Source organism: Apostichopus japonicus, chromosome 1, assembly GCF_037975245.1.
Source record: "Apostichopus japonicus isolate 1M-3 chromosome 1, ASM3797524v1, whole genome shotgun sequence".
In the NCBI taxonomy this organism is placed as follows: domain Eukaryota; kingdom Metazoa; phylum Echinodermata; class Holothuroidea; order Aspidochirotida; family Stichopodidae; genus Apostichopus; species Apostichopus japonicus.
In genome coordinates, this window is record NC_092561.1 from 13,078,729 (window position 1) to 13,130,255 (window position 51,527).

The following is a 51,527-nucleotide window of genomic DNA, read 5'->3' on the forward strand; positions in this document are numbered from 1 at the left end:
TGCCACGCCATCATGACCAATTTCATGAGTTTGCCTTGTAATTAGCATTGATATTGGATGTTGTCGTGGTAGAAGTATGGGATGACGGCAATCGTAAGAAACCAGTCTCTTCTCAACTCGCCCACCAACATGGATGATTCCTTTCTCTTCAAATGGACTGAGTGTTTTGTATTCTCCCTTTTTAATCTGGTCATGTAAGGGTTTCTGAGCTTCTTGAACCCAATACATTTCTGCCCTTTCTAACTCTGAAGGGGTGAGTGTTCCAGTCTCAGGTCGGCTAGCATTATCATCCTTGTGGCATCTAAGTTTTAGGTGGCTGAGAAATCTTTGTACATAAGCGGTTACCCTGATCAACTTTCTCCAGCTTGAAAATCTTTTGCAATCAATGACATCTGACTTTGATGTCACCGTGGCAATCTGAAAAATTTTGCGTTTTTCATCAACTCCTGTTTGAGTTTGAACTTCTTGGTGTGGCCATTCTGTCTGTGGTTGGCATAAGAATGGAGGTCCTGTTATCCATCTATCAGATAACTTCTCTACAGGAACACCTCGAGAGATATCATCTGCCGGATTTATGTCTCCCGGCACATGCTTCCATTGTGTAGGATCTGATCTACTTTGTATCTCTCCGATTCGAGCAGAAACAAAAGGTTTGAATGTCCTTGCCTCGCTGTGAATCCATCCTAGGACAATCATACTGTCGGTCATGTAGACAGTTTCACTGATCTCTAAGGTGGTTTCTTCCTTGAAAGTTGAACTCAGTCGAGCTGCCATAACTGCTGCTTGCAGCTCAAGTCTTGGAACAGTGAGTTTCTTTAACGGAGCCACTCTTGATTTGGCTGTTATGAAACGTGTCTCATACTTGTCGTTGTCCACTTCCCATCGAATGTAAACGCATACACCGAAGGCCATTTCAGATGCATCACAAAATATACATATCATAGGCTGTCCCATTACATTTGGTGGTGTAAGACATCTTGGAAAAGATGTGTGATTCAAAGCTTCCATTTCCTTGAACAACTTAACCCATTCCTTTTGTTCAGCAGGTGGGACTTCTTCATCCCAATCTAGGCCCAACCGCCACAAAGTTTGCATACCTATTTTTGCTCGCACCAGAAATGCAGCGGCAAAGCCAATGGGATCAAAAATTCTTGCAATCTGACTCAGAATTTGTCTCTTGGTAAGTTTGATCTCTCCTTCTTCAGAACCATTTAAAGCATGAATTGGTTTTACTTTGTAGGAAAACTCATCTTTCTCTTGATTCCAGGCAATACCTAGAATCTTTTCCTCTGTTAAGGTTTCCAAATGGCTCAAATCTTTAGGACTCTGGGAAACTTCTGATGCCTCCAGAGGCATATTAGATGACCAGCCTTTAACTTTAAATCCACCTTCTGATAATACTGTATCTATATCTTTGGTTAATTTCTGTGCCTCTTCCACGTCCTGAACAAATGTGCACATGTCATCCATGTAGGTATCTCGATCTATCACTTCAGCTGCTCGTGGAAAATTCTCCCTACATTCTTCGGCTGTTCTTTTCAAAGCAATCTGTGCCATCGCAGGTGCTGGTTTGTCTCCAAATGTGAGGACAGTTTTGACATGCACCTCAGGATCTTGATCTCCCTTCATGTCCCTCCACAAATATCTGTGGACATGTTGATCGACTTCTGGTATCAAGACACGATGGTACATCTTGGAGATGTCCCCACATACCGCAACTGGATGTTCCCTGAAGCGAAGCAGAACTCCGAATAAGTCGTTCAGTAGGTCTGGTCCCTTTGCCCAATAGCTGTTTAAACAGTGCCCTTGAAATGACGCCGAGGCATTGAAAACAATTCGCACTGGAGTACTTTTCTTTTCTGGTCTGACAATGGCATGATGATATATGTAGTGGATTGGGCCATCATAATTTTGGGTCTCATCCTTTGCCAACTTCTTTGCAAAGCCCATTTCTAACATTTCTTCCATCTGTTGTTGATAGGCTGCAGCATACACTGGACTTTTGGCAAGCTTCTTTTCGGTAGCGTATAACAACTTTTCGGCATGACATCGGTTATCGGGAAGCAAACTTGGATTTTTTATCCATGGGTAGGGCACCAACCACTGTTTGCCTACCTTTTCACATGAGTTCCATATGGCTTGGTACTCCTCTCTTTCTACTTTGGACATCTTTCCTGGCTTACACTGGCAGTCTGCTTGAATGCCCATGGACTCTGTGCTCCAAAACTCAGACAGATCGATTGGAGCAGCCATTTTTACATGCAAAACTCGATTTACTCCTTGCTGACGAGAGCTCCCTCTTCCGAAAACTAACCAACCCAAGGGCGACTTTCTGGCTACATAGTTGTAGCCACTTCCCACTTGTCTGGTGTCTCCTGTATGCATTTTTGGGTGGTCTATTTCGATTAGCAGATCAACAGAACCTGCGTTCGGTCTATGAAGCTTAGAAACTTCTAGTCTAAGGGCCTTGGCTATTTCAGTCAACGATACCTCTTTAATATCACTGATGTACGGTAACCCAACAGCTTGAACTATATGAGTGCGGTTACTATCCAGTGATGCTATTGGAAACTTGTAAATCTTGGTTTGCAGTTCCTCTATCTCTCCACCCACCTTAGTTATCTCAATGGTGGTGTTCTTTCCCTGCAGTTTGAGTTCAACTGCAAAGGCTTCTCTTATCAGAGTGACTTCTGCCCCTGTGTCCAACAGCACATTTCCTACCCGTTTTTCATTCTGGCGTCCAAAAAACTCTGCTTTGATGACTGGTAGTAATGCATCTTTGCTGCTGACCAGTGCCACACCTACACTGTTTGTTTCTGGTTCACTGTGCAGTAATGGGTGGTGGTAGTACTGACACGGTTGCCCTTTATACTTTTCTGTGCACAGTCGTCGCCTTCTACAGTTTGACATCCTATGGTTACGTCCTGCCTGTTTCAAGCAGCTGTAGCACGCATGGTTTTCCTTTACCAACTTGAACCTTTCTGAAGGCTGTTTTGAAAGCAGGTCTTTGCACTGGTCCGTCCAATGGTCCTGACACTTACATACCCAACACTTATATGTACCCTGGATTTCTGATTGGGACAACTGGTTTACTGATATTTTATACTTGGTGTCACTTCTCACTGGTGCAGATGATCTCATTCGTGCCTTTAATTCTGTCTCCATCCATGTCAGAAGAGACTCGAGTGAAGCTGGTGTCTCACCCTCTGTCCGGAACCACATTCTTCGGTCCTCGGGGCTCATCTTCCGTTCTATCATAGCCAGCATATGGCTGTTATTCATATCGCTGGTCCTTCCAACCTCATTTAAGGTGTTGAAACTTCGTTGTACGAGGTTGACAAATTCACAAAACCTCTCATCTTCTCCAAGTTTCAAGGGCCGAAACTTAGAAAGATCATCAATAATGGCATCTGCCACCATACGAGGGTCACCATACAGGAGATCTAATTGGTCCCATGCTGCTTTGTAGTTATGTCCAATGCCTTTAATATACTGTAGAGGCTTACCTGTGAGACATGACCGTAGAATCATCAAAGCATCTCTATCACCATATCGATCATGCACGATGTGTTTAAAGTCGGCCTTGAATATGTTGTATTCTCTTATGTCACCATGGAACTTGGGCATTTTGGGCTTTTCCATCTGAAATGTGGTGGATACCGAGGGCGCTATTGGTGGATATGACTCTCCTGGTGTTACGCCTGGGTTGTCTGGTCTATCAATCTGTGTTTCCACAATTCTTTCTGGGCTTGGAGGAGGTCTGTCAACTTGTGAATCTTTCTGTAGGATCTGTAATTTGAGGAAAGTATTCTGACATTCTTCCATCCATTTCTCTTCATTCTGGAATTCTTCCTCATTTTCGACTTTTTCTGCATACTCTTCATGTTTCGTCTGGAGCACCTTATATGCACTTCGCACTTCGCAAAATGCTTCATCTATTTCGGATCTGGATCGGTTTCCTTCTATTAGATAGGTCAAGGCATTACCCAGTCTTGTGAACTTGGCTTTTGCCCCCCTTCGTTGGTTCTTCAAATGTTTAGTATCTTCTGACATGACTGTTCTTGAATCTCCGAGTCCCTGGACAGCTTAAGAAATTGAATTTTATGGAGCACGGAGCAAAGAAACAGTCTAACTGGTAAATTCCGCTTTTTGTATAATTATGTTTATTCAATCTGTATTCAAAGAAAATAAAGAAAAATAATCAAGAAAATCATTTAAGAAGAGCGCCATCACTTTGAAAACTTGCCCAGCCGTAAATGTACCATCGCGCTTATACCACTACTTATACACTAAGCCTAGCTTCACACAATCCAGTTAACTCTAAATCCATAAAAAATGACTTATCTAACCTTCACAGGGCTCGCCAAACCATAGAATAATGATTAAAAACAATACACAAACATACACGCACGACCCCCGGTCGGAACAGTAAAAGTAAACACCTGCCCACCCCCATAAATACGGCAAAGTTGTCGAGTATGCTCAAAATAAATCAGTAAGTAGTCTATACACCGCTTACGGTTAGGCCCGCAAAACATAAACCTTCAACTAAAGACATTGTAGAACTTAAGAAATTATACATGAACATTAGATAAGAATACCTACTTCTTTGGCGGAATCACCGGTATCTCTCACAAAACTTGAACACTTCTATTCAACGTAAAAACATGTAAAATGATCATAAACTGGTTAGCAGAATATGATATCGAACAGGTTAGCTTTACGGTATGACTATACTTTTCATTTCCGGGAAAACACAACAGAGCGCTCCCTTGGAACGCCGATTGATACAACGAAACAAAGATCAATAAAATAACTTCAACAATACGGGGTAATTGCTGAATTAGCTAGAGGTTCCACAAAATGCCTTACCGCGATGGTAAAGTAACGTCCATTAATATACGACTAATATGCCGAAAAACCTAACTTAGGATCATGAAGTGAACCGTGGATGAAACGCTAATATCGACAAACGAAGTAATACTTTACAAAAACCGTTTTTTGGATAGACAAAGTACCCTCTTCTGTGTTGAGGAAACACGGAACAGTGGAACAGTATCTAAGCATATTAAATGTAACAGCCACGCCCCCAATTTGCATATTGGGTTATATATTGACCTTCCAGCTGAAGTCGCAACCGAGAAATGCCTTTGGTAACTAGAAAATAGGGAAACAAAATAAAACTGCAAAATGCATCTGTTCACGATTGCCATGTGATATATAAACTTCATAGCGGAAATGACCTCATGCATGTCAGTGAGTAAGCATAGCATAGGAAGAAAATCAGCTGACCATATTATAGCTATTAATACGCTTTTTATCAGAACTATGCAATTTAACTCCACCATATAGCATATGAAGCACACTTATGTAGTTGAGTAAAACTTATTCTGATTCCGAGCCGAGTCCGAGACTGCTTGGTCCGAGTATGGAACTCTCAAATCCGAACAGAGTTCTTTAGAGTATATGAGCAACTCATACCAAGTCTGAGTCCAGTCAGTATATAGAGACAAAGCAATGCAGAGCTTACATGGTTTCTGTGTACTGGTCTGAGAAATTTACAGAGCGTATTGGTTACTACAACAAACTGCTAAAACAAACCGTCACCCCTTCAGGACCTAAATTTCCCCTACCTGAAAATGTCATCACTATGACGTCACTCAGTGTTTAAGGACGTGTTTAAGACGTATTTTGTCTTCCCTGTAAAGCTGATGTATGTAGACATATTACCAAGTCCGTGCATCTTACAGTGACGAGTCAATGCAGATGTGCCAGGAATTGTTTTCTGCGATATTTGTCAAGATAGATCATTCTAACTAATATATATATTTTGGTTTGCCTTATCATAATTTACTGACATATAATTTCAAAATCTCATGAAAAAAATATTTCTCTTCGTTTCAGGCCTGTGATGATAAAGGTAATATTACGGGAGAAGAGGTAAGAGAGACATAGCCTCATGTTCCTGTTAATTAGTAACGGTAATTTAGTAACAGGCAAGGATTTGCTCAATTTGGTGGAACAAACAAATACGACAAAAGAGTATTATAGACTTTGTTTCTCATCAGGGAAGAAAGATGAATAATTGACGTAAATTCCATATGTACACAAAACCGCCTATCAGTGAAATCCCGAAACTTAATCTTCCAGATGGTCTAATTGTATTCGATCTGTGTCAACCAATGTGATGTTTCTAGTTACATCTAGTTACACAATAATTAAGTATTTGTACCAACCTTTCAAGCTGTATTACACCCTATGTTAATACCTTTCTATAAATGACCTACATTTAACATGTCTAGTTAATAACGTTTGTCCTGTATTGATTGATTAAACAAATATTCTGGTGGCTAAACTTGCTTAACAAGCTTGCTGGAGAATTCCTTCATCTTCAAGACAAAGCCACATCTTCATAGCAATTTTTGATGACGAGGATATGATTTGTACAAATGTGATGATATTTTGTGGTTTCATCTGGAAACATCAGAGAGAATGATGCTATGATGATAATTGAGCTGTAAATGAGTTTGTTTTGCCTTATATTTATATTTATTTAAATAATTAATGCACAGAGCTGCCCTCTGGAAAAAATTATAATTACAGAGAGCACTGTCTGTCTTTGTAAGCTAGACTTCGGTTGCAGATCGTTACACTCTTGCAGGTTAAAGAGAAATAAGTACCAACATTATCAAAGTTTTCTGGTTCTTAATTCCAGTTCCATTTCTTTCTCACAGAATCCTTCTTTGCCATCCCATCAAACAATTAGAGGAGAAGCCAAAGGGAAGCCAACAGGAGCTGAGGCAATGCCAAAAGATAGCGAACTAGTATCATATGACACTTTGCTGGTAAGTATTAGTGAATTAGAACTTCCACGTATGACCCATAACTTTGAACCAATCTCTCTCTAAATCTGTTGACTGACTGACACAGACTGGTTGCCAAGTTGAAACAATTGTGACTGATAACTTGCTTTTTGTGATTCGAGATTCTTCGAAAGGAAAAGGAAAACCTAAAATACTGCGCTTAACCTGGCTCAAGTGAGCATCAGTAGTTTTAAGATTCTACAGCATTGCTGCTCTACTTGATAGAACGCTTGCATAACCATGATATCTCAGGAACCATAGGTTAGATTACATTGCACAACTTAGATTTCGAAGTCTCAAACCTTGTTCTGGGTTTCCACACGTTTCTCAGTAAAGAGATGTGGTAATATGCGACAAAGGGTGTAAGCTGGCAAATGTGTCTCAAGTCGTGTCAAAAACACACTTCTCACTAAACCGCTACTGTTACCAGCAAAGATCAAAGGTTTTCATACTTGAAGTTTGAACCTGTGACAGAGAACCTTATAATGGTATTCTTTTTCAAAGAGCCGTCATGCATAATTTAATGAATGGGTGGGGCAGAATGAAAAACAAAATACACTGGCCTTTTTCCAGTCAACGATTACTTTTCATTCACTAAACTAGCGTTCTATTTATCGACCACTTTTTGGTCCACTCACGATCATATATGGATTATCTCAATTTCAATTCAACCATGAAACGTTTTGATGTTGTGGTTATTTGAAGCGATTGAAAAGACGATTGGGCAACGATTGGAAGATTGTGGGAAGAATTCTGTTTCGCGATGATGGGAGAGCACATCTTGAAAACATAGAGGCGGATAACAAAGGCAGTGGACAAGAGGAAATGGCTTACAAGATGCTGCAAAAGTGGAAACGTGAACTTGGGAATGATGCAATAAACAAAACACTGAGAGATGCTTTAACAGACGCTGGGCGAAAGGATCTGTCCGATAACCTTCTTAGGAGGTAACAATGTGGAACAACTTAATGTAAGTAAAAGACAACAAAACATGAGATCATTAAGGGAGATTGTGTATTTCTTGCATTATATTTACACTTTACAGATGTACATTCCAAAGCCAAATACAACATGAAAGGGATATTATTTTGTAAGAATAACAATTAACATTTATTGAACTCCGACAGTTCCCGCTTGTTTCTTTTCTTGTTAAAAAAAAAAAATAGTATAAATAAAAAGTGGGCAATGATATTCGGGAAAGCATATGTGAATTTAAAACCTTATTTTGTCTGTTTGTACACTCATAAAGAGGATTTAAAAGAGGTTAATAATGGGTATGTCACTCATTAACTGTTTCAAAACGGGCACCTATTTCTTTTGTTTCACATAGTTGTCATGGCAACCAAGCAGAAATTGATTTAACTTATCAGTATAAATCACCGTAAATTTAAGAGTGAACACCTAGTGAGACTAATATGATACTGAAAGATATATTTGCTTACACTATCGCTGTATTTGGAACCAGAAAACAGAATATTCCCTATCATAAATTGAGAAAGCATCATAGGCATCCAAACGGGGAGGTCGTGTGTCACACCGCGCACCAAGGGCAAATCAACATTCGGTCTCAAATTCAGCGTGGTCGTATATACTAACTAAAAGACACCTGATTCACAGATAGATTACAGTAAATATTGAAAATCTAAAAGTTTAGTACCACAGTCAAAATAGGATTGTACTGATAAATATGATAAATCGGCAGCATTTGCTATTAGGATTACAGTAATAATTGATGGAATGTGTAATCCGAAAGAATGCATCAAACTGGATTTGTTGGGGTTACACTGTAATCCTAATAGCACATGCTACTGATTTATAGCACGATCCAGTTTTTATTTTCGTACAAACTTTAAGATTTACAGTAGTAACTGTGTTCTATGTGTGTATCGGGTGATATGTTTAAGATTATAACACAGAAACGAAGAAAGAAAACGTAATCGGTCTGTCTGTTACTCCCTTACGTCTAAATTTCTTCAAATGTGGATAATATTAGGCTAAATAAATGGCAGCTTTAAAGACATCTTCCCTCCTTCTCCCTCACCAGGGCCTAGCACTACAATGCTCTGGAAATTGAGTTCGTCTCGTGGATAGATTTCTGTGTTTTAAAGGGAAAATATCTTCAAATTCTGCAGGTGAAGTCCAGCGGATCCCCACCAGCTTTCTTGGAATATATTCTAGAGAACTATAATGTATTTATAACATGTGTTTTGTGTTTGGTGCTTCAAACTCACTAAGAGAACAAGGCATATTACCAAATGAATAAAAAAACTCCATGAGGCTTCTCCTCGTATGTTTAGTTTTTTGTGGTCGAACTCGCTATAAGAGAACAAAACATATCTAAAAATGCTGCTTGGGCTTTGAGAAACGTTGTTTACGATCTTCCTGACAGTTTTTTCCCCCTGAAAACTCGGCATCTTCCGGGGACTTCGCATCACACCCTTTGATAACATTAAACCTGACTTCCTTTTAATTTCTTCTTGACTTTTGAATATAGTTCTGTCATCCACAATGTCGCACGGTTGTAGGTTAGATCACTCTATGATAAATAAAGAAACGAATAGACCTTAAATACTACAAGGTTAGTCCGATGTTATGTTGTGTTAAAAGTCACACACAAAATTGGAATTTAACTTTTAATAATTTCAGCTGTCCAGGCAGGATTGACTGTAAAAGGAAAGGAAAGGTGTAACCATTTTCTCTATACACAGAATAAGCTAACTGTAGATGTCTATACTTAAATCTCCCATAAATCTCTACTCCTGTATTCTTTGATAATACAAAAGCTTTAGAATCATTCTCTGGGGTTGGGGAGCGTTTGGGAATGGTTATAACGAGGAGCTAAGCCTCGCAGAATTTGCTAAAATACAATTTACCAATAGATATTTTTTGTATAGTGTTGCTGCAGACTACACACGTTTAACATTTTTCACCTTCGTCACCTTGCCCACCCTCCAATGACAACGTTGTGGCCCCCGGGAAGAGCTCATCGGGGTGGAGGCGTCCCCTCTCATTTGAAACCTTTTCTTTTATTTGATCAACAGTTCTTAGTTACAAACTTGTGTCATACTTGCAACTTTTGAAGTTATTTATGTTCAATTTTTCTTTCACTTTCTTTCTACAAACATCGACAATCTGTTTGTTTTTATTCCAGTGTTTTTTTTTTCTCGCAACGCCGATTTTGCTTTGCGGGCAAGAAAAGACATTTACTCGAAATAGTCAACTTTTAACAAGTTGCTTGGTTAAATGTTTTGAATAAAAGTCTATGCTGGAAATTTAGAAATGAAACGTAACAGGTTGCTTGAATTACTTGCTGTTCTTTGTTTTGAATGTGTCACAATGTAATGGTACTATATCCTTCACAGCCGTTAAAGGAATAACAACGTACCTGCAAACACATAATGCCAACGTTCGCACAGGAGAAGCATGGGCGTCCACGGTGGGAGGGGGGGGGGGGGTTATCGGTAAACTTTTAATTCTCTGGACTGTTCAAAGGTTATTGAGTAGTTACCCAAAATGTGCTTGCCCGCACCCCCCCCCCCCCCCATAATCTCTCTCTGTCTGCGAAGCGTTACGTGTATAACATGCTAGTCAATCCGATTGTTAACTCTTTACATCAGCTTTCACTATCTTAAAGCAATACGCAAATCCATATCTTTTATGCATGTCTCACAGAATTTCGAGAAGAAGCAATATCTGGACGTTTTGAAGAAAGTCTCCTTTGCGTCGGTTTTGTGCTTAGCCTTCCGTAACTCTATCTCCTTGCATCTCCAACACGTGTGGGGTTCTGTCAACGGACACTGGGAGAGTGCATGCACTAGTCTCCAAGCACAATTAGGGGAGTTCAATCTGATTGTCTATGGCAAGGCCATGGGCGCAGAAACCAAAGTCGGGTCCATGGTGAATATTACGTCATCGAGCCTCCTATTGACATCTCCATTTTTGTTGTGCTTACGTTATGTATACTATGCTAGACAATCCGAAGGTTAACTCTATACACCAGATTTCACTATCTGAAAACAATACACAAATTCATACCTTTTACACATGTCTCACAAAGTTTCGAGAATAATATTACGTCATTAAGTCTCTTTTTTACATCTTCATTTTGTTTTGCTTACGTATTTTATGAAAATGAGTATACAAAATTATTTTATATGATTTACCTCCTATAGAGCCCCTTATCGTTTATTTTAGGCAGTATAATGGAGTAATAGCGGTATTTTTTTCTCGCACACATCTGCAGCTAAAAGACAAGATAAATAATTGTGAAAAGGTACGAAGTCGCTCTAATCGAGTAGCTGTTCAAAGTAGCAGTGAGGTACTGTATAGGCTTAGGACTCGCGCACACTTAGCTACTGTATAGCATATGCCTAGTGTATACTAGTAGAGCCCTGATGTAACACACTGAAAACTTAAATTGGTTCACCGACTAACAAAACGTTAGTCCATCTGGTGCCTCTCCCGACTAACATAGCCTTAGTCAGTTGCTATACCGACTAATTTATTCCTTAGTCAGTTGGATTTCTTAGTCGGTCATCTTAGTCCGTCAGCTTAGTCGATCAACAATTTTTTAGTCGGTAAATGTTTATTAGTCAGTTACATTAGTTGGTGACATTAGTCGGTCTTTACCGACTAATTTATATGAGCCACCGACTAGTTTATAGCAGGTTTTACATTAGTCAGGATGGTGCCTCTCCCGACTAACCTTTCTTAGTCGGTATCGACTGACTAGTTGCACTGACTAGATTCACTGAAAGAATTAAACCCGACTAGTTTCACTGACTAGTATCACTGAAAGAAAAGAGAGCAGAAGAAACACAAATAATGTGTACGTTGGCAGTATTTATTTCTGATAAAACTTCTGATGTCTACAAAAGGCTGACTTTCGACAGATAGAGAAGAAATCACTGTAAATAAAATCTGAAAATCTGATTTTTTTTCCAACAAAGTTAAGACAAGTTAATGGATCAAACATGAATCGCAAAAGTATAGCACTGCACAATAATGCAAAGTTGAGTCTTGGGCAAGGGTTCCTCATGACTTTCGTTTTAAAGTGGTACCCCAAATCGACACCAGTTAAGTCTTCACGAACAAAGAGTGTTTCTCTTAACTACAAATGGCCTCCCACTTGTCTTCAGGAAGCCAAAATCTGCACCATTATTGACCTGTGAACAGAAAATATGATATACGTGTAATCACAGATACAGATATAGCACATGATAACTCACATTATCATAAACATACATTTACATTAAAATTTTATAACATATTGGGAGGTATACATTTAAATCTAGGTCCCTCAAATTATAAGCCAGGAATAGCAGCTTTACCAAATTATTATTAGCTTTGCACAGCATAACACCAAGTTATTTCTCAAAGCTTAATAATTATGTTAATCATGTTAATAATGATCCCAATAGACCGGGATCCCAGAGGGTTTGGTTAGCTGGGAAGGTAACCAATTGCCTTGTACATCACAATGTTCACAGTGCATTCATGTATATGAAACCAGACGACTGGCAAACCGACTGTGGTGGGTGTGGCTGGGAGAGCAATTTTAAAGTCACCTGATAGCTAACCTAGATCAGTTTTCATGGTAACACATCAAAGTAAGTACAATATGTCAGGTATGGCCCCAAGAGCAACAAATGGCCATTGCCAGTAATTATTGGTGGTGGGGTACCCCTGCCAGTGATCTATAACTGACCCCTCACGGCTGACCTAGGTCAGCTCATGAGGTAACCACTTGAAACCTACTGGAAAATGTTGGTTAGGGCTTCAGATACAACTGATGGGCATTGCCAGTAATTTTTATTGGTGGGGTACCCCTGCCAGTAGACCCCCAAAATGCCCATCCCCCATTGACCTAGATGAGCTCATGATGTAACCAGTTGAAAACTACTGGAAAATGGTATCACTTCATATGTAAGGGATGGGAATTTCCAGTAATTTATATTGGGGGGGGATACCCCTGCCAGTAGACCCCCAAAATGCCCATTCCCTCATTGACTTAGGTCAGCTCATGAGATAACCAGTTGAAAAATTACTGGAAAATGATAGGTATCACTTCATATGTAAGGGATGGGCATTTCCAGTCATTTACATTGGTGGGGTAACCCTGTCAGTAGACCCCCAAAATGCCCATCCCCCATTGACCTAGATTAGCTCATGAGGTAACCAGTTGAAAACTACTGTAAAATGATTGGCAGGACTCTATATATATGTAAGGGATGGGCATTTCCAGTAATTTATATCAGTGGGGTACCCCTGCCAGTAGACCCCCAAAAAGCCCCCCCCCTCATTGATCTAGGTCAGCTCATGATTTAACCAGTTGAAAACTACTGGAAATTATTGACAGGATTCTATATGTAAGGGATGGGCAGACTCTGGCCCACCAATATAAAATACTGGAAATGCCCATCCTTACATATGAAGTGATACCTATCATTCTCCTGTAGGTTTCAACTGGTCAAATCATGAGCTCACCTAGGTCAATGAGGGGATGGGCATATTGGGGGTCTACTAGCAGGGGTACCCCACCAATAAAAATTACTGGCAATGCCCATCCCTTGTATCTGAAGTCCTAACCAACATTTTCCAGTAGGTTTCAAGTGGTTACCTCATGAGCTGACCTAGGTCAGCCGTGAGGGGTCAATTATAGATCACTGGCAGGGGTACCCCACCACCAATAATTACTGGCAATGGCCATTTGTTGCTCTTGGGGCCATACCTGACACATTGTTCTTACTTTGATGTGGTTACCATGAAAGCTGCTCTAGGTTAGCTATCAGGTGACTTTAAAATTGCTCTCCCAGCCACATCCACCACAGTCGGTTTGCCAGTCATCAGGTTTCATATACAGGAATGCATTGTGAACATTGTGATATACCAGGCAATTGGTTACCTTCCCAGCTAACCAAACCCTCTTGGACTCCCGCTCTACAGATCAGTGAAAATTTGACCAAACTTATGAAGCTTGCACGTAAATGATATACTAGACTGGTTTTTTTTTTAAAACAGGTTATGAAAAGTATCTTAAATATCATTAAACAGTTGGGTACAATAGTTAAACTCACTCTTCCATCTTTTTTCTCTATGGTACTTGTTCCTTTGCTTTTTGGACTCTTGGATAAACTCTTTTGTTCTGCGAAGGGTACCAATATATCATCTTAAAACATGTCTTTAAGCCATATATAACACAGTTCTCCTCTTCTGTTGTTGCCTCCACACTGGTGTCGTACATCACAGGAAAGCTCACCCTTGACTTAGATATTTGGCTTTTCAATTCCTGCTGGAAGTAAGAAACAGCAAAGTATTCATCATTTGAAAAAAAAATAAATAAAGTTGTCACCACAAAGTTATGTGAGATTTGCTTCCACTATAGTCTCAAAAAACACTCCCAAAGTTTGAAGCAGACTGTATAAAGCTGAAAATTTGAACGAGAGTGTCATCACCATTGCAACCAGAATCAAATGCCCAGAATACAGAGATAATAAAACATGGGCTAAATCTTTGTTTGTTTTTATGATCTTTAAAAATATAAAATTTTAGAAACAGAAATGCACTGAGCCAACTTATTTATAGGCCTAATCGTTTTTAGTTGTTATTTTGCTTGCTCACATAACAAGCCTGTTTAGACCTAGGCTAGAGGAGAATCAGTACTTTGTTACCCTAAGTTTGTCTTCGGTCGTTTTGATATAGTCTTACTAGTAGTACTAAAGTATATAATGGACCGGCGAAGACTAGAGAATACCCAGAGTTTTAGCAACTGCGTTAAACTGTATCATTTGATCTATTATTTACGCCAATGAGTTTCATTCAATCTAGGATCAAAAAGAGAAAACTAATTAATCTTAACCTTTAAACTTTGCTACTAAACAGATATGCTTGAATTACAAATAAATGTCAAAAAAACATCATAATCAAAGAATCGATGCATATACATATACATAAACAGAATAATTTGAATTCGCGCAAGTGAACCCTGCACTACATTGGACAGAAAAAAAAACGTGCAATTAGACCAAACTAAACATACTCAATTTTCCGTTACTTCTACATAAAATATCAATGCAAATACAACAACTTACTCTTTGGCAGTATACTAAAAGCACATGTTATAATAACTTCAGACTATCAAGCTTTCCTGAGAAAAAAACGGTTAATACTTCTTACAGTAAGCAAGTCGACCGTGAAGGAATGTCGCAATTGTTTCCTGGGCGTGACCGGAAATTAAATACTAAAAAATGATAAATGAAAAGGTTAAATAGAACTGAAGCGTGCATCCTGACTGCTCGCAACATATAATACCGTTGACTAGCCAACATAATTTGTTCAGCCTACTGTGACTGTACGTTTGAAGGTCTAGCCTTGCTTATTCAATATCACAAAGCCTACCCATTTAGATTCACATGGGAAATTACAGGAAATCTTTACCAAATGAGTGTAGACTTCAAATAAACTATTGAGCCTTATAGTTCCAGCATTTGTTTGGGAATAAATAAGAAGATTATGTGCCACTGTTCAATCTAGCCCAATACACACATAACACATTGTTAATTGGTGTTTAGAATGCACACTTTAGTGTTGAGAATGCACTGCAGTACCCAGTAGAAGCCTATAGGCTACTCACTGTCATTGCACTTGTGTATTGCGAAACGCCAACGTGACAACGGTAGCGTTACACTAACCATAATACAGTACTAGTGCCAGTGGCCTAACAATTAACTTTAATTTTACCTTCAAATTAAAGGAATAACAGGTAGGCCGATGATGCAGTTAATACCTCCATTCTTCTAAAGACCTTCTTGGGTGATTTACGGTTGAAAGTTGCTTAGAGTGATCGTATGAAACTATGCCAAGCCCAGCAAGCTGCCGTTGCCTCTCGGTTTCCAAATTGAAGTGAATCGAATTGGGTTAAAATACATTAGTCTGTCGACACCGACTAAGCTACGATTATGGCGTAAATCGGGTGTCCGTATCGTTCTTAGTCCATGGGTTAAAATACCTTAGTCCGTCGCCACCGACTAAGCTGCGATTATATTTTCCTTAGTCAGTGTAAACTAACTAAGAAGCAGCGATGAAACGAAGATTTTTGCTAGTCCGTGTGCATTGACTAACGTTACAGACTAATTTAACGTTAGTCCGTGGCAATATTGACTAGTTTATTTTTTCAGTGCAGAAGCCAAGCTATCTTCGTAGGTATTTTTGGCACCCAAGCCGAAAAGGTGTGAGCTTATATTTATTCTTAACGTGTAGCATATTATGCTAAATTTATATGCCAGGGTGTTATAACACACTAACACGTGTTATGTTTTGGGAGCATGCGAGAGCTAGATATGTTAAAGATACAATACAGTAAATAGTAGTGGTATTATATATTTTTTATTTTTTTTATATTTTATTATATAATATAAAATATTTTTATATTTTTTTATATTTTTATATTTTTTTTATAACACAAGCCGCAATAAAATGTGCCTCTAGCATAACACGTGTTATCATGTTATAGCACAGATGCATATAAATGCGCAATATATTCAAGTCGAAAACGCTATTATAAGCAACTGCACAATTCGGTTCGGGTGTTTTTGCAGATGTTTTAGTTTCAATTATTTGAGACACTATACAGTAGGCCTAGCTGCTTTTCTTTATGATTCTTCGACGTTTCACTTTGTTCAACACTTACTTTTGGTGAAACAAATTTCCATACTGTGTATTTTGTCGAGTTTGCTCAATGGTAAAGATTTGTTAGTAACGGGACTTATCATTTTACTTATTCTGTAGATTTCCAAGTCAAACGATTACTGACCGTTTACTTTCAACGTGTCCTTTTGAAATTGTTAATGCCTTGATCAAATATGACAGACTGACTAACATTCGTAGCTAGCGCAATATCAAATTGTTCCTATATATTCGCCAAAATCGATTGTGTGTCCTGGGATCTGTGATAGCAGAGTATATTGCAACATTCGATCAGAATTTAATGGGCGTTCACTTGTCAAGTTGTGTCAGGAAAACTTGGTCGGTGGAACCGGTAGTTGATTTTGTCGTATGTAACTTTACATTTACCAATATTGAATGGATTTGCTGATCAGGACAGTCTTTTGTTTTTCTATGAATGATAAATGGTTAAAACCTAATGGCTTTGCGAACGCATCAGACTGACCAAGCAAGATATAAAACTGATGTATCAAATATTGTAGATCTGTGTGAAGGAAAAATCTGAGGTTCAATCCAAAGAAATTTAAGGAAATATTTTTTGAGAAAATAAATATTAAACATGAAGCTCTTGTATCATCTAAGTTAACTAAAATCTTAATTAAATTTGCGGAAATAGAAGGCACTCATCATACAGTATATCTAGGTGTTTGTATTGATGACAAACTAAGTTTCACTGGTCATATAAGCAGAATACCTAAACGGGTGTACTTCATAGTCTCAACTCTATCGTATATAGTTCCATATTTTCATGTTGATGTAAGGAAAAGAGTTTTTACTGCCAATATCTTACCACACCTAACAAGGGCGGCGGAGCACTTTTAATCTGGGGGGGGGCAGGGGCGTAGCGAAGGGGTTTCTGTTGGGGGGTGTGAAGAATTTGATTTGCCGACGGATCTGGAAGTGGTGACTGAAATGGAGGAGGGGTCTAAGGGGAGGGGTGTCCCCCTCCCCTTTGGCAACTTTTTAGTTTTGAAACGTCCTTAGATGCAATCTGGTGCATATTTTAAGTCAAATTTGATTTGCCGACGGATCTGGAAGTGGTGACTGAAATGGGGGAGGGGTGTAAGGGGAGGGGGTGTCCCCCTCCCCTTTGGCAATTTTTTAGTTTTGAAACGTCCTTAGATGCAATCTGGTGCATATTTTAAGTCAAATTTGATTTGCCGACGGATCTGGAAGTGGTGACTGAAATGGGGGAGGGGTCTAAGGGGAGGGGGTGTCCCCTTCCCCTTTTGGAAAATTTTTAGTTTTGAAACGTCCTTAGATGCAATCTGGTGTGTATTTTAAGTCAAATTTGATTTGCCGACGGATCTGGAAGTGGTGACTGAAATGGGGGAGGGGTGTAAGGGGAGGGGGTGTCCCCCTCCCCTTTTGGAAAATTTTTAGTTTTGAAACGTCCTTAGATGCAATCTGGTGCATATTTTAAGTCAAATTTGATTTGCCGACGGATCTGGAAGTGGTGACTGAAATGGGGGAGGGGTCTAAGGGTACGGGGTCTACCCCTCCCCTTTGGAAAATTTTTAGTTTTGAAACGTCCTTAGATGCAATCTGGTGCATATTTTAAGTCAAATTTGGCACGGAAGAAGCTCCCGTTCTCCTTTTCTCTATTCAGCTTTCCTTCTTTCTTCCCCTTCCGCTCTCTTCACCTTTTCTCCTTTTGCCGACAGACCCAAAATTTGCCGACAGCGACCAAATTATTGGGGGGTGTGATACCCCCCACACCCCCCCGCTCGCTACGCCCCTGGGGGGGCACCGACATCAAAGGGCACTTTTCAGAAATTCGATTGAACTGATGTAGCCTTATATTTAGTACCCTTTATAACTCTTATTGTATTATCTTATTTGCATATACACATCACTCCATCAACGCCCCCCCCCCCCCCCAAGGAAAATATGCATACTAGCACTGCAATATCCAATGTGCAAATTGGGAAACAAGGAACAAGCTTTCTTTTGAGACAAAATGAGGTGAAATCATGCTAGTTGCTAATGTAGGAATCTTCCGATTAAGAGTTTATTTCTTGTTAATATCTTAACAATTTTTTTCCATTCGAAATAGCTTTGAGTTTGACCCACAGAAATTCATTAAAAGTCAAGGGCGTAGCCAGGATTTGCAAAGTTGTATGCACGACTATCTGCGCGGAGCGCCACCATCAGTTGGCGCGGAGCGTACAAGGAAACTTTGGGTTTTACAAACCCCTCAGATGGCCGGAAACGGCCCTTCTCGAGTGTTCATTCTGGTTCCCTGGCCTCTTGCTAACTTGAGACACCTCAATTTGTATGTAGAAAAAGGGCACATGTTTAATCTGAGGAAAAGTGGGGGCACGTGCCCCCTGTGCCCCCACCCCCCCGGTTCCACCGCCCTTGACACCTAATATATGCTGATTCTGCTTGGTATCACGTTTTACTAATGAAAGATAAGAAGAGAATTATAACTTTTTAAAGTATTGTTCTAGAATTGCTAATATGCCTATAGATTTAACTTTCTTATGAGTACTGTTAACAATGCTGCTTAAAAATGAGTTCATTAGAAGTGTAAATTGCATACAGAGAAATAACAGACATTCTTTGCATACCGAACTTTACTCTCTATTTCGAGAAACTACTAGGTATAACTTGAGAAACAAAGCAATCACACCAAAATTCAGAATTAATGTGTATAGAATAGCTTTATTTATCGTGCTGCTATTTATTTACAAAATGGTAATCTGGGTAATTTATTGTAGACAGTTGTACTTGTACGTTTTGCATATATATATTTTATTTGTGTTTTTGTTTTGTACACTAACTTTACTATTATTTTCTTATTACGTACTTACTTTTGATGCTCTGTTCATAAATATTTATATTTAAACTGGGAATAAATAAGTGGAAAATAAATGAAAAATAACTGAAATGAAATGGCGAGGATTGACTTACTATTCTTTTGTTCGGTCAGAATTTGACCGATTTTGACAGAGAAGTCGTCTAACTTAATCATTGTCTTAAACTGACAATTGTCATTCAAATGAATAATTACTTTGTGACCTTGCATGAACTCGGTCTATGCTATGTTGACACTTATGTTTTTTGTTGTTGTTTGCATGCGTATATTCAACTTTTGTATATAAAAACAGGATGGCTGACGGGATTGTCGATGGTGATATTGTTATCAGTAATTTTGTTTCCATTCCTCTTCGAGTTTATGTTTAACCTTGTAGTTGATAATCGCTAGGGTTTCTCTTTTTCTTTATTAGGATAAATGTTTCTACCCAGTCTTATAAAATAAGAATTTGGGTGTAGAGGCCATGTCTTATAAACGGGGATGTTTCCTGTGCATGGAAGAGAGAATTGTTTAGTCTCAGCAAGGGTTAGAATTTGAATTGACTTGAAGTTAGAGTTGCAGTTCAGCACTAATTGTTGTTGGTCCTCGGAGGACGTGGGATGGAGTATAATATACTTTTTACGGAAATTCACCAAGGAAAGAACCTGGGCACGAAAACCAAACTACCGAACGACTGATCCGCTCTCAACCCCAGTCCCCTTGGATCGGGACTGTGACTGTGTGATCATCGTCAGGTGTGCTTCACCATTCCCCTCGAAAGGGAACAGATACTACACATGATCTTAGCCAAAAGGCCGAGAAGCGATATTATAATATTACAGTCGTTCGCCATGTAGCCGTAAACCATTACATTATTGCATCATAGTTATCAGTTATCCATATAAAAAACATTTAACTGGACATCATAACATCATAGTTAGCAGTTATCCACATCTCTTTAACCAGATTCGTTTGTCTGGTGTCTTCATTCTCCGTTCCTTGTTTACATTGGGACCTCAACAATACTGTCAGTACGTGCTCATTGAAGCATTGTTAGAAAATACAGTATAGAGTATGTGTTATTATAGTCATAGAAAAATTACCCAAACTGGCTGGATAGTCCTTATAACTACTTGATTATGCATTATGTAGATTAGCCATTTATTAAGTTACCTTTATTGATTTGCTGCGAACTGATTGGGTCTGTTTTATCATGTGACCTAGTCTTGTAGTGTGATTGGCTGGAAGTAGTTACTTTCTTTACTCTTGTTGATATTACAATGGCGTATAGGGTCTCTGTGCTCTGCACGTAAAAGTCATCTTTAATTTCATACCAATTATTATCTAACCACTGACCGAATAAACACATAACATACAAATGTTCAGGCTTCTGGAGTGATTATCTTCTTTGTGATTTTCATCTTTGATCGATTCATGGGCCGCTACAAGCCTTCTTAAATGTCTTACCGAGAAGGGACCGACACAACACAAGCCATCGACTATACCGTATGATGAGAAGGACAGAAAACTTATGTTCAAGGCTCCATTGTTGAGCGGGTATCTCCTACTATGTACTTAGGCAAATGATATTGACGCCAAGTTAACCTTAACTAAACATATATCTCAAATGATGTCGAAGGTGTTTTTTATTGTATCAACGTTGGCATACATTACTCCTTATTTTCATTCTAATGTATAAGAGATAAGGTTTTCAACTCGTCAATTCTGCCAGTCATTGTGTATGCAGTTCCTGTCTGGTATCACCTTTTACTTGAAAAGGAAAAGAAAAGAATCAGAAGTTTCTTGAAATACTGCTTAAATATATTTAATCTCGACTATGAAAGCCTGGTTGGTAAAATAAACACCGCTGCTAAAATTGAATTCATAATACTAGCTAAGAAAATACATAGTTTTAAAGATCACCCACTTCACTCCAAGTTGATCTCTCTGTGCAATAGAACCAACAAGTACAATCTACGTAATCCTACTATCTTGCCAACTTTTAGACTTATGCTTTTTAAGAACTCATTTATCTACAGAGCAGCCATTTATATTCAAAATGTGTTCTTAGAATCTCTGTTATAATCCTTTTAATCTTTAAACTTCTAATCCTCCATCTTATTTCTTTTTTTGCAAAGGAGTAACACGGCTTCTATGTCGTAGTGTAGCGCCCCCAACGGGGTTTAACTAGCCGAGCGGCTGTGGGTTCGATAGGGCCGCTATCGGCCACCCTAGGTCAGGATAAATGAGGGGCAACTACAAGTTAAGACAACCTGAACCAATGCTGCAAAACAATGCTGCTCGCCTTGTTGCGAAAACTCCCAAGCGAGCCCATAAAACACCTGTACTTCGTGAACTTCACTGGTTACCTGTACGTGCAAGAATAGATTTTGAAATTTTGTATCTCACCTTTATCTCACTCAACGGGGAAGCACCATTGTACTTCAGGCGCGTATCCAGGGGGGGCGTTGGGGCGCGCGCCCCCGGGTAAGAAAAAGAGGAGAGAAAAAAAAGAGAAGAAAAAAGGAAAAAGAGGAGGAGGAGGAGGAGGAGGAGGAGGAGGAGGAGGAGGAGGAGGAGGAGGAGGAGGAGGAGGAGGAGGAGGAGGAGGAGGAGGAGGAGGAGGAGGAGGAGGAGAGGAAGGAAGGGAAAAGAAAAAGAAGAAAGAGAGAAAAAGGAGAAAAGGAGGGAGTAAAAGAAAAACGCCAAGCCACCGGGAAGAGAAAGAGGAACAGTGACATCATTACAGAGCTGATCCCTTTTATATACACAGTGTAGCCAGTGACGGATCAATAATTTGGTAAGGGTGTGACTCACCCTACCCCTTACACCGACATCTCCATTTTTTGACGTTCCCATTTTCCTCTCTCACTCATGATCTATATATATACTGTAACGTCACTTCCCTGTCTGGTGGGGCAGTCTTTAATGATGGGGTTGGCGGAAGAGAGTCTCGACAAAAAGATGACAATGAAGAGGATGATAAAGTTCCCGTGGCACAGTGGTACCGTTTATTCAAACCTCCGACTTAAGGCCCGGTCACACTACAGCGATATTTTATCGGAATAAGGTCCGATTTTTCCGATTTTAGGCCGAAGAGTGAGGTTTGTGGTAGTGAATGTAATGAATGCAGTGGAATATTCGAATACCTACTTCAAATCTGAGGGGTTCTAGAACTGACTACATTCTGAAGTGACGTCACATCGAAAAACGATAAAAATCGGAAGAGAAATCGGATAGCTATCCGATAAAAGGAAACGGAGTCAATATCAAAAGTAAGGAGAGGGCTATTCCACATCGGAATGACTCAACAGATAGCAAATCAGGTCCTTTATCACTGTGGCTAGAAGACCCGAACGGAAAACAGGCTGTTTCGATTCCTCCGGGAAAATCGGATAGTATTCCGATAAAAAATCGGTATAGTGTGACCGGGCCTTTACACTTAGGTTCATTAAATATCCTTACATTAGAACTTAGCCTTACAATACGCAAAACGTAACTGTTAGCGCAGTTCCTAAACGCGGCGTCTAAACGCAGCGTAGAACACGGCACTAAACGCAACACCCAACGCAGCGTCCAACGCGGCGTCACACGCAGCGCATAACGCAACGTATAACGCGGCGCTAAACGCAACGCCCAACGCAACGTCCATCGCGGCGCCACACGCAGCGTCTAAATATGTAAACAGATTAAAAGCTATAGGGTTAACTAAACGGTGTTTGCAATACCGTTAACAGATGCAAATATACTAAGAACCAATCGATTGACTAAATGGCAGTAACGTATCTTTCTGATATCTGACCTAGGCTATTCACTTATGTTCCTACTTACGGACTAACTGAAAAATATACAATCACGGCAGAATACTGATCTCTACTAAAGTGCACACATTGTCACGTAGTTCAGAGCGCTACTGAATAACGTAAAATGATAACAATCGGTTAATAACGTTACTCCTAAATAATTGGGCGTAATCTATCCCTCAGTGAAATATCGCAGTTTGCTAACAATTTATACAACTCACAAATGTACTCAATAATATTCTGAGCGCTTACAATATCTAAGAACAGTTATACACGGTGCCGTGGTATTAGAAACCTACCAACTTGGATAATAGTAAATGATATGATAACGTACCGTACGTAGACGTCTTGCGAGATTTTGGCAAAGAGTCCCTCGCTGCACGTACCAACAGCTCCTTTTATACTAGCCTGAACAATGGCTTAAGTTTACGCGCGTGAGAAAGTTACTACTTCAAAGAGCACCGCCTTAGTGTTGCAGTCACCAGACTTCCGGAGACCGAGAGGCCAGGTGCACGATTACTTACGTCATAGTAAACAACTTAACGGGGATTTCCCGACATAGAATCATAACATTACGTAAACAGTTTATACAGCTTAAAGAATAGCCCTCAAAGCTTAAGTACTATGCAAGTTCGGTTACAGTACTATATATGGTCTATCATAACGCGTGTGTGTGTATACGCCTTAACCAATTGTGGAATTGTGCTATGAAACCAACTGTGGCTGGTCTCGAACTCGACCGTGTCGTCGGGGAACATGACGCATTTTGGGATGGGGGCGACCGCCCGCCCCCCCCCCCATTCAGCATATTTTTTTTTAATGATATCGCTATTAATTTCAAAATAGAAGGTGCTTGGAAGCAACTTACAAGGCCTGGGAAGTGTCATTTCCAGCGATCTGGGAGACATTTTCGGCCAAAATTTGCTTGTACGCTTCGCGCCAACAAATGGTCCTGGTAGTGCCATTTCCAGCGATCTGGGAGGCATTTTCGGCCAGAATTTTCTTGTACGCTTCGCGCCAATTCATGGTGGCGCTACGCTTGGATAATTTGCCTACAGGCTTCGCCCCTCCCTTGGCAAATTCCTCGCTACGCGCCTGTTCGAATTTGTAAAGCAAACAGCAGATATCACATCATATCAGTGAGCATGAAATTGGCGTTCCAGGATGAAAAGCCTCAAAACTGTCCGACTTGCCTGAATAAAATAACCAAGAATTTTCGCGCGCTACGCGCGCGTTCAACATGTTAATGTCAATATCATATAAGCAAGCATCGCTTATTACATCGCATGCCATCGTGTGCCGTACGGTCCGTTAAAATTGCGCAGTATACCGCGGGATGCTAACGTAAACAACGAAATGTCTAATGTAGATGTATAAAAAGCATGGAGGTCCAATTATGTCAAAACTCTCTTTTACATTAGTAATGGCGAATTAGGGGCTGCACCCCCCGCCGCGCCTCCTAAGCCTATGTGTGTAGTGTTCGGTTTCGGAAATATCTGCTATTTTTTCATTTCCTTCAACCAAGTTTTATAATAGCCATTATAAGAGGTTTTAATATTTCTACACCAATAAATTAACTGTGTCTGAATTTTCGAAAATTTATGAACAAATAATGGGCGTAAAACCTTGAAAAGTGGGGCTGACGGGTATTGTGGGCCGCGACGTAGAATCACCAACAAAAGCAATGACCCACAGGAGATGCGATCAGGTCGAGCATGATGTGTGCCGGGTTGACAATCTTCAAAAAGGTTATGGATGAAAAAAAAAAACTATTAGGAAATACTTGGTTCTCAGGCAAAAAGTGTACATCTGCTTGGTCATTTCAAGCCCGAGAAGTGCCGTTTCCGGTGATCTGGGTGGTATCAAAACAAGAAATTTTCTTGTACGCTGCGCGCCAACTGATGGTGGCGCTCCGCTTAGATAGTAATTCGCGCCCCCCGGGTTAGAAAATCCTGGATACGCGCCTGTACTTAGCAGAATTAGTCCATCGTTACATTCCACCAAGATCGCTGAGGTCCCAAAATAAATATTAGCTTGCGGAGCCATCATTTCATTCAACTAACTTTAGTTTAGTTTAGTAGAAAAAAGGGATCAGGAGGGACACTTAAGTCCCCATCAAGGACCCTCTAAAGAGAGGGAGAAACTTTGGCGGGCGAGCTTCTCCGTGATGGCCCCACGACTGTGGAACAATCTCATAGCCAACCAAGAGGCACATATTTCTCCATCCAGTAAGACGGATCTCAAAAAACAGTTAAAAACTATCCTTTGTGAGAAATATCACAGATAGACCCTTCATGGGAGCGCATTTGAACATTGCCTTGTGCTCTGGATACCTGCGCTATATAAATAACAGTTATTATTATTATTATTTATTTCGATCACTGCGATCGTCTGTGTGAGGTATTAGTGAACATCTAAGTTTGTTTGGTGGCGTGTAATTAAAGGTATAACGGGCAGGAAGATAGATATTGCAACATTTCTAAAGCTGTTGTGGATAAAACGTCGTATCTTAAAATTTCAAGTACTTTTTAAATCTGGGATATTTTGTCTGACGAAACATTGGGATCGGGGACTGTCCCCGAAATCGGTGACGTCTGGTCACCTTATTTTAATGCCCATGCGCAGCTGGCTAGGTTCTTGAGCAGGTAGCAAATTTTGTTCCAATCTGCCTTGTCTGACTTGGTTAAAGAAATACACGATCACAGAACAATGTAGAGAGCTAAATGGTCGAATTTAGAATGTTAAAGAACATTTGTTACGTCAATTCCATCCTTTTCAATTTCTATGGTCAATTCACACTCTTTTTTTTTTTCGAGGGCAATCAAACATAATTGATGGCGCTATGCTTCAATGTTGAACGTCTAGGCAAACATGCATACGGCTCAGCATACCGGTACGCTAGCCTTTATACACTTGTGTTAGTGAATTTCAACAGCCTGTTGTACACTTTGACAACTTTGCCACTGACTACTTGCGTGATTACTTTCGTCAGTACGTGCCTAGCCTAAGCACTAAACTAAGGTAGAAAAGGACGAACAAGCTGCACGGTTGAATAATGATTCAAAGATATGGCAACGTCTGTTCCAAGTCACCAGAATCCGGATGTACAAGCGTATTCTCCTGGAGAAAGGTAATTACTCAGTCAATTGTATACTGCGGTAACCCTAGTTAGACCTATGATTAATTTCCGGTGGACAGTGGCACCTAGTACTAGGCTAGGCTACGGTATATCACTACTCTACCACTACTACTAGCTAGTACTAGGAAACCCTAACTTAGTTGTAGCAAAACTTAGGCCTAGGCTGTTTTTGTGCAGATCAGACACGAGACTTGCCTTACCTTAAGATAGGCTACAGTAGCGCTCCCTATGCCTGGAAACTGGAAGGTGTATACTGTGTAGGCTCTAGGCTAGGCATGCCTAGGGCCTAAGCCTACTGTAGGCCTATAGTACTTTCAGTCAAACAATCATCACAAATAGGCCTTACTTAGGCTACATAGCCCACTGCATGCCTTGTAAGGTCTGGCAACAATAAAAGAAAGAAAACATGGTGCTGATAAGGCTAAGCTATATAACGAGATATACATATAGCTCCAGGAGCTCTCAATGTACGGTATGCAAGGGCTAACATCTACACAGCACAGGCTGTAGGCTATAGTAAAGGAAAAGGCTAGAAGCTAACAAAGTAACTGCATAATATACTATAGTAGGCTATGTTATTGGAAATATTTAGAGACCAGATTAAGTACTACAATAAAATCCAAGTGGGTCTCCTTTATTTCTCAGCCAGTGGGAATGTAATGTAAGACTAAGAGCATAGCCAATTGTTTTGACTGATTAGTAATAGTAGCTTTGGTCGTTATTAGTCTTTAGTATATATCTGGCAACCCAAACTTAAGTTGTCCTTGGCAAAACTGTATTGAAATCCATGTAAGCGAAAGTTTACATATTTACAGTGCCCCCTTTTGGGTATAGCCCTGCTGCAAATTGCTTTACAGAATTACTTTATTTTAATGATTTCATATTGAATTTTTATGATAATACATCATATCCATTGCAGATCTTTCTTGAGGCAATGTTAGTACAAAGCTGGGTCATGCCTACGTCATATACTGTACCGTAATATATATGATGATGGTGACTGAGTCAATGAAGGCCAGCACTTGGGAAATTTTAAGAAAACTTTGGTAGAAAGGCCACACAACAGGTGCAAATGCAGTTCAGGCCATGAAAGCCCTTGGACTCTCCCTGCAGAAACCGAAGAATATAGCCAAATTATCATACACTTGTTCCGTCTACAGCAATTGATATTTAAATCTATTACCATCTATGAAATTTTGATCACTATTGAATTAAGTAAGAAGTTCCATGATTTCTCATGTGCAGCAACAATCCTGGGCTAGTGACCACAGATTCTTTTAAAGATCTCGAAGAAGACTACAGTTATGAGGCTGATGATGTACGACCAAGACATCCCAGCGGTGTAATTGCAGAGATTGTTGAAAGCACACATACAACCACTTCAGACAGTAAAGAAAGTAATCTGGAGAAAAGTAACTCTAGTGGAAATAAAGAGGTACCGTTGTCCATCATTAGTGTTCTTGTAAATTTAAAGAAACACTTTTATTTATCTCGTACATGACCCCACACCCCCCATCTCCACCTCCCCCAAAGCATGGGATTTACAACTGAGAGAAAACATCAGTAAACTGCAGCCCTTAAAATATTTTAGTGATTCTGTGAACGTAATCGATTTATCACAGACTTGTCAATGTAATCTTGGCGCCTTGCATACTGTATGTACTTTAACACAAAGTACATCATTTATTTCAGGTCATTTATTTTAGGTCTCAGTGCTACTTGTTCTGTATCTTGTTTACATAACACACGGAATGCCTCACAAGTTTTGAGTTAGAATGGTTGTAAGTAGGTTGATTAGACCTTGTCTACCTGTGCTTAGAGGCAGAAGGTGTCATTATCCTAGTGAAGATATTTGCAAGCTCATTCACAGCTCTGTCGGTTTGTCCATTGAAGTAGTCATTAATGACATTCATACTGTACATAAAGTTGCACTTGTTTTGGTGATGTGTTAAAAACCTGGTCTGAAATGTTTAGAGGCCTACAGAATGGTTTTTAATTTATGATCAGAATCAGTGCAATGAAAGAGGAAATATCGTAATCCAAATACAGTACTCGTTACAATCTCTGATTATTCACTACGATTGTTTGGTGTTCATCTTGTTTCCTTCCAGGATGTAAGCACTGATGTGAACCATGTTGAGGATGGCAAGGAACATTTATCAAATGATGCAGATGTGTTTACCGAGGGACAAGAGGCAGAAGAGCAAAGGGTACGAAGTGGAAGCGTCCTGCAGAAGGTGGAGACAACCACTGACGTTAGGATAGAAGAAGGTAGTGTTGTGTGACCAGTGGTTTAAACATCAACCAGGGTATACTTAGAATTAGTTTTGTGTTTCAGTTTAATAAACTTGTTAATAAAATTGGTAAGTTTGCAATTCAAAATCCAGTGGGGAGTGATGCAAATGGTGACAAAGTCTGAAATGGTGAGCGGCTGCAGAAATAGAGTTATTATATCTCGGAAAACTAAAGGGATATTGAATAGATTGAGGTACTTAGTGGGAGTTATGTGAGCTCTTTGTATGTATTTTAGATCCTCCTGCAAGCAGGAACTCGCGAAGAAGCCATCATTGGCTTATCAAAGCCGCAAGCTGACCAAAGTCAGTCTCTTAGATTCATATATTAACGGCCATGATTATAAATTGTCAACAACTCTGTAACAGAATGACATACATTAATCTTGGAGTGACTTGAACTCGGGATCTTGATTGAAAGGCACAGACATTAACCACTGAGCTAACATGATCGATACAAGCTATATTTTCACTTGTGGGAATCCCTGCTGGGTTGTCCAGGAAGAAGCTTCCAAATAGGGAAGAATTAATAACTATAGGATAATTTAATATGGAATTGAAGTAGGATTTATACTCCCACTATCTAAGGAAACAGCAGTTCACACACTTCTGGAAGATATCAGATATCTTGTATAAATTTATCAATAATAAAAGAATATTGATGCATTTGATGTATCTCAAAGGGTTTTTTTTGTTTGGAAAACAATTAACCTGACTAAACTGAATTCTTTCATTTTCATTTGCATTTGCATTTGTTTTGTTTTTCTTTCATTGTTATACAGATGTCCACAGTATGAAATGGAAGAAACACAAGAAACACATCTTTATTCTCAGTGAAGCAGGCAAACCTATATACTCCAGGTAAGCAAACTAACAGCAATGTTACACTCCAGGTAAGCATAATAACAGCAGTGTTGCACTCCTGGTACTGTAAGCATAATAACAGCAGTGTTTAACTCCAGGTAAGCAAACTAACAGCAATGTTACACTCCAGGTAAGCATAATAACAGCAGTGTTGCACTCCTGGTACTGTAAGCATAATAACAGCAGTGTTGCACTCCTGGTACTGTAAGCATAATAACAGCAGTGTTTAGCTCCAGGTAAGCATGCTAACAGTAGTGTTACACTCCAGGTAAGCATACTTACAACAGTGTTACACTACGGGTAAGCATACTAACAGTAGTGTTATACTCCAGGTAAGCATACTTACAACAGTGTTACAGTACGGGTAAGCATACTAACAGTAGTGTTATACTCCAGGTAAGCATACTAACAACAGTGTTACACTCCGGGTAAGCATACTAACAGTAGTGTTATACTCCAGGTAAGCATACTTACAGTAGTGTTACACTCCGGGTAAGCATACTAACAGTAGTGTTATACTCCAGGTAAGCATACTTACAGTAGTGTAACACTCCAGGTAAGCATACTAATAGTAGTGTCACACTGAAGGTAAGCATAATAACAGCAGTGTTACACTGAAGGGTTGCTTCAGTCTCTATCCTCAGTTAGGCATACATAACTGTGTACCCAGGTACCCATACTATACAACTATTCATCCAGAAATGATTATACAAAAAATATTTAAAACTATATTCGCTGTGGTATACTACCATTTGAGCTATTTTCCATTGATCCATGTCCCAAAATTATGTCATGCCACCAAACAGAATCAGAGTTTTATATGTCAGGTTTGAAGACTTGCTGTGGTTAAAACAAACCACAGTCTACAGCATATATGTTTTAGTGAGGCAGGCTGTTAGATTGGTTTTGCTTACTGGGAGCTGTTACTTACAATGGTTCAGTTGTTTTGTTGTTGTTAATGCAGATAATATGATGTTTTTCTGTGCATACATATATATGGCAATGAAGATAAACTAGTGACACTAATGGGTGTAATCCAGGCAGGCAGGCTGTTAGTTTGGCTTTGCTTACTGGGAGCTGTTACTTACAATGGTTCAGTTGTTTTGTTGTTGTTAATGCAGATAATATGATGTTTTTCTGTGCATACATATATATGGCAATGAAGATAAACTAGTGACACTAATGGGTGTAATCCAGGCAGGCAGGCTGTTAGATTAGCTTAACTAACTGGAGCTGTTACTTACAATTGTTCAGTTGTATTGTTGTTAATGCAGCTAATATGATGTTTTTCTGTGCATACATAGATATGGCAATGAAGGTAAACTAGTGACACTAATGGGTGTAATCCAGGCAGGCAGGCTGTTAGATTGGCTTTACTAACTGGGGCTGTTTCTTACAATTGTTCAGCTGTTTTGTTGTTAATGCAGCTAATATGATGTTTTTCTGTGCATACATAGATATGGCAATGAAGGTAAACTAGTGACACTAATGGGTGTAATCCAGGCAGGCAGGCTGTTAGATTAGCTTTATGAACTGTGAACTGTTTCTTACAATTGTTCAGTTGTTTTGTTGTTGTTAATGCAGCTAATATTATGTTTTTCTGTGCATACATAGATATGGCAATGAAGGTAAACTAGTGACACTAATGGGTGTAATCCAGGCAGGCAGGCTGTTAGATTAGCCTTACTAACTGTGAGCTGTTACTTACAATTGTTCAGTTTTTTTGTTGTTAATGCAGCTAATAATATGATGTTTTCTGTGCATACATAGATATGGCAATGAAGATAAACTAGTGACACTAATGGGTGTAATCCAGGCAGGCAGGCTGTTAGATTAGCCTTACTAACTGTGAGCTGTTACTTACAATTGTTCAGTTGTTTTGTTGTTGTTAATGCAGCTAATAATATGATGTTTTCTGTGCATACATAGATATGGCAATGAAGATAAACTAGTGACACTAATGGGTGTAATCCAGGCCTTAATTTCTTTCGTGCTAGATGATAAAGATTGCCTTCGGTGAGTTATATTATTTTGTTGCTTCTTTCAGGGATTATTAATTTTTGGGGGCGATTGTCACTTTGTTTGTACTTTTGATCCACACCAAACGGAATTTTATTACATAAATCAGCAAATGTAAGATGTATAAGCAATATTTGTATTACACAATGGTCACTTAGTTTTTTATGATACAGACTTTTGGTTGGCATATTTACAGTTAGTTTGTGTCTGAAATACACTACAGTGCTCCAAGGTTTGATATCCTTAAAGGCTGCATTACAGTTGCTTTAATTGTGCCTTATTACGAATATGATATTGCCAACAAAAACTTCATGTTAATTAGTCCGTTCATATCTATTAACGATTTGAACATTTTGAAATGGATATTGTCTAGCCATCACTTTGTCCTGACTCACCCAGAGGAGGATTGGCCAAACTGTCTAGAGGCTCGCTGGTCGGAGATGCCAATGTCCTCTCTGTTTGAAGGATGCTAGTTTCATCGAGAGGCCAAATGTGATGTCCTCATTTTGAAGCTGCAATTTTAATATCTGGAACTTTAGTGAATAAAAAGTGCATGGGCTCTGAGACAAAAATTCTTGAAGATCTAAAGGGAATTAAATGATTTAAAGTCTGAACTTTGATGAGTAGCATTGAACACAAGTATTTTTTATTTGTTTCTAGGTCAGTGGTAGCTGGTGGTCATCTCATTGTATTCCTTCTACGGCCGCCACTAATTCTTGTGGCAGCCGCCTCTACAGGTGAATCACAACAGCAGGTCAGTGTAGATCCAGTATTGATAAGGCAAAGAATGTTTGTTTTGATTACTCACAGAATTCAAAGAGCTAGGAGTTAATGCAATGGTTATAATGATGATGATGCTGATGCTGATGATGCTGATTATGATGATGATGATGATGATGATGATGCTGATGATGCTGATGATGATGATGATGATGATGATGATGATGATGATGATGATGATGATGATGATGATGATGATGATGATGATGATGATGGTGGTGGTGGTGGTGGTGGTGGTGGTGGTGGTGGTGTTCGTGGTGGTGATGGTGATGAAGATGGTGTGTAGTGTGTATGTTATGATCAGTCAGCATGCGTAGCTTGCATGATTTTGCAAACATGAACATAGTGTGTAAAAGCTCTTAAGTTAAATAATTCTTAGCTGTTTTGGCTATTGAGGGGGTCATTTGGGGTCAATGGATGGCAAATTTTGAAAATCGGTTAAACAAGCTAAATTTAGCAGGGATGAATCTCATACTTGGCAGGTACTGTAGATGTATCTTCTAGAATTTGAGCCATCTAGTTCTTCTAGTGGAGGTTAACAGACATATGAGGTCAGCAATGATATAAATTTTGCAAACTGATGTTGTACAGTACATTGAATAAGTCCAGCTTTGTTAGATCTCATACCTAGAAAATATGGGCCTCTCTATGAGTTCTTCCATGTTGGTGTTTGTCGTGAAGGTCAAAGGTCATTTCAGGTCAGAGAAAAGCAGAGAGATTTTTTTGCTAGAATGGTTCACAGGACTTGTATTGCTGAGAGTACTAGTTCAAACCCTATTCTAGTCCACCATTACTTTACTCAATATTTTATAATTTCCCAGTTCACTACTTGTACATCATGGAAGCTGCAGTTCAGCTTTGCATTGTGGTTCCCTCAAATACTGTAGCTTGTCTATTCGATCTGACTAAAGGCTTTGACCTTTGTACCTGCACAGAATAGTTTGGTCAACTGTTGAATATTCTAAGCACTGGATGAGAGTGATAGAATATTATATGGAAATTATCAGGTAGAATGAAAGAAGTAAAAGTTAAGTTGTGAAGTAGTTTTATATTAGACAAGACGTTGATCTTTGTAGGCTTCCTCGCACCACAAAGCATCTGTTGTTACAATAATCCAGCACACAACCACTATATTTTATGCTGGGATACTTATAGCACCAGACATGTGATCAGTGTAAACACCATCAGTAGCATTAAGTAATAACTATTCTATAAATAGCATATTAGTGGATGTAAGCTTGTTTTCACTCTTTCTTGTTGCAGCTTTTATTACAATTACGGTATATGCACAACCAGATTCTGAGTGTCCTAACACACACGCAACTCACAAAGATCTTTGAACAGAGGAGGAATTACGACCTACGGAGGTTACTCTCAGGTGAATATCCACAGAAGACATTTAATGAAATGCTTCTGGTAGTATTTTATGATCAAATCCAATATTCCTGTCAGTTCCAAAAAAGTTGTTTGGAAAGTCAAAATTGTTGTTTAAATGTTTTCTTGCCACTAGACTTTCTTTATCACTCACTACCTGAGTACCATATCAGACTACTGATGTAAAGTTAGTTCAGCAATCATATGACTGCCACTAGTCTTGCCACTAGTCTTGCCACTAGCCATTGTCTTTATCACTTCAGGTTCAGTTTCAGGCTCAGCCTGACTTTCATTACCCCTCACTTAGCTGAGTACCATCTCAGACTACTGATGTTAAGTTAGTTCAGCAATCATATGACTGCCACCTTCTTGCCACTAGTCTTGCCACTAGTCTTGCCACTTGCCACTGTCTTTATCACTTCAGTTTCAGTTTCTTTTATTCCAGTATAAATATCATAAAATACCATTTTTAAAAAGCGGAGTATAAAAAGTTGTTACATAAATTACAACAAATATAAATGCAGTGAAAGGCAATAAAAAAAAAAAAGAGAAGGAAAAGAAAAAAAGGAAGGCTTTTTATTGTTAGTAACACAATCATCAGTTTTCAAAATGTTAGTCAACTGGGAATAATAAGAAAATATAAATAAAGATCCATTATATCAAATCAAATCATTTAAAATACCATTTTGAATAAATATTGATGCTCTGTATACAAACGACTTTTTGAAAATTTGAACCCTATATTTAGGTTTTATTGCACAATTTTGTAAATTATAGGTTAGTTTGTTGACAAAGAGATTTCAGTTCTTTATTAAGAGGGTGTTAACTGTCCCTATGAATACTCCTGGTGAGTCTGATAAATTCACTTTTAGCTGCACTGTTAACATTATCTGTAATACAATCCAACTTAAAAATCTTAGCATGTAATACTTTATGAAAGCTCTCAATCTTTGTTTATCACGAGTTATAAGAAATGGTACCAAACAGGGACAGCGTATTACTTTAAAGGGGCAGAATCCATGTATCAAATATTTACATATTTATTATTATTAAATATTTTTATATTTACATTTAATAATTAGTTCTGTCAGGACACATTTTGTACAACACAAATTAACGAAAATGGACTTTTTATATCTCATTTATTAATAAACTTGGCAATTCCCCTTGGAGGTGATGTGTATTCATTTCAAGCCAAACTTGAACACACAAAACTGGTCATTGATTTGAACAATTCCAGGCCCAGAGTTACAATTTTCAGTTAAATTGGATTTCATTTTCATGTTAGTCATTTGCCAATTTCTCTTCAGGCACTGAAAAATTTCTAAATAGTCTAGCAGATTTAATGGATACAGACCCTTGCTTTTTGCTGTCAGCAGTCCGAGGGCTCCCTCTGGATGTTTCAGTTAGAGATGTCATAGGTCAAAGCATGCAGAGTGCAAAGATCAAGGTAGGTGAAGGGAGAACAGAGATATTTTTGCACAATACAGGCATGAGCTTTTTCCGCGAATTCGCGGAATATCCGTGAGTTCTTTTCTACCTCGGGGACAAAAACTATTATACTATACCGCAATTCTTGCAAAGTTACGTGATTTTTTTACCCCAGGCTCATCCTTGATAATAACAGGAGTTATGATGTCATTTATTGTACTTAGTTTATTGCTGCAGTATGCAACAGGTTTTAATATAACTTGATACATTTGAGAAAACAGCTTTCAATGTGTACCTCCTTCCATTTCATTGATAGTGTTTCTACTAGCAAACAAGAGCTATGACTCTGTCCTCATGTGTTTCTTCCAACCCCCCTCCCCCCTCTTCCCCACACCCTGAAATGTTTGAATATGTGTTGATGGTAACCTTATCAATAGTAACATAGTTTAAGTCTCTGGCATAGTAATTTAGTTACTGTTTGAATATTAAAGGTTATATTTATCAGGGATGTGCCCATCCTGGGCGGCACTGGGAGGCTCAGCCCAGCACTAAAAATTACCTCCCAGCACTGTCTTAAAAATCTTGAATCCCACCCAGCACTATTTTCATCTAAAATCCGGACATTCCTTACAATATATTCAACATAAATTGGGCCTAGCCTATGCCAAAATCATACAGACTAATAATGCATCAGTTACGCATCCGAGAAACATTACTTACGGCTCTCAATCGGTCCCTCGTAAATCTCTTTGAAACAAACTAATAACTTTTACCAGGTACGTAATATATTTCACTTAAAAAATAATTAAAAAATGTAAATTGTTAACAAACCTAGTGTATGTGCTTATAAAGCCTCACAAGTGCCAGCATTTGGCATCTGAGCACCTTCAAATATCGAAAAATTTCTCAAAGGGGAGGGGACACCCCCTACCCCTTAGACCCCTCCCCCAGGATGGTGATTAGTATACCTGGCACTCAGGAAATCCTGGGTACATCCCTGATTTATGTGATGTTATGTTAATGTGATTTTGTGTGTATAAGTTTTACATACTTAGTGATTATGGTGTGTTCTCTCTTCAGGCATTTTGTTGTTTATGTCAAATCGATAGGAGGACAAATACATTCTAGAAATGAAAATCACAAGATTATACTAACTGAAGAGATCATTGCACTGTACTTATTCATTGTCAATTGAAACAATTTTATGCTGATTTCTAACATTAGGTTGCACTATATATGCAGTTTGGAAAAGCATATATTTTCAAAACATAAGTTAAATACCGTAAATTTGTTCCTTTTTCTTCTCCTTTTTCAGGATTTAGTGTTTGCAATTCTTATAGCTGATGGTCAATTAGTGACGCTAGTACACATGAAGAAATACATCCTCCATCCAGCAGGTAAAATAGTCTGTTTATTATCCTCTTCTTTTTCCATTGTGCTGGTAAAAAATCTCTCTAATTTCTCTTCTCTTTCCCGGTGCGCGGGTAAAACAGTCTTATTATTATTCATATCTCTTTCCCATCTGAGGGTTAAACAGTCTCTGCACATAACTTAAATGCACCGATAAAGAAAGATAAAGAAACTGTCAAATTGATGTTATCATATTATCATCTTGGTTTGCCTAAATGGAGGTTTAATTAAGTTTGAAGGACATCTGTGAATGCTGTTTTAGTGTTGATTTGTTTATAAACATTTAGAAAACAACTGAAATAAAATGTATTGGTATATCAAGTATGGTTTTAACTGTGACCCCCCATCAGTAAAGTCCCTCAATAATTCTCCTTGAAGGCAAGGCTCATATTGACACCAGCAGTAAAAAAAATGGTTCAGGCATAAATAAAATTTAACAGATAAGACCAAAACATGATCTAAATTGGTACAGACAGTTACATACAATTCCCTACTTTACCCGTTATTTCTGATATATTGATATATAAAGTGAATGGGTCTCATTTTGTATCTAAGTACTAAGTCATTGTGGTGATATCACATAATGGTGGATCTAATGTTGAAGTAGAATTTGCATAGAAATTAAGAAGGAGACAAAACAGTTATTGTGGATGTATGACATCACAGCTGGTTGCCTTTCACTTTGGCCAAATGCATCTATAGTTTCAAATGTTACATCATAAAAGGCATGTACCATAGGAACTTTACATGCAAAGATTGAATTGATTAAATATACTTGGTTATTAGATCCACATTTGTAAGTACAAGAACCATATCATTTCTGTGATGTTCAAAGGTCATCTGAGTTCAGCAAAAGTCTCAAGTCTTAAAACCTTGAAACACATACAACATCCATAGTACAGCATGAATGAACTTGATAGTTGATAAACATGTAGGTCCACATTAATGAAAGAACATATGACATTTAGTGAGTAGTGGTCAACACTTATATACCTTGTGTGCTCTACTACGGTTAAATGTTCTCATTTATAATATGGCCACAAATTCACTAACTCAACTGATTCTCTGGTAGTGGTTTAACAGGTTTAATATGCCACTAATTTGTGCTATATTAGTTATGATCATAGGTGTAGCAGGCGGGGGGGGGGGGGGCTGGGGGTGGGGTTGGGGCTGCAGCCCCAATCCAAATAATTTTTGTGAAAATTCGGGCAATATGCTGAGAATTTTTCGGGCACCTACTGAAAGAAAACTAAATTGCAATGTGCTTTCCAATGGTTAAACTGATATTATTATTATCTTGATTATTGTAACGACTTGACCAAACATGATAACCAATATGGAGGGGTAATAACACGGCAAATGATTGTATGTAATTGGCATGCTATGTAATAACCGATGAATGACTATATGATATGTACGATAATATGTTGGTTATATTTTTCGGGCAAGTCGTTACAGCCCCCCCCCCCCCCCCAAATCAAATTGGGCTCCTACGTTTATGGTTATGACCGTAAACCATATTCTTAGATTAAGACTAGTAGATATGTTTTTCATTTCTTGTGACTGATCTTTTTCTTTTTGCTTTTCCTAGATTTACATCTGGTGATAAATCTACTGAAGGCATCGTCAGCTTTTGAGACGTCTGATTCGTGGGTTCCTATATGTCTTCCTAACTTTGACAGCAGTGGTTACCTCTACTCTCATATATCATACCTAGACCACAGTCCTGCCTGCCTCTTACTTCTTACCGTGGACCAGATGGCATTTAAAGAAATGGAAAACTGTAAACAGAAAATAGTAGAGGTAAATTTCAAAGATTATTAAGTGAGCCCTGTATTATTTTCCATCGAAAAAGATGCCATGGGCAATTCTTGCAGTACTTATTCAACCAAAACACAATCTCAAAGGCATGTTGTGCCCCATTTGAAACCAAAGCTATTGAAGAGAAAAGCAGGAAAACAAAATGAAACAAAGAACTACTTGAAAAAGACCAAAGAAGTTGTTGTTAACCATTTGTATTATTAACCATATGTATGATGCATATCTGTGTATTTAGAAGCTGCTGTGAACCATTTGTATTATAATTAACAATACGTATGATGCATATTTGTGTATTGAGAAGCTGTTAACAGTTTGTATTATTAACCATATGTATGATGCATATTTGTGTCTTTAGAAGCTGTTGTTAACCATTATATTATTAACCATATGTATGATGCATATTTGTGTATTAAGATGCTGTTGTTAACCATTTGTATTGTCTTTCATTAAGTCCACCAGAATCTTGCATTGACTTACAATATAAGCTTAGAAAGGAAGAATTGTGGAAAGGAAAAAATTCATCATTTATCGTTTATTTTCATCACACAATATCTAAAATATGGCAGCGGACGACTGCATTGTTTTTCTTGAATTCATGGATGGTAATGTTCAATGTAAACATGCTTCTGGCAGTGTAACCCTAAAATGTGGAAGTGAAATGAAACAAATACTTCTATTTCATTGCATCAACTTGACCAGGGTACCTAACTTTACTTGTTCTTAGTTGAGTAAACCCAATGGCTAAACGGCTCAATTCATCTCCAACTATTGGGTTGATTTGTGGAACACTTGTTTATTTCAAGCTGCTTATTCCTTGTCATGTTTGCTTGCATGTCTGTCCCTTGTGATGCAACAAGAGTTTGTCCATCCTCCTCCAGCATCATACCTCTGAGACAAGCTGCTTATGCCTTGTCATGTTTGCTTGCATGTCTGTCCCTTGTGATGCAACAAGAGTTTGTCCATCCTCCTCCAGCACCATACCTCTGTGACAAGCTGCTTATTTCTTGTCATGTTTGCTTCATGTCTGTCACTTGTGATACAACAAGAGTTAATCCATCTTCCAGCATGATACCTCTGTGACAAACTGCTTATTCCTTGTCATGTTTGCTTTAACGTCTATCCCTTGTGATACAACAAGAGTTTCTCCATCCTGCTCCAGCATGATACCTCTGTGACAAGCTGAGGGTAGTAAAGACATTGTTGTGCAGCATCACTGAAGCATAGTTGTGACAATGTCCCAATGAAAGGTAGTTGTAATATACATATGTAATAAGAATTAATTTGTCAAGCCCAGTAAACTGAGTGTTTTCAGCTGTGAGTATGCCATGTCATTGTATTTCATTTTACTCCAGAAATTAAGGAAGTACAATTGCCTTGCTGCCATCAAGCGCGCTATTAAAACTGGAAGTTATACCTGCCAAGAGGTTGGAGTAGGAGAACTTAGACACTTTCTTTACAAAAACAAGAGTACCGCCCAATTCACATCACCGTCATGGGGAGCCCCCTACTCTGAACCCGAGGAACAAGAAAGGTAGTTTTAATCAGATTGTTTTCTTTTTATTGAGCACAGGTATCAAAACAGTTCATAGCTTTAGACAGTTCATTCCATTTCTCTAGTTATTGTTTTTATAAAGTTTGTTAATTTTCAAGGTTCTGAACAAAATTGTTCAGAACTTTGGTAAATGGGTTGTGCAGGGTGATAAATTATCTACTTCAAAAAACCTATGTGTTTATGTTCTGTGTTCAGTCAATTATTACAGTTTTCTTTGATCAGACTTGGAAGCTCTGGGTTATAAATTACATAATTTCTGTATTAAAAATTGTATGACATGAGAATTCTAAAGTGCTTCTAGTTTCTAGTTGGCATCTTTTTATACTCTGTTTGGTAACTCGGAATTTTTTAATATTTTTTATTCCTGTAGTTGCTGTACACAGCACTGTTTCTGATTTAATGTTATTATTCCTACAGTAGCTGTACACAGTGCTGTTACTGATTCAATGTTATTATTCCTAAAGTAGCTGTTATTCACCATTGTTACAGATTCAATGTTATTATTCCTATAATAGCTGTTCACACCACTGTAACTGATGCAGTGCTAAGATTTCCTATAGTAGCTGTTACACACCACTGTTACTGATTCAATGTTATTATTCCTAAAGTAGCTGTACTTACCACTGTTAATGATTCAATGTTATTATTCCTAAAGTAGCTGTTATTCACCATTGTTACAGATTCAATGTTATTATTCCTATAATAGCTGTTCACACCACTGTTACAGATTCAATGTTATTATTCCTATAGTAGCTGTTGCACACCACTGTAACTGATGCAGTGTTAAGATTTCCTATATAGTAGCTGTTACACACCACTGTTACTGATTCAATGTTATTATTCCTAAAGTAGCTGTACTTACCACTGTTAATGATTCAATGTTATTATTCCTAAAGTAGCTGTACTTACCACTGTTAATGATTCAATGTTATTATTCCTAAAGTAGCTGTACTTACCACTGTTAATGATTCAATGTTATTATTCCTACAGTAGCTGAACTCTGTTGGTTGCTTAAACTTTTCATATTTTGTTCCTGCAGGTTATATTCTTTGTATAGGTTTGTACACCAGAAAGTTCATAACCAAGCAAGGCCGCTCAAAATTCTATTCTATGTTGGAGCTCATGAAAGTGTACTTGGATGGGTAAGTTCGTTAGTCTATATAAACATACACACTGCAGGTTTGATATTTCCCAAAACAGTAAAGTAATGAGCACATGCAGATGTACAGGCCACAGGAAGAAAATATGTCCCTTATGTACCAAGTGAGTGTTTTGCTTTAAAGGAATGCAATTCCAAATTACATATCTTCTTTATTACAAATTACATATCTTTGTTATTACTAATTACATATCTTCATATTACATATCTTCAAATTAGATATCTACTTCAGTCTTCAGCATTAATACATTAATTCTTAATTATCAATTTACTATACATATGCTTGCTTGATATGGAAGCTTAGTTTATGGAACTCAGATGGTGAGGAATCCATACGTTGGTTCCCTGGTGCAGATTAATAGCTGATATTGTCTGCAGATTAATAGCTGATATTTTCTGCAGATTAATAGCTGATATTGTCTGCAGATTAATAGCTGATATTGCCTGCAGATTAAGAGCTGATATTGTCTGCAGATTAACAGCTGATATTGCCTGCAGATTAAGAGCTGATATTATCTGCAGATTAATAGCAGATATTGCCTGCAGATTAATAGCTGATATTGTCTGCAGATTAATAGCTGATATTGTATGCAGACTAATAGCTGATATTGTCTGCAGATTAACAGTTGATTTTGCCTGCAGATTAATAGCTGATATTGTCTGCAGATTAACAGTTGATATTGCCTGCAGATTAACAGCAGATATTGCCTGCAGATTAATAGCAGATATTGTCTGCAGATTAATAGCTGATATTGTATGCAGATTAATAGCTGATATTGCCTGCAGATTAACAGTCGATATTGTCTGCAGATTAATAGCAGATATTGTCTGCAGATTAACAGCTGATATTGTCTGCAGTTTATTAGGTGATATTGTCTGCAGATTAATAGCAGATATTGTAAGCAGATTTATAGCTGATATTGCCTGCAGATTAACAGTTGATATTGTCTGCAGCTTTATCGCAGATATTGCCTGCAGATTGATAGCTGATATTGTCTGCAGATTAATAGCTGATATTTTCTGCAGATTAATAGCTGATATTGTCTGCAGATTAATAGCTGATATTGTCTGCAGATTAATAGCTGATATTGTCTGCAGATTAATAGCTGATATTGTCTGCAGATTAATAGCTGATATTGCCTGCAGATTAATAGCTGATATTGTCTGCAGATTAACAGCTGATATTGTCTGCAGATCAATAGTTGATATTGCCTGCAGATTAATAGCTGATATTGCCTGCAGATTAATAGCTGATATTGTCTGCAGATTAATAGCTGATATTGTCTGCAGATTAATAGCTGATATTGTATGCAGATCAATAGTTGATATTGTCAAGTATTCTCCTCGTACCTCCATCCCAGGTTCCTGACTTTCGATGGAAATTGATAGAAAAATATTATGTAGGTCACAGGCTTGACTTGTGACCTACTCGTGAAGTTTTATTAAGTATACCCCTGCATCTTACTAATTTCTCAATTACCAATAGTAGGGTTTAGACTCCCTATTGTCTAGCAATGCATTGCAGCCATTAAAAAAACAACAAAAACAAAGGTTATTTTGAAAGGGATCATAACAAAATTTCATTTGAAACTAAACCAAATGTACTGCAGATTCTTCAATATCCAATGCACAAGCAGTTATCTTTGGATATCAAAAGGTGTATAATCTGACTCCCCTTAGATGTTTTCACCATATGAAGGTCAACGTTTGAGCAAAGTAATGTATTTGAGCTCATCCTCCAACTTATGATCATACATACACTTACATATTAGTATTCATCAAAACTGGGAAATTTCAAATTTTAATAGTTTGATATTTGAAATGAAACTTCACAAGTCAAGCTTGTGATCTAAATCAGATTTTTCTATCAATTTTCTTCATAAATTGACTTAAACCAACTCATGTACACCTGCTCTAAGTCAGGAACCAGATTGATGTATGGCAGATACACTAAGTGCCCAATACAGTCATCATTACAATTGTTGACTTACGTTATGAAAGTGCTAAGAAGTGATCTGAAAGCGTGAAAATAATATAAATTTATTCTTGTTCTATCACTTGTAGGTCACAACTGGTTTTGAGATGTATGCAGTATTCAGCCCTCTTACTACAAAGCAAGTTGCTATTCTAGCCATCAATAAAATCCTCAAATGGATCAAGGTAAGTGTTATGTTAAGTTTCTGACCTTGCCCTAGTCATTGAATGAATGAGGCAATGTTATAAAACACAAGCTTTAAGCCCTCTCCATCATGCTGGTGTGATAATGCAATCTGTCTGTTATAGCCTCATCATGCATTCAATCTAAACAATCTAAAAGTTATTGTTTGGTAAACAACATTACAGTCATGAGAATCTATTATACAATCACTACAGCAAACCTAGCACCAATACTGACAGTAAATGTCTGTGTGGCTATCTCCCTCTCTCTGAAATAACATTGGTTGGATGTATGCTTGGGCAGGCAGGCAGGTGTCAGGGGTTCTGTTCATATTTGTACATTACGTTGTATGCTGGACTATGTGTTTTGTACAATCACTACAGTATGCCTAGCACCGTTACTGACAGTATATGTCTATCTGGCTCTGTCCCTCTCTCTGAAATAACATTTCCGCAGCAGTGCAAGCCTTTGGAGGGACACATTTAACAAGTACCCTCAAGTCATTAGCTCTTTGCTGTATCAAGTATAGCTATTATAAAGTGTTCACTGTGTAGGGGTTCATAGCTCTATTCATTAGTAAAGCCAATGCATTTGCTCAGGGAAATATGCCAGCTTAATAATATGCACTGATCGTGTGTTGATGAACAAGGAAGTTTTTGCACTAAAGTACATCATTATTATTGTGTGATTATTAACTACACAATAGTATCGACAAAAGAGTGTAGGGTTAGGGATCGGTATGTTTGGAATGCATGGTGAGGCCTTAAAACAATAAGTACCCTTCCTAATGCTTACCCATCATTATTGTGATAAATAGAATTCTAAGGCAATTAGAATACATATGAGTTAAAAGTGTTATTTCAAAGTAGTTATAAAGAGAGATGTTCCTGACAAGGAGCTTGTATGTTTGTGCTAAAGATTGAATAATTTCTACAATTTTCAAGAAAGTGTGCAGATTTGCAAAAGGTTCATACATTACTATTTATAATATATATATATATATATATTAAATATTAACCATTGTTTATTTTTTTCTGTTTTACAACATTTAAAGATACTTCAACATCGATGGACACTGTTATTTGAATTATCAAAATAAAACCATCAAGAGCAGGCATCTTAGGCACTATCATATGATATGAAATAACTCATGTGATGCAAAGTATTTGGTAAAATTGAATTATTTCCTCAATTTTCATCCGCTAGAGAGAGGAAGACAGACTCTTCATTCTGAATCCACCAGAATATTGAGAGGATGGCAAGGGACCAAAGGATACTTTCAATGTCAATACCAGCAAGAAGAGGAAAGCAGTATTGGTTGCAGTACAATGCCAGGGCTTTTGAAAATACTGCCCTGGTTAATACCATAAAATACCAGGCATTTAAAAACCCTGCTCTGGTGAGCAAATCTACTGGTAGTGTTGATGGTTCTGTGTGAATCCAACCAGGGCAGTGAACAGCTTTAGTCTGATTGTGCGCGGTTCTAATACCCTCAATTGTCAAGTTTTCAAACTTAACATACTACTTACTTATTCAACTAGTGTCAGTTCATTGCAACAAAGTTGAGGGAGGAAAATTTGTGAAAATCGTAGTCAAGTTTTAATTTGACATCTGGACATCATGCACTGTATGTGACATGATTCAGTTTGTTGATGTTGCTTGTGATGGTAGATGGCATTAAAGTGTTCATGTTGTGTACACTAGATGTCGACTATATGTTGATGATAGGATTCGTTTTTCCTTGGTGAAAAGCACAAAATATCACTAACAGATATCCTTGAATGTTAAACACCAACTATGGAGACAATTTTTTTGTTTGGATTTTCCATTAATTTGGTAGTTTACATACCCATAATCAACATGTGTAAAAAAAATCTTCGAAAACCTACTATAATCATATCAAAAAACGGCCACGAAACTCGACATTTTGGGTAGTCACGTGATATGAACCTCTGGAATGTCTGAAAACAAAGATTGACCCAAAGTAGCCTCTGGTCACCGTGTGATGTCATCTTTGGTATACCGCGAAATCAAACGCTGAAATAGGTACTGTGTATACTCAGATAGCGAACAATTGTACTGTATTTTACTTCCAAATTTTAATTTTTAAATAGCTGTTAGCTGAAAACAAGAACACAGGAAGGTAAACAACTAGTTTTAAGACAATTTTAAGCAGAAAATTTAGTAAAATGGGCTATTTTATTTTCAAAATTTCCACTCAAATGGAGGCATCGTTTACATACAGTGCAATATACTGTAGAACATGCAAGCAGCTTGCCGATTCCGGAATACAATTTAATCTCAAGAAACCGCAAACTGAACAGAAGAATAGACGTGAAAGATGCCTCATGCATGATATGTCACTAAACATAACTCAACATAATCGAACAACTACAAAAAGACGCAGGCCAGAATCGACCAGGGTAGCATAAACATGACTAAGCTTCAGCTGAACTTAGTACTTACTCGTTTTAAGATCCAACAGTACAAACACAGAAAAATTATCCTGTCAATAAACCAAATTTAGCAGTAAATTTCCAAATCCATGTTTCTCGTTCAATCCTGGGTGAAATACTACCGTGACTCTGTGTAATTTCATATAGTTAGGTCTAGTTGAAACAGGCCTTGACCACCAACATCCCACAATCACAAGACGGTCACTTACAAAATAAAACGTCCGATCGCTATATAGTACCATTTTTATTACACTCCTTGGACCATACAGATGCTGGAACAAACATAACGGACAATATAACACATGTATCACAAACTCACGATACTGGAATACAACAAATGAAATAGATAAATGCGATGAAATCCTAACATGACTATTAACACATGCTGTGAGCCAACCCCAGCGGAAGTTTTAACTCACTACATGTACTAACAATGCTACCCTAGGCACGGTCTATACACGGTCTACAAACTGTCATCTCAAACAGTAAATAGTGAACTGTCAATTGCGTGATATAATGTTACATGTAAGCATGTCCAGGGCGTGTTTATGAGGAGGCTTGAAAGGGTCAATTTCACATTAGCTATGTCCGCCACAGCTGTCGAAAGTAAGTTTTGCAGAATGAGACATTTGCAGGATACACAGAGGCAGGGTCATGCATATGGACTCATGAGCATGAGATATCTTTGTGTGCTAAAAAATCTTTCCGCGTGGATCTCACAAAATTGATGCAAAGTCTATGGTGTTTTCCGGCGGTTCTTCTACTCGGAAAGCTAAAGAAGCTGATGCTTTCGTTGGCTGAGGTATAAATGCAACCTCCAACAACACAGAATTGTGTCATTTCTGGGAAAAATGTGTAATATCGTTGATGTTTTTGGCAGCTCAAGTATACAACTTTACACACTAAAAGTATTGTTGTGAGTGCGGTATACCAAAGATGACATCACATGGTCACCTGATGTCTTAGGAATGTTTCAGGAATGTCTGGGAAAGGTTTCCTAAAAAAGCTGACTTTTCTTCCCATTGTTCACGTATTTAACGTCCGAAATTGGTAACGTTAATTACAGCAATGTAATTTGAGTGAGTTAAGGATTACATACATGCAAAATGGTGGGATTTTATGTTCATCGAAAAGTCTACATAGTTGACCTTTAAACATGGATGAGTAAGTCTTTATAGGATAGTGTCATCATGCTGGGTAAGAGTATCATTATCAGTGGATTGGTGTTGTAATGGTTATGATGTGGCCTTAGCTTTTCTGAAATTATTGAATTTCACTTAGGGAAGTTACCTTATATAAATCCTCCTCATTATGATTCACAGCTTATATCTACATGCCCACAGTTGGCTTAGGATACAAAGATCAATTTTAATGTCATATACTTGTCACAATCACTACCTTGATGATTCTACAAATAAGCCACATTGTTATCTTATGAAAAAGTGGTTGATTAGGTAAAAATTTTTCGTCCTGTCTGATGATGTGGGATGCAAAGAAATTGTCAAATAGTCACTAATATCACAAAAATTAACCAAGAATTGCTGGTGGTTATAGACCATATAAATTAGAAATTTACTTGGCAGTCTTTTTTAAATTTGTAGCATGTACAATTCTGCCAACAGTTAGTACTCCACTTCAAGAAACTGCTGATCACAGGCAAAACAGATGGTATGCAATCAGTACCCTGTAAAACCCATCGGACATAAATGGACAGTCAAATATTAACACTGTAGAAAGGTTGAGAATCAGGCACAAGTTTGCAGCTAATTTCAAAACTGTGGGCAAACAAACCTATAACAAAGTTTGAATTGGAATTTCACTTGCCATTGATAGAAATTCCTCTAACCTCAGAAGAACATAAAGTGAAGGTCTGTATCCTTTCAGAACACAATAACTTCATAAGTAAAGCTTGAATAAAGTTCAGACTTGATATGTGTGTACATACTTTGTGAGTACAACAACACTATAGCTTCGTGTTCTAGGGATCTGTGTGAGGTCCACATAGGTCAGAGTGTGAAAATGTTGTAATCTATGTTACTCTAAAAGTAAACCTTTTTGCACTAATATAATTCATACGTGGTATGTGGATTGACCTTACTGATCTATTGCAGCTTACAGTAAATGATCTCAAATAATATTTGGTAAGGAATCGACAAGCATGTTGGCTTTCTGGTTTAAGCCGGTAACAATAGTCAGCACCACTTTAGATTTGTGTTAACAGGACACAATAGTCAACATGGAAGGGGGTCTTTGGGAACTTTAAAATCTAGTTAATACCTGAATACCGGGACACAGTGGTAGTATACTAAAGTTACCTAAATGATATATGCGATGGATTAATTCAATATGTAACTAATTCATGGATCTCATCAATGATCTTCAGTAATAAGACAGGTATTCTGCTACATTCTAACTGTAGATACACAGATAATGTACACCATACAGTTGAGTATTTTTGCTATCTGCTGTTTTTGTTAACGAAACGAGTTTTTTTTTTCAACTCTCCACTAAATGCTTGTTAATTGTGAGTGTTTTGCTCATTAAAAAAGCAAGCAAATTGTGACCATGACTCCTCCATTATGTGGTAAACTTGGATGTGGTTTAGTGAACAACAAGTTTCTTGGGTACCCTCCCCCAAGTGTCTGGCATATCCTTCAGGTTTCCTGTTATAATTAACTACCATCGTGATTCCTTTCTGCATGTAATTGCAAATATTAGTGCAATTCACACTCAAACTATTATAATATTAAAATATTGCATTTTGTAAATAAAAATTTATAACTTACTAAGAAGTGTTAGAGTACCATGTTGTTTTTTGCTGTTGTTTATTTCAAAGAGTACATTTTGTTATTCAGTGTTGTTTTCTACTTTAAAGGAAATACAATATTTATAAACTCTGAATTATGTGACCAGGTTTTCTTACTTTTCCTGCTGTCTGACGACCACTAGTATCTAGGCATATTCATACACAATTTATTTGAAGGAAGTTAAATCAAGATAAAAAGAGGTTATTGAAATATGCCAGAATGACAAAGGCTAGGGATAAAGTTAGGGGTTCACATTTGTTGAATGTTGTTTTTTAGTTTCACCATCATCGCTGGGTGATTTCTGTGACATTGGCGAATACATAACAAATAACACAAAAACTTACAAATAAGCATTCATTTGTAACAAACAGACCTACGCGATTGGTTGTGGTCAGGGAGGGGATGGTATGTGGTGCTGAAAAGAGAATGGTGCAAGCTCCTCACATGCAGACCACCCACCAGTTTTTTGACAATGGTGTCAGCTCCACGCATGCAGGCCACCCACAAGTTTTGACAATGGTGCTAGCCCCTAACATGCAGACCACCCACCAGTTTTGACAATGGTGCTAGCCCAACGCATGCAGACCACTCACAAGTTTTGATAATACTTATATGTTCACACACCATTAGCCATGGTCGAAAGCTAGGAAGACATTGAATAAAATCCGCTATTCTTGCAAGAATCATTCATCGCCAAATATTTTATACAAATTGTTTTGAAAGTACGACAGTAACCGGCAATCTAGGGTCATGGTTAACTCTTTACTTTGCTCTGATGCGGTTGCGAAACCTCGTTCTGTAGAAAAATCGCATAAATATACCAGTTGATTTATTAAGGAAATGTATACTTGAGTTGGTTGGCGATTATTTTAGTCTATACTCTTTATATGCATCGTTTCCCACTTGTTGATGCACTTCGATAAGCTTTAAATTGACATACCAGCAAATTTCATTAGTTCTTCGAGAGTACACCCACATGCTCTACACAGCTTCATAAAAAAGTGCACCTAAGTTGATTTGGATCATTTTAACTTTTATGTTACATTGATAAGAAACTTCTCAAGTTTTGCTCTTCAAAATTCTTTAAATGCAACATGGAAATATTTTGTTAGAATTACTCGTAACAATAACCGTCAATAATTTTACAAATAATTTTATGATATCTTTGTTCAATTGGATATGAAGGGGTAGGAATGGGTGGAACTGGGTTGCTGGTGGAATGGTTCTATAGTTATATTATATAGGATAAAACCCGATTCCAAACAAGGAACGTTCCCTACCCCACCTCACCCCCACCTCTACTTGCCACTAACTAATCTCATATAGGGTTAATCACCAAACACTGGAGTGCTCCTACAGATATGCTAGAAAAACGAATATGGTGAAATATGCTATTGATAAATTTTTACACCTTAGTTGGGGGTTACTTGTCTCATTTCTTAGCATATCAGTTTTATAAAAGATGATTACTACATTAAAATATTGAAACATCCATGGAAGTTATTCGTCAACATCAACTTGTGAATTAGTTTGCTCTGTTAGATACACTCTTATAAAATACATTGAACATAATGCGACCTACAACTGACAGCACTGGCTTTGTACTTGTACTGTTAACCGTTATGTTCTGTCAAATCCCTGTTTTGCAGAGTTTCACCAGTGTTTCTATTGAACTACATTTACATATTTAATTCTTCACATCAGCAATACAAAGTAACATAACAAACAATGAATACAGTACAACACATAATGTTACAAAGAAGAAGACTAAGTGGGCTACACATGAGAACAATCCCTGAAGGACAATATTAAAAGTGAAAAAAAGAAAAGGATGAACAAAGAAAGCAAAAAGTTCACGGAAAGTGAGGTACGGTATAAAACCACAGCAATAAACAAGACACCCCTTTTACAGAGCACCTCCAAGTAGGAAATCAACATCATACGCAGGAAGAAGTTTCTGCGTGAAGCCTTATAAATGTTCAAGCAGTTATGGATCGTTCGGAACTGATAGTAATCTTAGATGCTTTTCTATATTTCCTTAAAAGGAATAGTTCCTTGAAAGCATAGTTCCTTCAAAGGATTGCCAGTGGTTTTTCTGATTTCGATTAAGAGAAAGGAAGATGAAATGAAATACTTTTTGTGCAGACAAAAGATTAACTTGAGCCCTGGTCTCGAAAACACTCTTTCTTTAAACTCTATTGAGTATATGTTTCTTTTAAATGATAAAAAAGCGGATACATTGCATAGACATGAGCAAACATTGACGCTGTAGCCTACTTCAGTGGATCTGAAAAGGTGAAATGTTCAATTTACCACCTACATCTTGGTTCAGACCTATTGCACATTATTTTGACGTCATAAAGTGACTAGAACACGAAACCTGAGGTTGTTTCCAGGGATCTGGAATAACATAATGCATATTAGAGGATGTGTGAAAATAGTTATCATTCGACATATATTTCCATATCACATAACCCGTTGTTCATTATACAGCTCCCCCCCCCCCCAAACAACGTGTTATTTCTAGAGTGTAACACTGTTTATCATAAGAAGAAAACATCACCTTGCCTTGGATAGGCCTACAGTGGCCGAAAGAGGACAGTTTTGTCACTATACCTACATCATTGACGTCAATCGTAGTACGGGAGGAGTTCGAGAGACACATCGTTATGTTCACACATACACAGAACCGTACACACACATGCAACTTAAATTGCCTTTAGACCCCATCTCAAAATTTGGAAGGCCACCACATGCTATTGTGCCCTTTCCCCCATTAAGCCAGACCAAACTGTATATTAAGATCTTTCTATTATATTTAAAATTTCTCATCTCCCTACATGTAATATATAAGGAGAAAAATAATGGGACAAATTTTAAATAGTACTTATGTAGTTGTTAAGGTTAGAGGTCTAAGGTCAATATAGATCCATCCAATCATAGAAGAGATGAGATTTGCCTCTCCATAGATTGGCATGTAAGGTTTTTCCATCCAGCCCTGATCCCTTTGTTTTATTTGCTATCTTACTAGTGTAACGTTTTTGAGTAAATAAAGTATTTTTTGTGTGGAAATGTTG

General features: G+C 38.1%; 1 protein-coding gene and 1 pseudogene across 1 annotated transcript; one reads left to right on the top strand and one right to left on the bottom strand.

Moving 5' to 3' along the window:
* Positions 1-20,136: 20,136 nt before the first annotated feature.
* Positions 20,137-20,213, bottom strand: LOC139972449 (U2 spliceosomal RNA; annotated as a pseudogene).
* Positions 20,214-26,131: 5,918 nt separating this feature from the next.
* LOC139967871 (protein SAND-like) lies at positions 26,132-44,522 on the top strand. The gene is made up of 14 exons (XM_071972039.1): positions 26,132-26,319; positions 27,574-27,763; positions 28,440-28,599; positions 29,402-29,480; positions 31,413-31,499; positions 32,163-32,256; positions 33,546-33,660; positions 34,967-35,106; positions 36,403-36,484; positions 38,089-38,300; positions 39,671-39,849; positions 40,910-41,012; positions 43,094-43,189; positions 44,394-44,522. Exons 1-14 carry the CDS (start codon positions 26,258-26,260, stop codon positions 44,436-44,438), a joined length of 1,644 nt encoding a protein of 547 aa, XP_071828140.1. The 5' UTR covers positions 26,132-26,257; the 3' UTR covers positions 44,439-44,522.
* The last annotated feature ends 7,005 nt before the right edge of the window (positions 44,523-51,527 follow it).

Coding starts and splice junctions, on each gene's coding strand:
- LOC139967871 (XM_071972039.1), top strand. CDS start 26,258: ATGGCAACGTCTGTTCCAAGTCACCAGAATCCGGATGTACAAGCGTAT. Junction 26,320..27,573: donor GCGTATTCTCCTGGAGAAAG/GTAATTACTCAG, acceptor TCTCATGTGCAG/CAACAATCCTGGGCTAGTGA. Junction 28,600..29,401: donor TGACGTTAGGATAGAAGAAG/GTAGTGTTGTGT, acceptor ATTGTTATACAG/ATGTCCACAGTATGAAATGG.